Raw genomic sequence first — 70954 nt, forward strand, 5'->3', positions numbered from 1 at the left:
CCTTAACGTCCTTCAACTGTGAATGGATACACGAACTGTGGTACATCCATACAATGAAATACTACTCAGCAATAAAAACTAATGAATTACTGATACACACAACAACATGGATGAATCCTAACTGCATCATGCCAAGTGAAAAAAGCCAGGCTCAGAAGGCTACCTACAGTATGAATTCATTTACATGGCATTCTAGAAAAGGTAAACTACTGGGACAGAAGATAGAACAGATGTTGCCAGGAGCTGGGGATGAGGGAGGGGCTGACTACAAAAGGGTATAAGGGAATTTGAGGGGAATGGTATTGAAAATGTTTTATATTTATTTTATTAATGAATTTATTTATCTTTTTGGCTGCATTGGGTTTTTGTTGCTGCGCACGGGCTTTCTCTAGTTGTGGCAAGCAGGGGCTACTCTTCACAGCGGTGAGCAGGCCTCTCATTGCAGTGCCTTCTCTTGTTGCGGAGCACGGGCTCTAGGCATGTGGGCTTCAGTAGTTGTGGCACGTGGGCTCAGTAGTGTGGCTCGTGGGCTCTAGGGCGCAGGCTCAGTAGTTGTGGTGCACAGGCTTAGTTGCTCCATGGTATGTGGGATATTCCTGGACCAGGGCTCGAACCTGTGTCCCCTGCATTGGCAGGCAGATCCTTAACCATGGTGCCACCAGGGAAGTCCCCCAAATGTTCTATATCTTGACTGTGCAAACTCCTCCTCACCCTTCAACACCCAGCTGAGAGATCACATCCTCCAAGAAGTCTATCCCGTCGCCCCTCCTAGGTCAGTTCGAGAGTACCTCTGGCTGGCTACACTGAGAAGGGTATTCACCACACACTACTACTACTTTGTGAGTCTCCACAGTGGTAACCCAAATGGATGCACTGTGAAAACTCATAAAACTGTTCACTAAAAAAGGTGAACTTGGGCTTCCCTGGTGGCACAGTGGTTGAGAATCTGCCTGCCGATGCAGGGGACATGGGTTCATGCCCCGGTCCAGGAAGATCCCACATGCCATGGAGCGGCTGGGCCCGTGAGCCACGGCCGCTGAGCCTGCGTGTCCGGAGCCTGTGCTCTGCAACAGGAGAGGCCACAACAGTGAGAGGTCCGCGTACCGCAAAAAAAAAAAAAAAAGGTGAACTTTGCTGTTAGCAAGTTACATCTTAAGCATGACTTAGCCGGGGAAACTACTCTATGAAGTACGCACTGTTTACTCCCATTCTACAGTGTAAGAAACTAAGACACAAATTTCAAACTCACACAGTACAGCTTCAGACCTGTGCTCTTGACCACAGAACTATATTGAATTCTCCTCTCGGCCTTCCTTCAAGGAATCCTCAATCATTTCATGGGGAATTAAACCCTAGAGAAAGAGGAACACTCCCTCTTTTGAGAAATTATTAGTCACTGGCTTTCAGCTAACAGGAATGTCCCTGTGATCCATCAGAGTGGAGGCTCATGGAGGTCATGAGATAATTTTTTTGAATTTAATTAATTTATTTATTTATATACAGCAGGTTCTTATTAGTTATCTATTTTATACATCTTAGTGTATATATGTCAATCCCAGTCTCCCAGTTCATCCCACACCAGCCCCCACTTTCCCCCTTGGTGTCCATACGTTTGTTCTCCACATCTGTGTCTCTATTTCTGCCTTGCAAACTGGTTCATCTCTACCATTTTTCTAGATTCCATATATATGCGTTAATATACAATATTTGTTTTTCTCTCTGACTTACTTCACTCTGTATGACAGTCTCTAGGTCCAACCACATCTCTACAAATGACCCAATTTGTTCCTTTTCATGGCTGAGTAATATTCCATTGAATATATGTACCACATCTTCTTTATCCATTCGTCTGTCAATGGGCATTTAGGTTGCTTCCATGACCTGGCTATTGTAAATAATGCTGCAATGAACATTGGGGTGCATGTGTCTTTTTGAATTATGGTTTTCTCTGGGTATATGCCCAGGAGTAGGATTGCTGGGTCATATGGTAATTCTATTTTTAGCTTTCTAAGGAACCTCTATACTGTTCTCCATAGTGGCTGTTTCAATTTACATTCCCACCAACAGTGTAGGAGGGTGCCCTTTTCTCCACACCCTCTCCAGCATTTGTTGTTTGTGGATTTTCTGATGATGCCCATTCAAACCAGTATGAGGTGATACCTCATTGTAGTTTTGATTTTCATTCCTCTAATAACTAGTGATGTTGAACAGCTTTTCATGTGCTTCTTGGCCATGTGTATGTCTTCTTTGGAGAAATGTCTATTTAGGTCTTCTGCCCATTTTTGGATTGGGTTGTTTGTTTTTTTAATATTGAGCTGCATGAGCTGTTTATATATTTTGGAGATTAATCCTTTGTCTGTTGATTCATTTGCAAATATTTTCTTCCATTCTGAAGGCTGTCTTCTTGTCTTGTTTATAGTTTCCTTTGCTGTGCAAAAGTTTTTAAGTTTCAGTAGGTCCCATTTGTTTATTTTTGTTTTTATTTCCATTACTCTAGGAGGTAGGTCAAAAAAGATCTTGCTGTGATTTATGTCAGAGTGTTCTTCCTATGTTTTCCTCTAAGAGTTTTATAGTGTCTGGTCTTAAATTTAGGTCTTTAATCCATTTAGAGTTTATTTTTGTGCATGGTATTAGGGAGTGGTCTAAGTTTATTCTTTTACATGTAGCTGTACGCCAGTACCACTTATTGAAGAGACTGTCTCTTCTCCATTGCATATCCTTGCCTCCTTTGTCATAGATTAGTTGACCATAGGTGCATGGGAATAACACTGGGCTTTCTATACTGTTCCACTGATCTATATTTCTGTTTTTGTGCCAGCACCAGATTGTCTTGATTACTGTAGCTTTTGTAGTATAGTTTGAAGTCAGGGAGTCTGATTCCTTCAGCTCCGTTTTTTTCCCTCAAGATTACTTTGGCTATTTGGGGTCTTCTGTGTCTCCATACAAATTTTAAGATTTTTTGTTCTAGTTCTGTAAAAAATGCCATTGGTAATTTGATAGGGATTGCACTGAATCTGTAGATTGCTTTGGGTAGTATAGTCATTTTCACAATATTGATTCTTCCAATCCAAAAACATGGTATATCTCTCCATCTGTTTGTATCATCTTTGATTTCTTTCATCAGTGTCTTACAGTTTTCTGAGTACAGGTCTTTTACCTCCTTAGGTAGGTTTATTCCTAGGTATTTTATTCTTTTTGTTGCAATTGTGAATGGGATTGTTTCCTTAATTTCTTTTTCTAATCTTTCGTTGTTAGTGTATAGGAATGCAAGAGATTTCTGTGCATTAATTTTGTATTCTGCAACTTTACCAAATTCACTGATTAGCTCTAATAGTTTTCTGGGGGCATCATTAGGATTCTCTATGTATAGTATCATGTCATCTGCAAACAGTGACAGTTTTACTTCTTTTCCAATTTGTATTCCTTTTATTTCTTTTTCTTCTCTGATCATCATGGCTAGAACTTCCAAAACTATGTTGAATGATAGTGGTGAGAGTGGACATCCTTGTCTTGTTCCTGATCTTAGAGGAAATGCTTTCAGTTTTTCACCACTGAGAATGATGTTTGCTGTGGGTTTGTCATATATGGCCTTTATTATGTTGAGGCAGTTCCCTCTATGCCCACTTTGTGGAGAGTTTTTATCATAAATGGTGTTGAATTTTGTCAAAAGCTTTTTCTGCATCTATTGAGATGACCATTTGGTTTTTATTCTTCAATTTGTTAATATGGTGTATCACATTGATTGATTTGTGTATATTGAAGAATCCTTGCATCCCTGGGATAAATCCCACTTGATCATGGTGTATGATCCTTTTAATGTGTTGCTGGATTCTGTTTGCTAGTATTTTGTTGAGGATTTTCGCATCTATATTCATCAGTGATATTGGTCTGCAATTTTCTTTTTTTGGTAGTATCTTTGTCTGGTTTTGGTATCAGGGTGATAGTTGCCTCATAGAATGAGTTTGGGAGTGTTCCTTCCTCTGCAGTTTTTTGGAAGAGTTTGAGAAAGATGGGTGTTAGCTCTTCTCTAAATGTTTGAGAGGATTCACCTGTGAAGTCATATGGTCTTGGACTTTTGTTGGTTGGAAGAGTTTTAATCACCGTTTCAATTTCATTACTTGTGATTGGTCTGTTCATATTTTCTATTTCTTCCTGGTTCAGTCATGGAAGGTTATAACTTTCTAAGAATTTGTCCCTTTCTTCCAGGTTGTCCATTTTATTGGCAGAGAGTTGCTTGTAGTAGTCTCTTAGGATGCTTTGTATTTCTGTGGTGTCCGTTGTAACTTCTCCTTTTTCATTTGTAATTTGATTCATTTGAGTCCTCTCCCTCTTTTTCTTGATGAGTCTGGCTAAAGGTTTATCAATTTTGTTTATCTTCTCAAAGAACCAGCTTTTAGTTTTATTGACCTTTGCTATTGTTTTCTTTGTTTCTATTTCATTTATTTTCTGCTCTGGTCTTTATGATTTCTGTCCTTCTACTAACTTTGAGTTTTGTTTGTTCTTCTTTCTCTAGTTCCTTTAGGTGTAAAGTTAGATTTTTTATTTGAGATTTTTCTTGTTTCTTGAGGTAGGATTGTATTGCCATAAACTTCCCTCTTAGAAGTTCTTTTGCTGCATCCCATAGGTTTTGGATCGTCATGTTTTTGTTGTCATTTGTCTCTAGGTATTTTTTGATTTCCTGTTTGATGTCTTCAGTGATCTCTTGGTTATTTAGTAACGTATTGTTTAGCCTCTATGTGTTTGTGTTTTTTAAGTTTCTTTCCCCTTTAATTGATTTCTAATCTCATAGCTTTCTGGTTGGAAAAGATGCTTGATGTGATTACAGTTTTCTTAAATTTAACAAGGCTTGATCTGTGACCCAAGATGTGATCTATCTTGGAGAATGTTCCATGTGCACTTGAGAAGAAAGTGTAATCTGCTGTTTTTGGACAGAATGTCCTATAAATATCAATTAAATCTATCTGGTCTGTTGTGTCATTTAAAGTTTGTGTTTCCTTATTACTTTTCTGTCTGGATGATCAGTTCATTGGTGTAAGTGAGGTGTTAAAGTCCCCCACTATTATTGTGTTACTGTCGATTTCCTCTTTTATAGCTGTTAGCATTTGCCTTGTATATTGAGGTGCTCCTATGTTGGGTGCATATATATTTATAATTGTTATATCTTCTTCTTGGATTGATCCCTTGATCTTTATGTAGTGTCCTTCCTTGTCTCTTGTAACATTCTTTATTTTAATGTCCATTTTATCTGATATGAGCATTGCTACTCCAGTTTTCTTTTGACTACCATTTGCATGGAATATCTTTTTCCATCCCCTCACTTTCCATCTGTATGTGTCCCTAGGTCTGAAGTGGGTCTCTTGTAGACAGCATATATATGGGTCTTGTTTTTGTATCCATTCAGCAAGCCTGTGTCTTTTGGTTGGAGCTTTTAATCCACTCACGTTTAAGGTAATTATCAATATGTATGTTCCTATTACCATTTTCTTAATTGTTTTGGGTTTGTTTTTGTAGGTCCTTTTCTTCTCTTGTGTTTCCCACTTAGAGAAGTTCCTTTAGCATTTGTTGTAGAGATGGTTTGGTGGTGCTGAATTCTCTTAGCTTTTGCTTGTCTGTAAAGCTTTTGATTTCTCCATCAAATCTGAATGAGATCCTTGCTGGGTAGAGTAATCTTGGTTGTAGGTTCTTCCCTTTCATCACTTTAAATATATCATGCCACCCCCCCACTCTGGCTTGTAGAGTTTCTGCTGAGAAATTATCTGTTAACCTTATGGGAGTTCCTTGTATGTTATTTGTCATTTTTCCCTTGCTGCTTTTAATAATTTTTCTTTGTCTTTAATTTTTGTCAAATTGATTACTATGTGTCTCGGTGAGTTTCTCCTTGGGTTTATCCTGCTTGGGACTCTCTGCCCTTCCTGGACTTGGGTGGCTATTTCCTTTCTCATGTTAGGGAAGTTTTCTATAATCTCTTTAAATATTTTCTCGGGTCCTTTCTCTCTCTCTTCTCCTTCTGGGACCCCTATAATTCGAATGTTGGTGCGTTTAATGTCGTCCCAGAGGTCTCTTAGGCTGTCTTCATTTCTTTTCATTCATTTTTCTTTATTCTGTTCCATGGCAGTGATTTCCACTGGTCTGTCTTCCAGGTCACTTATCCATTCTTCTGCCTCAGTTATTCTGCTATTGATTCCTTCTAGTGTATTTTTCATTTCAGTTATTGTATTGTTAATCTCTGTTTGTTTGTTTTGTAATTCTTCTAGGTCTTTGTTACACATTTCTTGCATCTTCTCGATCTTTGCCTCCACTCTTTTTCCAAGGTCCTCTATCATCTACACTATCATTATTCTGAATTATTTTTCTGTAAGTTTGCCCATCTCCACTTCATTTAGTTGATTTTCTGGGGTTTTATCTTGTTCCTTCATCTGGTACATAGTCCTTGGCCTTTTCATTTTCTCTATCTTTCTGTGAATGTAGTTTTCGTTCCACAGGCTGCAGGATTGTAGTTCTTCTTGCTTCTGCTGTCTGCCCTCTGGTGGATGAGGCTATCCAAGAGGCTTGTGCAATCTTCCTGATGGGAGGGACAGGTGGTGGGTAGAGCTGGGTTTTGCTCTGTTGGGCAGAGCTCAGTAAGACTTTAATCTGGTTGTCTGCTGATGGGTGGGGCTGAGTTCCCTCCCTGCTGGTTGTTTGGCCTGAGATGACCCAGCACTGGAGCCTACAGGCTCTTTGGTGGGGCTAATGGCGGACTCCAGGAGGGCTCATGCCAAGGAGTACTTCCCAGAACTTCTGCTGTCAGTGTCCTTGTCCCCTCAGTGAGCCACAGCCACCCCCTGCCTCTGCAGGAGACCCTCCAACACTAGCAGGTAGGTCTGGTCTAGTCTCCTACGAGGTCACTCTCTTTCCCCAGGTCCTGATGTGCACACTACTTTATGTGTGTCCTCCAAGAGTGGAGTCTCTGTTTCTCTCTGTCCTGTTGAAGTCCTGCAATCAAATCCCATTAGCCTTCAAATTCTGATTCTCTGGGAATTCCTCCTCCCAATGCCAGACCCCAAGGTTGGGAAGCCTGACGTAGGGCTCAGAACCTTCACTCCAGTGGGTGGAATTCTGTGGTATAAGTGTTCTCCAGTTTATGAGTCACCCGTCCAGCGGTTATGGGATTTGATTTTATTGTGATTGTGCTCCTCCTACCATCTCAATGCAGCTTCTCCTTTGTCTTTGGGTATGGGGTATCTTTTTTGGTGAGTTGCAGTGTCTTCCTGTTGATGACTGTTCAGCAGTTAGTTGTGATTCTGGTGCTCTCACAAGAGGGAGTGAGCGCACATCCTTCTACTCCGCCATCTTGAACCAATCTCCATGAAATAATTTTTGATTCAGTTTGCCCTGCAGCAGGCCCAGTATAAACCATTCCATGGTTATCTTCCTTTCTATCCTCAGGAACTAGCAAAAAACACACATTGGCAATCTAGTAGTTGGAAAGGCACAGTGGAAGCCCCTGGAGCTCTCATTTTGTACCAAAATAGTAGATAAAAAACTACATCCTGAGTAAATTGCAAAAATTATACCATGAAAGACTATAAAAGCAAAGGGTGATGATTCCTATCATATCTGCATTTAATTATCAAGAGACAGAAGAACATGGATAAGGCTCTGAGAAAGTTCAAAGTTTCTAGAGCACATAGGGGTGCTATGTGGAGCCTGTGGCATGTCACGATATAATAATCACAGTGTAGGTAACTCTCATGGTCCAGGAAAGAACCAAGAGCCTGTTTTTCCCAAAAGAAAATAGCTACTCACAGAAGGGGGCTTGGTTTGCTATAAATCACTAGATGTACATGAGACACCAAGATGAACTCAGCTGGCTGCTATTTGATCTATCTAGCCATGTGTTGGCTGTACCCTTTAGAGTCTGTCATCAAGTAGAAGTGGAATCTATGGAATCAGGTCCAAGTAGGTCCTGAAGGCATAAGTAAGTGTCTGTGCAGGCCACTCACCAGGGCCTGGACTAGGAGGTAGACAACATACCTACGTTGTAAAATTTATGGAGGCATTCACTCAGGTGCCGACCCAGCACTTGCACAACCCTGAGAGTGAATACCTCCTTGTATTTTTCACAACAGGCAACCAACTTGCCTCACTCTCACGCATACTACAATATGCCACCCCTCACTACACATCTATGGTCTCATGGGGAATACCCTAACACCAGGTGATAGAGGAAGAAAAGCTTCAAGTCTAGTTTATAGTGCAATACACCAACCCTGGCCAGAAACAGACCATTGCCGTACAGTCCCATTGAAGGGTGGCCGTGAAAAGCAAGAGAAGAGAAACTTTCCCAGTGGGCAGAATGTTAAACAGTACATTTTGTGGCTCTCTCTGTCTGTTGACAGGAGCTGGCCTGAGGTAAGGATTTGCAGTGAATATATGGGTGGTGGCCTATGGTTTAGACAGATGGTCAAGGACTTGAAAGGAATGAGATTAAAGACTTGGGGCATGGAAGTGGAAAGAAAAAGTATAAAGAAGAATCTCTGGAGATGGATACAGAGTGTGAAAATATTCATGTTTTATGAAATTGAGCACCAAAAGCCTCCCACTATAGAACGGGTTCTTAATAATCAGGCAGACAAGATAACACACTCTAGATCTGAGTCTCTTTTCCCAGGGAACTCCAGGGCCTGCTCAATCTTCTCCCGAACAAATGGCCCCAAGACTGAAATGAAAGCTGAACTCAACATCTCACCAAAGCTAACATGGTTACCATCACGGCAAAGTGCCCAATTTGCCAGCAGCAGCAGCAATCAACCCCAGGTCCCCTATTCTATCACCCCAGGCAGACCAGGGAGGGATCTAGTAGAAGGTTTGGATATGCCTTCAGTGAACATCAAGCTTCTGCCAATATTATTTCCCATGACTTTAGTCTGTGCCCTATAACTGATTTCATACACAACACTGCTTCTTAACAAGAATTCATATTGCAATTTAAAAACCAGGCTAACATCGTGATATTCACCGATCTTACTTATGTATTCCATCATCCAGAAGCAGCTGACTTTACAGATCAATGAAATGGTATAGTGGAGACTGTGGCTTGTCTCCTCAAACCCCTCCTCTCTTTCTCCTGAGCATATGGTTGTCCACATAGGGACTACATTTCCCAACCTCCCTTGTAGCTAGTTCTCCTCAATGGAATGTAAGTAGAACTGGTAAGTACAGCTTTCAAGTCATCTTGAAGAGCCTGCCCTGGAGTTGCTGCACCCTTTCCTTCCTGCTGGCCAGGACCGACAGACAACTTTGGAAGGTACTTACTGAGGATGGCAGAGCTTCCTCATTAGATTAGGTCTTGAGATGTATTCATAGAGCAGAGCTATCTCTCTTCCCTGGTTGTAAGAGAAAAATAAACTTTTATCTAGTTTGAGTCACTGTGTTTTGGGACTCTTTGTTAGAACAACTTAGCTTTTTATGGTGGTGTGCTACAGTACTTTAAGGATGAGGTATATGCTGTGGGCTAGTGATAAATATAGAATGCTATTTCTCCCATAACCCAATTATATGGGTCCCAAAAGAGGGGGTAGCACTTCCTACAAGTACCCAATCACCCTCTCACTTCTTATGACCCTTGTTTCTGCTGGATTGGGGTTAGGGAGTCCTCAAAAGAAGAAAGTTCCCTCCAGGAGAAACAACAATATTTTTACTGAATTGTAAGCAGAAACTGCTACCTGGTCACTTCTGGTTGTTCATGCCAATGGATCAACAGGTTAAAGGGGGATTATGGGATTGGCCAGGGTGGTTAATTCTGAATATCAAGGTCAAGCAGGATTTTTTCTCTACACAACAGGCAAAATGAAGTATTCATGGAACCAAGGGGTTCCCATGGGGTGCCTCCTAATACTGTTATGTCCAGTGGTAAAAGTTAATGGAAATTAAAGTTTAAAACATTAATGGAAGTAAAAGTTAAAGTTACAACCCTTCATAGGCAGGATCATTAAGGTCCCAGATTGCTCAGGAATAGAAGCTTGCTTCTCCCCTGGGTAAAGAGCAAACCAGCTCAGGTGATAACTGAAGGCAAAAGAAACATAGAATGGAAAAAGGAGGAGGGATGTCATAAATACAAAATAGAATGTCATATTGCAGAAAGTGGCTTTTACCTCCTGACCTTCTGTCATATTAGACATTTATATATTTGAACTCATTTGCATTTTCTTCTAGCTCTTATTCCCTTGCTATTGTATTTTTATTTTTATTTTTATTTTTTTTGCAGTATGCGGGCCTCTCACTGTTGTGGCCTCTCCCGTTGTGGAGCACAGGCTCTGGACGCGCAGGCCCAGCGGCCATGGCTCACGGGCCTAGCCGCTCTGCGGCATGTGGGATCTTCCCGGACCGGGGCACGAACCCGTGTCCCTTGCATCGGCAGGCGGACTCTCAACCACTGCTCCACCAGGGAAGCCCTGCTATTGTATTATTAAGTGTGATGATGATTAACTTTACAATTTGTCTAGTTCACAGGTTGCAGAATGCTGAGATAGAATTCCAGAAGAATTAGAGGAGGAATAGAATGAAGATTCTGGATTTAGAGCTATGAGGGTTTGGATTGTCTCCCTTGGGGGCAAGTTGAATGCATTCTGTATGAATGACAGTAGCATGATGTTGGATGGGAGCATTTTGTGGGGGGAAAGGACTGTAAATTTAGAAAGAAATGCATGTGTAGATGTTGGGTGGCCAAAGGGGTGGACTGTAGTGGCACTTATCATTTTCCTAGCTTCTGAACACTCTTCCTGATTGGGAGACTCTCCCCAAAGAAGGTCAATATTGGTGGGGGAGTTTTAGCTTTTCATATAGAAACCTAAAGGACTATGTTTGTTTTCTACCCATCTCTGACAGCTGGGGCCTACATATGTCCTAAGTTTAGCCAATCAAACAATCCCACACAAGATTTGAATCTGAAGGATTAAAGTTAGTAAGGATGGAAGTAGACTTGAAAGATTACAGAAAAAATAAATCGAAAAATAAAAATAAAAATAAACAAATAAAGAAAAAAAACAAAAAAAAAAAAAAAAGAAAGAAAGATTACACATAGTGAGAGATACTTATGCCAAGAGTCTAGTGACAGGGATGCCAGCAGCAGTGCACTAACCAGGCTTTCCTGTGTGTGCCCTTGTGGTGTTTCCTGAAATGATTTTCCTCGATTCTTCAGCCTTCCTGTTGATCCTGTAAATAAGTTAAATTTTCTCTTGAGTTAGCTGAACCCACACTTACACACTGATGGGCATGGAGAAAATCAAGGATTCAAAGAAGGGGAGTATTCTCTGCAGTCTAGGGTTGAGAAGTATTCTCTGAACCTTTTGTAGGTGAGAAGGGCTTCTGTCCTGTATTGGCTGGAGAGAGATTCTGTTTCCCAGAGGTCCCTTTTTTGGACTCTGGTCACTAAGAAGACTCATTTGTCAGGACAACAGGGGTGGCTATTGACAGTTGCCAGACCTGTGGCCCAGAGATCCAAAAGACTCAGCACTCCTACCTGCTACACCCTACATCCAAGGGCCATAAAGGCAGAGGCAGGGAAGGCTCAGCTACCTGGGCCGGAGCAGTCAGGGCTGAGTTAGCTCTTCTTTTTCCTGGGATTGCTGGCTGTTCCAAGGAATGTGAAGAGGAGGCAGCAGCATTCACTATAATAAAACTCACAACCCGGCTACAGGGGAGCTTCCCAGTAACAAGGAGCCCAAGGTGTTCTCTTCTCAACAAAAAAATAATGGGTACCTGAACTACTCCATCCGACTTGCCTTTGCCCTGATCCTTCATGGATGCCGCCAGCTGGGCCAAGTAAGGGGAGAACTTATTGGGGGAGGATTCCATAGGGGACCCTTGGTGCTGTCATCTCTCTGTAGTGGAGTAATGCCCTCCCTAGGTCATCCTGGAGCCCCACAGGGCCCGGGACGCAGGTACGACTAGAGAGAAAGAGGCTCAGGGTGGTGCTTACTTGTGCCGGAGAGCCACAGGCAAGTGCGCCTTTCTCCTTCCAGGCTCTTAACCTGCAATCCTCCCCCAGGCCACAGAATGAATCCTCACTCGCAGGATCCGGCTCCTCCCGCGGGTTTTCAAGCGTTTACCTTTCTGCTGCTGGGCGGATCCCCGTTTGTTAAGCGCTGCTCCTGAGTCTCTGCCCCTAAACCCACAGGAGCGAATCCGCGGCCAGGGCGGTCCCCGGGGTGGGCAGCGCAGGGCCTCTACGGCCTCTGTACAGTCAGTCGCGCGTTTCCCACAGTTTCTGGATGCGGGGGTGGGATGGGGAGTCCAGGAGTAGGCAGAAAAAGCAAGGTCGCCGCGCACTTTCCTGCCCAGGCCCGGGTCTTGGGTCCCAGGAAGGGATGACGCCCACAGGAGAACCCGATGGCAGATTTCGCTGAGGCCCGGAGCTGCCTCGGGCACGTGTCCTTGGAGCACAGGAATAAAAGGCAAGCCCTTCTCTGCGGGCGGCCCAGGGCGCCGACCCCCGCAGCTCAGGTCAGCGCAGGGCGGCGGGATTCCCTGGCCTCTCGGCGCGCTCAAGTCCACGTGGCCAAGCGGAGCAACTCGCTGAAGAAAGGGCCAGGTTTGCATAATTCCCCAGCCCTGTGGCGACAAGACCACAACCACCGGGCCCGCGGAGTCTGCGTCAGACCTGGGAGGAGGCTTGACTTTGTGTACCGATCGGATCCAAGCCGATGGACGCAGGCTGCATTTTCTCCCTGGCCGCCCTGCCTCTCCGACACCCCAGAGGACCAGTTTTGGGGGACTGAAGTTCAAGATGCCCCTCTTCTCCGAGAACCTGTTTATATTCCTCATCCCGGATCCCCCGGTACCGGGCTTCAAAATGAGAGCCAGTTTCTCACCCTTGTCTCATTTCTTGCTATTCCAACCTGTCATCCCCTGCCTCTGAGTGTCCCCTGCTGTCTGGCCCCGACAGTCCCTTTGGTTAGCGGAGGCGAGGGGACGCTTCTGAGTAGCTCACTAATGGTCCCTACAGAGCTTTCCGCTGAGCTTTTGGCCTGGTTACGTTTTAGGCTCCAGGCTGTGCGTATGAGAAAGCAGAGCTTTCCCCTAGCCCTGGGCTGTCTTGTCTTCTGTGCACGGCGGGGCAGCTCCATGCAGGTCGGCGCTGGAGCTCACTGGAGTCCCGTGAACTCCTGTGAACCGGTGGTAATACCCCGCAACAAGCTGTGTGGAGGGGACAGTGGAACCCACCCCAGGGCAGAAGGCTCAGGGACTGGGGTGGGGGCCTGCACTGAGTATTCTGCTCAGTCTGTGCAATCCAAGGCCCCAGGCCTTCCAGTAATCTGCTGCTTCAGTCACCCCCCACTCCCAACTGAGAAACATCCAGTCCCTCCGGAGCCCGCACCCCTCACTTTCTCTTGGCTAGAAGCCTCTCCCACTGGAGCTAGGCCGGCTGGTGTGCACCAGCGCTATAAACGGGATTGGAGTTGCCTTCTGCCCCAGGGCCCCTGAGCACAGAAGTAGGCCACTGCCTTACTCTCCCCTAGGACAGTGGTTGAGGAAGCCAAGCTAACTTAGGGTTTCTGTGGGGTTAATAAACCGTCCTCTCCCACTCCTGCCCACCAACCTGCAGAATCCACCTCAGTGAGGCAACCATGCCACCCCTGTGCTGACCAGAAAGCACCCAATTTCTGAACTGAGATGTGAAAGGGAGAGAAGGAAAGCCTGTGGGTAGAAATGGGTTCAAGGCTACCACTGTGCATCTGTGAGCTCGTGGGCTGGTCTCCTGAACAAATGTGCCAACACGCAAGAGCCGGTTTTCCCCTGACAGCAAGTGAACTGGTGAGAGGACTCTGCGAAGGCCCCTAAGTGTTTTCCTATGAACCTGTGGGACCCACCTCCAAGTCCACATGCAGTCAGGTGTGGCCTCGTGGCCACCTGGGAACAAGTGGGTGAATGCCTGCAATCCTGCGTTTCCCTGGACTGGAGGCAAACATGAGGGTGAGATCTGGGGACATCAGCTGTTGTGTAACCAAGGATCTCGAAGGAATGAGTGGGTAAATGTGTAGACATGCGGCAGGACTGTCCCCCTCTGTGGACGCACTGGTCAGTCTGAGACCCAGCCTGAGAGTTTGAGACAGGAAGAGGGCCGTGTGTGCCTGTGAGCAAGTGCGGAGGTGTGCGGTGCACGAACGGCAGGGGACGGTGGTAGACACAGCTCTGCAGCGGCCCCACCCTGTCCGGGCCTCCGGCCCTCTGGCCCTCTAGGGCTAAGCCAGTCTCCACCCATCCCCGTTGGGTCTGTACCAGTTCTCACCTCGCCAGCCACCCCAACGGACAGTTGGGCGCCTGTGAACGCGGGGACTCGCTAACCTGCTCCTTGTTCCGAGGAGCGGCGGGAAGCGCGGCACTTTAATACACAGTAAGGCTCCCTTAGAAGCGCTGAGGACGGAAAGCCGCCGTTGAGGAGAGCGGCCCCTCGACTCTTCTCCCCCGGAAATCAAGGATCTAGGAATGAGAGGGGAGGGCGGGGCCCCTGCAGCTTGTAGGACCCGCCCCCACCGCCCCAGCCCCGCCCCCTACCGCCTCACCCAGCCTGGTGCGCGGAAAAACCAGGTCAAGCCACCCTGGGGGCTCGCGGCACCACTCCTGGAGCACCAGCGAAGAGTCAAACGTTTTTACTTGCGTTCTTTAATCCCTTCTGTAATGGGGGGAAGGGTTGGCTTTATCATTTGGGGAAGGAAACTGCAGGCGCCTAAAATTTAATTAACTTGCCCGAGGATAGAAAGTAGAGAAGAGCTCAAAACCTGGCTAGGTTGATGTTCAAAGTCACCTCAGCAGCCGCCTGGGAGTGAAAGAGGATTTTAGACAGAGGGACAGATGCAGAAGGAAGAGGGTGTGGGGAAAGAGAGGGGCCGTGCAGGTAACAGGGAAGTGGTGAGGCCTGTGGCGTGCTGGAGAGTGAATTTTCGTGTATCTTTTGTGTCTGTATACTTCATTTATTTAAATAAATAAAATGGAAAAAAATCCTCTTGGGCAAATAAAATAAAACTACAGGCCATATTTGACGTCAAGCTTGAGAACCCAGGAATAAATCGCAGACATAGGGTGTAGTGTAGCATTAGAACCACAGAAAGCTTGTCCTAAATCTGGAATCTCAGGCCCCGCCCCAGACATAATGAATGAGGATCTACATTTTAACAAGGTTCCCAAGTGTTTCTTATATACCTAAAAGTTTAAGACTGTCAGGTGCAAGTTATATATAAATGGATACACCTTATATTGTATATAAAAGAGCCTCCCCAGGGATACTCTCCCCCACCAATTCCTCTACCACTCTGGAGGAAGCAAGGAAGAAGGGAAGAACATGCTCTCTTTTCTTTTCATATTCTAACTGAATCTTACTGTTTACAAGTTCAGCATAAGCCCTTGCTAACTCTGACCCACCAACATGCTCTCCCATCCTCCAGCCCAGAGCAACCTCCCCCAGCTACAGGCTTTGCACAGAGCAGATGGAAAAGGAGAGGAAGGATTTTCCTTCCTGGTTCTCCACTCTTTTGTCCAATAAATATTTTTAACTTTCTGCTGATTTGAATCCCCCATCCTGCTGACCCAGTAGAGGGTGGGGTGGAAGTGTACAGAACTCCCTTCCAATCCCAAAGGGCTCCTGGAAGGTGGTAAGCTCAGGCTGAGAAGGCCAAAAGGGTGGGCACTGGATAGGTGCAAGGAAGGAGGAGGGCGAGGTCTCAGGGTCCTGGCAGTGCTACAGAGGGGATCCTGGAGGGGGGGGGCAGTCAGAGCTGGAGGGGAACCAGAGGACTGGAGCAGCTTGGAAACATTTTTTCCCAAAGTCCTAGGGGAGCAAAATCCCAATGGACTTCTGAGCTAAGAGTTCCCTCCACAAAATGAGACATTCCTTTAGGAGTCCTCCTCAAATCCACCACACCCCTGGACTCAGTATCCCTCCCAAAGACCCTGGGTTCGAATGCTGGCCCCACCTTTTATCAGTCGCGTGCCCTTAAACAAGTTGCTTAACCTCTCTGGACTTCAATTTTCCTTGTCTATAAAGTGGGATGAAAATACCACCTACATCATACGGTGGTTGTTAGGAATGTATTAATACCTTTAAAAACTAGTTCAGTGTCTGGAACACAGCAAGTGCTCAATAATGTTGCTTTTTAATATTATTTTCGTTATTATTTTCCACCGGGGCTGGTAGCAGCCGCCCCTGAGTTCTCCAGGGTCCCTCAAGCCTCAAGCTCGCAGGGCCTCGGCTCGAGGCGCCTCTCCCCGAGCGGCCCCTAGAGGGCGCCGGGAACTCACTTGTCCTGCGTTTCTGCGGTGAAGCCCCAGATCCGGCTCCCGCTTTGGGGCCTTCGGATTTGGGGACTTGTGATTCCTCCCGCAGGAACCAAAGATACGTGGGCTCTGGGACAACAGGGCGGAAAACGTGAGGTGGCAGGAGCAGCTCCTATCAAACCTCCCCTACAGCGGCACAGAGCTGTGGGGGCCTCACACCCCCCATCCCCCCATCTTCTCGCACACACCAGGAGGCCGGATTGCCAAGGGCTTCGGGGAGGCAGCGGCGGCCTCTGAACTTGCTAGGATCCTCGGCCCGAATCCAGGGCGACCTGCTGCCCCCAAGCCCAGCCTCAGCCCATGGGGTCTCGTCGCCCGCCGGTGCTGCGGGGCTAGAAACCAAAGCTCAGGCCTCAGGAATCTCCACCCCCACACCGACCGGCAGTCTCTCCTCCCAAGCTGAGGGAGGAGAGATGGGAGAAGGAGAGGAGGAGGGCCCTTGGCAGGGTGGCCGCGTGGTAACCACCCACGGGAGCTTTGGGGGTAACTGTGGACCCAGAAGTGAAGACTGTGTGCTTCGAATGGCACACCTGTAGCTCGCCTTGTTTAACATCGCACACCTCAGTCGTTGTACATTTGGAGGAGGGATGTGAGGTTGTCCACAGAGATGCAGGCCGTGTGTGAGAGGGTGTGACTGCACCCATCCCTCAACACAATATGGGTACTCATCGCTTCCTCCATTCACCACTGCCACCCCAACCCACACACACAACCAATCTCACGCAACATCTTCCGAGTCCGCTCTGAGCTCCTTGGAAAATCCAAACTGGCTCCAGCCCTCGCAATCGCTCAGCCTGTTCCTATCGGACTCCTCAGGATAAGGAATCCAGGCGTGAGTGCAGGTGGGCGATTCTAGGGGCCTTCCTGAGCCGACAGAGGGCAGTGGGTTCAAGCCATGCTGAAAATCGCGGGCAGCTCTCTTAGTTGCCCAGGCAGTGATTTGGCTGCCAGGCACCAAACTCTGAGCTGATCAGGAAGGCCTAGGAGAGTGAGAAGCTGCTTAGGAGCAGGGTCTGCGAGGAGGGAGTGAGAAGTGTATGTGGGGAGCGTGTGTGCGTGTGTGTGTGTGTGTGTGTGTGTGTGAGCAGAGTAGGAAGAACAGAGCAGGCGTGGGGGTGGGTTTCTTCCAGCATCTGGCCTCAGGGGCCCTCAGGGCAGCTCTGGGGCCACAGCTCCACCCCACTCCGCCTTCCAGCATAGCCTCTGAATCACAGCTGCTCCAGTTCTGTGCAGCCTGGAGGTCCCTGCTTAATTGTCTCATACACCTGGAACCGACCTGCCCATCTGCAAGTCAGTCACGCCACACACAGGATGCCTATCAGAGTCCTGGGCCCAGGGCAAACCCCACACTTGCCACCACAGTGGGGGCTTTACCAGGCAGTGCTCAGGCCGTGCCCACACAGCCCCCAGGCACAGATCCCGCCACCCAAAGCCGCTATTATAGTTAACAGGTTGAGCCAGATTCTCTGTGTGCCACGCGGCACAGTATGGGGACTGCTAGGACCCCAGCCCTGCGTGGCTTTCTGGGTCCCCGAAGGCCACCACTCTGTCAGCCACCGCTCTGGGCTGCGCCAGGTCTGAGCGGGTGATGGGGGTCTCACTCACCGGGGAATTTGGTCAGTGCAATCATCTCACTCAAGCCAAGGAAGGAAGTGGGCAGAAAGGCAGGTTCGTTAATTCCTCTTCTCTTTCCGCACCCCTACACGCCATTGTTCGGATAATTTGTTCCTCTTTTTTTTTTTGCGGTACGCGGGCCTCTCACTGTTGTGGCCTCTCCCGTTGCGGAGCACAGGCTCCGGACGCACAGGCTCAGCGGCCATGGCTCACGGGCCCAGCCGCTCCGCGGCATGTGGGATCTTCCCGGACCGGGGCACGACCCCGTGTCCCCTCATCGGCAGGCGGACTCTCAACCACTGCGCCACCACAGAAGCCCTCCTCTTCTATTTTTGAACAGAGACCGACCATTTCCGGCAGGGGCGGTGGCAGACCCGGAGTTGTGAGCTTTCTGCTGCGGGTAGTTGGCCCTGACTGTGACCCTGGAAGTCCACTCCCTTCCAGCCTGCGTCCTCTGGGGACGGGGTGTGCGGGCGCAGCCGCCCTCCCGGTCTGTCCGAGCCGCGGCCCTCGGCCGACGCGGGATTCGGCGAGATTCCACCCCCAACGAATTTCCGGCGGAGAGAGGGGAGTTGCGCGCCGTCCCTCAGCGCCGAAGGCCCCAGTGCGCCGGAGAGTCTGACCCCACCCGCTGCGACGCCTCTCCCCAGGGCCCGGGCGCTTGGGAGGGGCCCTGGGAGAGTCTGCAACCCGGGCCGCCAGCGAGTGCCGGGAGCAGGCGCGCGGGAGCCGCGAGTGGGGACGGGGAGTCGGATGGCCTCCCGCGATGGGCGCCCGGGATCCTGGCGTGCGGAAGCCCAATCCCCCGCGAGTCCCCGACAAGCTGGACAGGGTCCGAGAGCAGCGGGGCTGAGGGGCCTAGGCCCGCGCCGTTTTGAGGGTGACCCCAGCTGTTTGTGAAGACGGGGCAAGTAGGAGGTATTTGGGGAGGAAGTGTGTTCTGCCTAATTTTGCTTGCATTTGTCTTGCAAGAGGAGGGGCGAAGAGGTGGTGGTGAAGAGTCGGACTTCGGAGCCGATTTGGGGATTGAGTTTGGGCCGGGCAGCCACTCCCCATTCCTGCCTCAGCGCCTCAGCTGGACAGTCTGCGGCCAGAAAATATCCAGGAGCCTTCGAGCGCCCAGCCTCTTAAGGGGTCCCAGGGATTGGGAGGTGGGAGGAAGATCCCAGACTCCTCTGGGGTCGGCAACTCTGGAATACTGCAACGGGTAGGCACTGAAGGTGCCTCTTAAAGACGCAAATGAAGGAGAGATACCTCACCGAACGAAGAAGGTTCAGGCTGGGCAGCTCCAGTCCCGGCAGCGGGAGGGGAAGAACAGCCAGACCTGCCCAGGCAGAAGGAGCCGAATTCTGAGGTTCCAGAAGGCCATTTCCGGATTTCGCTTGGCCCAGTACTGGATGCGGCAGCCAGTGCCGGCGGGAGACCCACTGCAGACTTGACATTGAGGCCAGAACTTTCTCCCCACAATGAACACGCCATCAGGGCCTGGCCTGGTCACCGGGTGGGCCTGGGGGTGGGGTAGCCCCTCCACCCCGGAAGTCCTTTGGATCCAGAATCCTCTTCTGCCCAGATCCTACTCCAGGAGGGCCACAGATGAGAGGTGGACAAACACTGCCCTTTGCCCACTCAGCCAAATTTCCTCTTGGACCTCCTTGGGTTGGAGGTTGCTGTGCTTTGTCCCCATATCATATGGCAGATCCAGGATGGCAGTCTGGGCCAGGATGAGGGCTCTAATGGTTTCCATAACTCTCCTCCACTCAACCCCAGTGTGGGCGCACACAACTCTGCATACACGAACAAGCCCTACACCCCACCCTCTTCTAGTTTTAGCCACAAAGTTCTCTCACTTTCCCATCCCAAAGAGCCCCCTATGCCCCCACCCTACTATACAAGGATGGCATGTTCCCCAAAGCCTTCACCACCTAGCTTCTTCCAGAAAAGCAGGCTCAAGTCAGTTTTGTGCATCCTGAGATTGGTCTAGTAGGCAGGGGACTAAATGTTATGGGGAGGGTTGTGTACTGTGGCTGCTGTCCCTGCTAAAGTGGTCTGGTGCCTCCCTGAAGGTCCCTGGAAGTCTGTTTTTCAGATTCCCTCCTAGGCCAGGCTAGTGCTGGAAGCTGGGAAGTCTTGTTTTGAGCACCACAGAGGATCCTGACCCGATTACTGACAGCATGCCCCAGTCTATGCAGCTTGCTGGGTAACAGCCTGGAACCCCCAAACTCCAAGCTGATGCTGATACCTCCACAATGTATCTGTACACTCCACCTTAGACCCCCACCACCATGTACACCAGCAGTGCACAATTACACCCACTCACACAACACCACACACACGCACCTGCAGGGACAGTCACCCACAATGATCCACACTCCCCATTAATTCACTCCCCCAATTATATATGGTCCCACACAAATATATACAGTAAAACACATCTCACACATGATTGCATTCATACAATTATAGATGATAGACAATCACAAACATTGCACACATTTAACACAAAAATAGATTCACAATGAGAAACTAATATGTACTTTCACAAACATTACCACATGATTCGTTCACAATCACAGACACTGGTGGGTGACTACACAACTATCCAAAAAGCCATATTCATACATGGTCACACACACCACTACAAGTTCGTATGTATAATGGTAGTTTCGATTTGCAACTTAAGCAGAATAAGCACACACAACTGCAAACAAAATTACACACTTGAACACTTACAAACATTCATTATCAGTGAAATCCTGATTGCTCACACCCATCACAAACACACAATGCACACGCATAACTCTCACACCCAAAGACAAATCTCTAGCACTGGGTCTCCCACCTTTCCTCAGCACTGCCTTCTCTCCATCTCTTCCCCTCCTTCTTCCCTCTCTCCAGAGCCTGTAGGTCCTGGCCCCCAGATGTCCCTCAAATTTAGGTACCAGGGGCTGCCCTGGCTGTACCAGCTCACACCAAACCCAAGTAGCTGCAAGGTGCTGGGCTCAGCAAGGAGCAGGCAGCCTTGACTCCGGATCCGGAGGGTTTTATTATTTTTTCACATAAATTACACAAGCACTTTATAAAAAGGTTACACAGAAAACACCTTATAAGTGCATAACTTAAACGCCCCCTACGAACAGGATCTGGAGAAACAGGCTGAGTTTGTGTGGAAACCTGCCTGTGCATACCTGGGTGTGGCTAGGCTATGTGATGGGGGTCTGGCAGGCCAAGTGACGCTGTTGTGGCTGCTGTGTGTGTGATGATGTGTCACAGTGTGACCGTGGCCTTGTGTTTGCGAGAAGTGCTATGCTGTTCAGAATGAATCTGGGTCACCCCTGATAGTATGGGTCAAGGGTGTGAAGGCTATGGCTCTGTGTGTGCATAACACTCCGCCATAGGTCCCCTGTGTGTGACTGTGGGAGGACACCAGAAGGGACAGTGAAATCACCTCTGTGAGGGCATGTGGGTGTCCGTGTATGATGGGGAGTGGAAAACAGAGTGCTCTCCCCAGGGCAAGTTCAAATGACAGCTCATGCTGTCCTCTACGGTTCCCAGAAGCTCTTCTTCCTCCACCTCTCCTGCCTCTCTCAGTCCCACGTTTAAAATCAGAATAAAATAAAAGACACGCAAACGGCGGACTCCGAACAGTTCCAGCAGGGGCGGGACCGCATAGGCATCTGGGAGGCGGCCGCGCGTCCCTTTCTTGCGCGGTCTTCTCTTCTTTTCCACCAAAAAGAGTACAGCGTCGGCGAGCGCCGGCCGGTGCGAAGCAGCACGGCGTTCCCCTGCTGCGTGCAGTCTTCGGCAGGAGGGCGGCGAGAGTCGCGGCTCTCAGGCCTCGCGACCCTTGGCTGGGCCCGGGTCTCACCGGGCGGAGCAGGCAGGCTCACTCGCAGGCCGACGCCACGGACGTGACGCTGGTGATCTTGGTCGAGTCGTCAGACCACGGCTGCAGGTTCTGCAGCGCGAAGAGCGAGGAGTTGTGCACACAGAGCGGGTCGGCGGGCAGCGGCTGCGCCAGGCTCTTCTGGAAGGCCTCTTGCTGCAGCTGCAGGAGGATGCGGTTCGCCTGCTGCCTCTCGGCCTCACGCTCCTCCGCGGTCTGCCGCCTGCACCGGGGACAAGCCGTTACCGACGCTTCGGGTGCGCTCCCGGGAGACAGCCTGAACGAGCGAGCACTGCTCCCCTTCGCGGCCCCCAATTTCCGCTTGGGCCCTTTGAATGCACTCCCTTATCTTGAGGGTCCTGACTCCACAAAGACTGGAAGCCCCAAAAGTAGATTGGGGGGTATCCTGGGGGAGCTGTGGGGAAATCCGCTAGGCCCAAGCAGCTGGGGCTCCCCGGCTCCAGGCAGGGCCCACACCCTCACCAGCCTGGAAGGTGCAGCCAGGTCTAGGATGGCATTTCGCCTCTCCCCAGACCCCAGGAAGACCAAGAGCCTTCCCAAGCCTGAGGGGCCTCACCCTCCCCACCAGTCCAGGGCAGAGGCAAGGGCCAGTGGATATGAGCTGCCCTGACAGACCTCTCTTTCTCCCTCTTCCCTCTGCGAACCTCTCCCAGTCTTCTGACCTCCTGCGCCGAGCCCTGTGCCCTGCCAGGATTCCCGCCGGACCGGCGGCTTCCTCCGAGGCGGTCCAAGGAGGCGATGACTCACTTATTCCATTTAATGCCTCCCCTCCACCCTGTCAACTGAGATCAAACGTCTGTCTCTAAGGTGGACAGACCTAATGGGAGTCCCCGGGGCCTCCAGAAGCAATTTGTAGGCGATCGATGAAGCCGCGTGAAGCCGGCGAGGGCCTCTCTCAGCGGCGGACGCCGGCCTCCTCGCCGCCCCTTCTAGCCTTTTCGCTCTGTCTTTCTGTCTCTCGTCTTCCCCTTCTTCCCCGCATTTCAAACTATGTCTCTTCCTTTAGACTTCGTGTCTTTTTTTCCTCTTGTTTTCTCTCACCCCACCCTCTTCCTTCTCTCAATTTCAGGGAATTTGTTTGAAACGAAAATGAAGGTTTTAGTCATCTATGGCTTTCCTTTATTGTACATAAGACTTCTTCAGGCTGACTGTTTTTTCCCTTTTCTCCCTGGGGGGGGGTGTTTGTCTTTGCCGCCGCCCCCCCTTGTGTATCAGTTTCTCTCTGTCTGCTACTCTCTATTTTTCTCTGTGCCCCGACCCCCAAGGGCTTGCCTGACTCCCTCCCCTCCCCTAGGCTGCAGCCCCGGATGGCCTTGGGAACGCAAGTACCTCCACCCCCCTTCCCCCCAGCCCTTGCTCCCTCCTTAGCTTTCCAGAGGTCTGGGGCAACGGTCTCCCACCCCTTTCCCAGCAGCAGGAATGTGGGGGGAGCAGCAGACTCGCGGGGCAGTGGCTTCCTTTGTGGCCACGGCGGCAGATTCCTAGCCTTCATTCAGAAAAAGAAACTCCAATTCCTTCATCCGGACCCAGGCCCTCCCGGCCACGCTCCGGGGACTTCGCCCAGACTCTCTTGCTCTCCCCACTGAGGCCTGAGCTAGCAAGAAACTCCCGGCTTGTGTGGAACCAAGTATGCGGGCCAGATATGCGGGAGGGTGCAGGGGTGCAAGAGGGTGCAACCGGAGAAAGCGCCTGTGTGGGGGGAAAAATGAGTGTAGTTGTGGGTGTGTGACGGGAGAAGAGAAAATGTTTCTCTCTCTCTCTCTTACAAACATATACCCATCTGCTCCTGATTGATCCCCCTTTCGGTAGGACCCTCGAAAACCCCGCCGCAGCCGGCGCAGATTGATTTTCCCCTTCCCGGGTAGGGGACCCGCTGCGCCCAGGCCAGGCGTCTGGGGAGGAGGGAGTCAGCAGGGCCCAGGCCCACGGTATGGGGTCCCAGACGCTCTAGCGGGAGCCCCGGCTGGGGCGCAGAAACAGGGCGCCTGCCATCCTGCCTCCGGTCTCCGGGATAGACGAGGCATCTCTGTACGCACGCGTAAGTTTGCGCAAACAAAAAGTCCCTCAGGACTCACTGATCTCGGAAGCCTGGACTGCGTAGAATGCGCTCAAACCCGGACGTTTCCCCAAGCAGCGGCGGAGACCAGCCGAGTCTACTCCCGCACTGAGTATGCGCCCCCGGGGCCAGAAAGCCGGAAAGAAAAACAGCTGGGGCTCTCCGGCCCCGTCCCATCATCGGCCACGGTGGCTTTCCGCTCCCCGCGAACCTAGCAGAGCAGCGCGCTCCTCCGAACCAGAGCCATAGGCAAGTGGTGAGCATGGGAGTATGAACGCCCCCAGAGAGGCCCGGAGCCGGAGACTGTGCCACCTACGGCCGCGCCCGCCCAGCGCGCTTACCTCCACTTTGTCCGCCGGTTCTGGAACCAGGTTTTAACTTGCGCGTCGGTCATTTTGAGCGCCTTGGCGAGGGCGGCGCGCTCGGCCGAGGCCAGGTACTTCTGGCGGTGGAAGCGCTTCTCTAGCTCGCAGATCTGCAGGCGCGTGAAGGACGTGCGCGGCTTCTTCTTCTTGGGGGGCGTCCGATTCTGATAGGGGTGACCTATACGGCGTGTTACAGTGAAGGGTGAGAGGGCCACTGGAGCGGGAGACAGACAGACGGCAGAGGCAAGCGGCAGAGCGTCAGGAGGCGTCCCAGGCCTGACACCCCGCGAGTCAGCGAGCGCAGCAGCTAGACCCCAGTGGAAGGGCTGTGGTCCTCCCGTCAGCCCTCAGCTCCAAGCCCGCAGCGTGAAATATGCCCCGCCCGCCCGCCAGGCCGACGCCGCTGCTGCCACCACGGAGGCCTCCCTAGCCCTGAGCTCCCACGTGCCTATCAGACACAGCCGCAGTCTCCTGGAGGGGCATGTCTGAGGCGAGCTAAAGGTCGCAGTCCCCCCCATAGCCTCAGGTCTCCAGCCTCAGAGATGCTGCCCAACAGTAAGAGGCTATCCTTGGTCAAGGCCCCGAATGCTGGGTCCTGACCCGAGGCCTCTATCACACAGCAACATACACAGACACATCACATACAACAGGGGCAAATTATAGATCTATACACCCAGACAAGCTGACACCCAGACAAGCACAGGCACAAAGGCAGATGCATAAGGTGACAGCCATATACTCCCTCAGAACCTTCTTTAGGCCTGAAGCAAGATTACTGCAGGCTGTGGCTCCCCTAGGTAGGCTACGTGGAGTACCTTTTCGCCAGAGATCCAGGCCCAGTGGATTCCAGGCTGGTGGGGGGTGAGAGGGTGTTCCATCAGAGTCTTTTAAGACCAGCCTGGCCTGGGTGGGGGGAGTGGGATGGGGCACTAGGCCCTGGCTCCCCAGGCCTGAGAGGACTGGGGTTGGGGCACTGGGGCCCCTTCTAGAGGCCCAGAGCAGAATGGCTCTTCTACCTCCCTCCACCCCACTTTGCCACTGACCCAGGGTCTGGGCCAAGGTTCCAAAGCTGGAACAGGGGCTTAGCCCAGGGTCTAGCTCCTAACTGCCCAGTCCCCTTCCACCATTGGGCCCTGGAGCCCGGGCCCCATGGGAGCCCCAAGTTGTGGTCGGTCGGCAGCCGCCTATGCCTCCTGTTTCCTTTAAGGCCCGGCCAGAAACTCAGGCTCAACTCGTGGCTGCTTCCCAGCGGGCTTGGGGCCTGGTCCGGCGGGAGGATCGTAGTCTCGGATCCAGAGAACGCTAAGGGCGGCGGGAAGTGAGGCCGGGGAAAGGGGCCCGCGCAGTAGCGAGAGCCGAATGCCGTGAGCGGAAGCGGGAGCGGAGGGAGCCGAGGCAAGCGGAGGAAGGCGCGGAGAAGGCAGCTGAGAGGGCGGCAGGCGGAAGCCGCCGAGTGCGTAATCGTCCCAGGAGTTCTTTCGGCTGCCGATCGATCACGGGCCTGGCCGGTGCATTATTCACGCCGGAGGAAACAAGGCTGGGCCCAGAGGGGAGGACGCAGAGCCGGGACAGAACGAAAATGAAGCGGGCGGCTCAGCCTCGCGCTGCTACTGACCCGGACGGAGCCTGCAGTCCGGGAAGAAGGGCCCGCCAGCTCTGTTGCTTTACTCCGGCTCGGAGCCTCTACCGGGCTCGGCAGCGCGACGGGCACTGGACCACGGAGCGCGAAGTGTGGTGTGTGTGTGTGTGTGTGTGTGTGTTTAGGGGAAGGGAGGTGGGGAACCTGTTTTCCTTGCGTCTGATTCTGGGGCTCGCCGCCTCGGCCAGAGAACGTCTGCCGGGACGGAAGAAACAGTTTGTTCACATCGCGCCCCTTTCTCCGAGATACCCGAGCCCAAATGCCGGCGGCAGGTAGTAGTCCCGAAGCTACATCCCCCTTCCCTCCGCCTGATCGGGCCCAGGGACTCCGAGAGGGGATCGGGGAGAGCTTCTCAGGGCAGGGGTCCTGTGGGAGAGATGGAGAGGGGCCCAAGCTGGGAGAACTCTTCCAGCAAGTCGATTCCGCGAGCTTAGAGAGGTGGCGGGCGGCTGAACTTGGGGGAGGCACCAAGAGGAGCTGGGAGACCTGGCGCACAGAGGGGGATGCGGGGAGCCACGGGGCAGGAGCGAGCGGGTAGAGGAGAGCCGGGACCGCGGCCAGGCGGGGCGCGCGCGGGCCGGACTCACCTGTGAACCTGTCCTTTGTGTATCTGCGGTTACTCTCCATCCAGGGAAAGGTGAGGCCGGTGAGGTTGTTGACGCCCGGCACGGCAGGCACGGAGGGCACGGTGGGCAAACCGGTAGCCAGAGGTTGAGGGTGGGCCACCGCTCCAGCTAGCGGCCTGTGCGCGGGCACTCGTATCACCCCCGCAGCGCTCAGCGCCCCCGCCCCGCCGCCGCCGCCGCCGCCGCCGCCGGGACCAGGGCCGCCCGCCAAGGCCATGTTCACGTTGTAGGAGCCGGCCAGCGGGCCCATGCTGCAGGCGCCGCCGCCGCCGCCCGCCGGGCCACCGGGGCCGCTCGGGCCTCCAGCGCCATAGGCCCCCGCGCCCCCGGCCCCCGCCCCGGCCGCGGGGCCCCCGCCGCCGTAAGGGTAGGCGCCTCCAACCAAACAGCCAAGGCCATATTCTCCGTCCTGGAGGCGAGAGGAGGGCCCCATGCAGCTGCCCTGGTCCGGGCTGTTGAGAATCTGGTCGATGCCAAAGCTGATGGGCTCCGCGTGGCCAGGGTGGAGATGGTGCGGACCCAGGTGCTCCATGCTGGCCCCCGACCCCGGCCCTGCGGTGGGGGGGGGGCCTGGGCGGTGGCACTCGCTGTGCTTGGCTCGGGGGCAGCGCTCAGCTACGCGGAGGCGCGAGGCGCGGAGGCGGCAGCGGCTCCTGGTTGCGCCGAGACTTGGAGGCGAAGTGCGCAGAGGGGCTAAAGTAGGGGGGAGGGGAAGGAGAGAGGGGGCGCCGTATTCTACCCCTCTCCGGCTGCTCCTTCCCCTCTCCGGCTGCTCGCTAGCTGTTGACTCTGGGACATCAATCACCGGGCGAAAAAGCCCGGTGCGAGCGAGCCTCGCCGTTTTGGCCGGGTCTCTCCATTGGCTGTACGCGGAGAGGAGCGGGGTGAATGACAGCGCGGGGGAGGGGCGGAGAACAGGAGAGGGAGGCCTGGAGCCGAGCCAGATGTAGGAGCCCAGAGACGGAGGGACTGAGACAGAGGCTCAGAGAAGTCGTTCAGGAAGAGAGAGAAGAGACCAACCAGAGGCTTAAGAGGAGAAAAAAAAAAGAATAGGAGGCAGGCATTCCCAGAGACCGATAGACAGATGGCCCCAAGGAGGTGGATGTCAGTCCTCTTCCCAGCCTGGCAGGAGCCGCCCGCTTGCTTAGAATTGGGCCAAAGGAGCCAGCGCACCAGGACTCTGGGGAAGGGGCATCCCAGCGCTACTGGAGAATCACCTCAAGGGCTCAGCTGGGAAGCACCTGTCTGTCAACCAGAGGATTTACTCCAAACTTGCAGTCCGGCTTGTTAGAAAGTAGAAGACTGTCTACTCCCCGGGTATGGAGCCCAGGCCCCTGAGGCAGGAAGGTGAGTTCAGGCTTGTCTTTTAAAACACAGGCCTATGAACAACTGGCTATATGTTGTTGAAAAAGTCAACAACAACCCCAGCTCTGCCAGTTTAGAGAAACTGAGGGAGGGAAGACTTCCTGAAAGAGAGGCACAAGTCAAGGGAGTTGGCTTGGGGCCTGCTGTTCGGGTGCCCAGGCATCAAGACACCCCCTTTCCTTTTAAATAGACAGAAGCCTCAAGAAGCAGTTCCCACATTATGTGAATGAATTCAATCAGATTGCTTTCACCTAGCAACTAGCCCAGGGCTGGCTATTCCAAGCAAGAAACCTTTGGATTATAGTGAGGGGAAGGAGTTATTTTCTTACTTTTGGAATCTTGGAAGGGAGGTCTAGGGGCTTAAAACAGTGAGGGCTGGGTATGGTGGGACCAAGATTGGGGAAGTACAGCTAGGACAAATTTAGGCCTTTTCAAAGTTTTGCCTGTGGCTGACTGGCTTAGAGCCCAGGAGAGAAGAAGGAAACTCCCTTTTACTGCTTCCCCTCTTCCTCCTCTCTAGTAGAGAAAGGTCTGCTCCCTCTCAGGAACCAAGCCCTGGTAAGGGCACAGGTAGGATCACTTGGGATCTATTTCAGATTCAACAGGCCTTCAGGGAGGGACTGTCTCTATCAGACAAGATGCTAGAATGTGGAGGCTCACATTCTACTTAACACATCTCATTGCAATCTATTTGCTTTCGCCATGTCTGTTACTTTAACCTGAAGAGATCTCCTTGGAGGCAGGGAATGGCTTACTCATCTCTGTTCCCCCCTGTGGAGTACAGCCCACAAAATATACTCAACTTGGGTAAATAATGAATGAAAGAACCTCCTTATTCAACAAATATTTTATTGAGTGCTGCTTTTATAGGTTGGCCTGGAAGCCTGGCTGCTGATTGGAGGCACATCTCTATGGGAAAAACCTTGCCTGGGCTCCAGGCAGGTGGACAAAGGCCCACTCAAGACAAAGCCAGATATGAAGTTGGTGGTTGTTTGCAAACACTAAGCAGAAACATGAGCGAGAACTCTACTCCCTTGCCAGTTCTCTCCTCTCCAGCCACCCAATCAGCAGGGTGCTATACTTCTACACAGGATGTTCCAGAACATTTTTTGGAAGTTGTTTGAGCCTGAATGAGTCTCTTTCTTGCCTCTTATCTTGAGGGAACTAAAGCAGAGATAAACATAAATGTTTTACTGAGAAACCACTGTGTGCCAGGCACCACACCGATCTCATTTAAGACTCACAACAATCCTGTGAAGTTAATAGAAACATCCGCATTTTTCAATAATTAAGAAAACAGAATGAATGTTCATAGCAGTATTATTCATAACAGTCAAAAAGTGGAAACAACTCAGATGTCCATCATCTGATGAGTGGATAAATAAAATGTGTTGTATCCATACAATGGAATGTTATTCAACCATAAAAAGGAATAAAAAGTAAATCCTGCTACAATATGGAAAATCCTAGAAAACATCATGTTAAATGAAAGAAGCCAGGCACAAAAAGGCTACATGTTGTATGATTCCATTTATATGAACCATCCAGAATAGGCAAATCCATAGAAGCAGAAAGTAGATTAGTGGTTGCCAGGAGCTGGGAGTGGGGTGGGGGGAGTGGGAATTGGCTGCAAAAGCATACAAAGTTTCTTTCTTTCTTATTTTTTTAAATTAGAGTAAAATTGCTTTACAATGTTGTGTTAGTTCCTGGTGTACAATGAAGTGAATCGGCTATATGTATACCTATATCCCCTCCCTCTTGGACCTCCCTCCCACCTCCCCATCCCACCCATCTAGTTTGTCACAGAGCGCCAAGTTGAGCTCCCTGTGCTATACAGTAGGTTCCCACTAGCTATCTATTTTACACATGGTAGTATATTTATGTCAAACCTGATCTCCCAGTTTGTCCCACCCTCCCCTTCCCCCCACGTCCACATGTCTGTTCTCTATGTCTACGTCTCTATTCCTTCCCTACAAATAGGTTCATCTGTACCATTTTTCTAGATTCCACATATATGCATTAATATATGATATCTGTTTTTCTCTTTCTGGCTTACTTCACTCTGTATGACAGACTCTAGGTCCATCCAGATCTCTACAAATGACCCAATTTCGTTCCCTTTTATGGCTGAGTAATATTCCATTGTATATATGTACCACGTCTTTATCCATTCATCTATCATTGGACATTTAGCTTGTTTCCATGTCCTGGCTATTGTAAATAGTGTTGCAATGAATATTGGGGTACATGTGTCCTTTTGAATTCTGATTTTCTCAGGGCATATGCCCAGTAGTGGGATTGCTGGGTCATATGGTAGATCTAGTTTTAGTTTTTTAAGGAACATCCATACTGTTCTCCATAGTGGCTATATCAATTTACATTCCCACCAAGAGTGCAAAAGTGTTCCCTTTTCTCCACACCTTCTCCACCATTTACTGTTTGTAGATCTTTTTGTAGTGATATAAATATTCTAGAATTAGATAGTGGTGATGGTTGCACAACTTTGTGAATATACTAAAAGACCACTGAATTGTATGATTTAAAGGGCTGAATATATCAGTACCTGAATGATATCTCATTAAAAAAAATTTTTTATTTTAATTTTTGAATTTTTTGAAGTTCTTTTTAAAAATAAATTTATTTATTTATTTATTGGCTGCATTGGGTCTTCATTGCTGTGCACAGACTTTTTCTAGTTGCAGCAAGCAGGGGCTACTCTTCGCTGCGGTGCGCGGGCTTCTCATTGCGGTGGCTTCTCTTGTTGCGGAGCATGGGCTCTAGGCATGCGGGCTCAGTAGTTGTGGTGCATGCGCTTAGTTGCTTCGCAGCACGTGGGATCTTCCCGGACCAGGGCTCTAACCTTTGTCCCCTGAATTGGCAGGTGGATTCTTAACCACTGCACCACCAGGGAAGTCTTTTTTTTTTTTTTTTTAAAAAAAGGAAACAAAAACTAAGACTTGGTGAGATGAACAAACTTTCCCGAAGTCCCACAGACAGAAGAGGATATTTTGGGAACCCCCAAATCTGAACTATTTTCTCTGTAGAAGGCTGAAAATGATGGGGAGGGGTGCTTCAGCTTCCTTTGAGGCTGGGCCCCAGTTGCCTTGCTCCTGTTAGTCAAGAACTCACATTTGAGTCTAACCACAGTTCTGCCTGCTGCAATTAAAACCCTGTCTTTCTAGGTAACCCTCAGGACAACTTCTCTTTGCCACTGTCTGGCCCATGCTGGAAACCCCGTGAGTGCTCCTCACACTCTTCTTCCTCCTTTCTTCTTCCTCCAGATGGATCTTTCCAGCCCCTATGACTTTCCAACCCTGCCTGTTCCAACCCTTTGGGCATCTGCCTCACTCACCTCCTCAGGTCTGGCACCAGTTGTCCAGAGTACCTGGGAGGAGACCTCGCCCTTGCTGGCCCAGCCTAGGGTGGCAGAGGTCACAGCCACCTAGTGGCCCACTAAGAGTGTCAGGGTACTCTTCTCATCAAAACCCAGCAACCCGGGGATGTCCTAACTTTCCCCTGCCCTCACAGCTGCCCGCCTGCCTGATGTTTTCAGTGCTTCCCACTCACCTTTCTTGCTTACGAGTCAACTTTTATCCCAATCTAGTTCTGAGGTGCTGGCCTCCCCACAGCTGGAGTTTTTGAGTCCACTTTAACCTCAGCCTTTGTTTCCCACTGGGATAGCTGCTGAGGGGCCAGGGTAACTCTCTCAGTCCCATCTCTGCCTAGGAAGATGAGACAAAAGGGTGAGGATTCGCTGGGCTCTGCCCCCTCACCTCCCGGAAGCAGTGTTACCTGAGCACAGTGCTGCAGGTTGGAAAGTTTTCTGAAACGGGGGAGGAGACTCACACAGAGCTTATAGTCAGTGCAGCTTCGGTGGAGGTGTTTCCACGGCGCTTTTTCATGCTTTGCAGAGTAGTCCTGTTAGGAAAGAGGCGGGGCGGGAAAGAAAGCAGGACCCACAAAGCACAAGTGATGTCCTAGGCACCTTCAGTCACAGTAATTATCTCATTTCATCTTCCAGTAATCCTGTGATGTGGCTTTTGTTATCACCATTTTACAGATGAGAAAACTGACTCACCGAAACCCAGGAACAGACAGAGACTGGCTCAAATGCTGCTTTTCCGATTCTGCTCATTACAAGCTGCTTCCTCAACACCAAACTTGGCAGTCGTGGTTCTTGCCTTGCAGGAGTATCCTGCGCACGTCTAGGTGAGTTTGAGCCCTGAGGCCACCTGGTAACACCATCCCAACCCCAGCGCCATCCCAGCCCCCCTCCCCTTGCCTGCAGGGTAAAGAAGTACCTCCAATTAAAAGGGGAGCAGCTGGGGCTGAGGCTGGGGCAGGGAGAAGAGAAAAGGGAGGGCTCAGCCACAGGGGGAAGCCTCTTTGGATTCCACCCGGCTCCCTCCCCGCTCTGGGAGAGACCCCTGGGCCAGGGGTTGTCCTTTAGCTTAGGGGTGTTTGTGGTAACTTAATTACTTTGTGTTTGTGGGACTGTGCATCCATGAGAGGAAAGCTGCATGTGAAAGTGCATGACAGTGAGGGTAGCCGTGCAGACATTCCGGGCATGTCTTTGAGGACTGATTTTGTTAATTTACCCAACAAGTATGTATTAAGTGTCTATTATGTATCAGTGTTAGACTGTTGGGATAGTACTGTGTTAGGCTATTGGGATATAACTGCAAGCAAAAGACGTGTCAGTAAGGGTGCTGGGAGAGAGGAAGGGAGTCTGGGTCATTTTTACAAACTGGATTTGTCTGTGTAAGGACGTATGTCAGTGAGAATGCAAGTAAATGTGTAAACGTTTTCCGTAACAGGATAAGAGTGTGTTTCTGTAACTGTTCCTCTGTAATGGGCACATAATATAGGGCAAGAGTATCCTTCAGCTACTGTGTGACTGTGTGAGTGTAATAATGATGTGTGCTGCTGATGGTTTGGGTACATCTGTGGGAGGAGCTTCTTATTTTCTAGTGTAATTGTCGGGGAAATAGCCACATGTGGGCCTGTGGGTGCGGGCAGCGGGAGACAGGGTATGCCCAATAGGCATTTTGAAGGGAAAGGATGGAACAGGCTGAGAAATATGTAAGGGGACATGTAACACAAAGCAGACCAGGGGAGCCACTGGGGTCTGGATTCCCAGTACCAAAGGTACCCCTTCTGTCTTGCTTACCTGCCTCAGGAAAGGGGCAGAAAAATGTCCCCGCCCATGGAGGAGACAGGTGAAGCTGGTGACTCAGGGACTTAGAAACCCAGTAAAGGGCACTTCACCTCTGAGGAACCTGGGGGTAAGGTGGTGGGAGAGGTGACGTTGTCTCTGGGAACCTAGGATGGAGGAGGAGGGAGTGAGCAGGTCAGGCTGGGTCCAGCCACACAATTCAGTGATCCTTCAGGGCAGGCAGTGGGGGTTGTCCAGGGCCAGTACCAGGATGGTGCTTACAGAGCAAGGGCCGAGGATCTCTCCAACGTGGAAGGACAGGCACACATTTTCCCATCAGTGGAGGGACCCCAAATGGGTCAAAGACAGAGGGACAGGGGACAGACCTTCCCTGATGTAGGGCACATCTCAGCTGTCACCTGATTTAGGGGCCAGCACCTTTCTCCTCCTCCTACCCCCAACCCAAAGCCTGCTTGAGCAATGGGGTCCTTACGTGCAGGTCCTCCCTTCTAGGGCTCGCCCTCAGCTTCTGACCAAAAGGAAGCTGTTGGCCCCATCACCTCTGGGCACTGAGCTAGGGCCTCAGCTCTCTCTGACCGACTCCCTCCCAAGGGAAGCCCAGAGACCCTCAGATCTCATCATCCAGCACTGGTGTCCTTGACTGGGTGTGTCTTCCATTCTAGGTCTCCTCTCAGGAGCAAAGGGTGGAGTGGAGTAGGGTGGAGTATCTGTGAGGTGAGGTGGGGCAGGCGGTGGGGGGGGGGTGAGCTTAGAGAAAGTTCAGGGCAAGACAGATCTTTATGGCCCTGCCATCCCCCGACAGGAGGGCTCCACAGGCACAGCCCAGGAGGGCTTCCCACTAGTGGGTCCCAGTAATTAGGACCCACCCCAGGAACATGCCAGCCTCCCCCACCCTTGGCCTCTCCCCTTGGCCTATTCAACGACCAGGTGTCCTGCTGGATCTGAGGAATTTCCTATGGTGGAGGGCACCCCCTTAGCCAGGCCCTCAGCCGAGGTGCCTGGGAGGGAGCGGGAGGAGAGAGCACTAGGCTGATGCAGGTCAGCCCTCTGAGGACCGCCACCACCTTCAACGAACCTCCTCCCTGCGGGGTGGGGCTGGCAGGCTCCCTTGGGATCCATGAGGGCGCTGGTCTCTCGCCCCGTCTCCGTCTCCGCAGGGAATCCGAGAATGAGGCCAGCTTTCCTGCTGGGCCATGAACTTGCTGCGGCAGCCAAATCTACCCAGACTTCTCACCTCAATCCCTTGCCCCTCCAGGAGCAGAGATTTGGCCTCAGAGGAAGGGCGGATTGGAGACCTCCAAGCCCAGGAAACCCAGACTCCCAGGGGGCTCAATCCCGGGCTGCGGCCCGGAAGCTGGGTTGAAGATCTCGCGGTCGCCCCTAGGAGCTCGGGCTGCCTTCGCATGGACAGGTCTGGTAATTTTAAGAGCGCTTAGAGCACGTAGGAAGCTGCAGGCGTCCGCGGAGCCGCGACCGCGATGTTCCTGGCAAAGGAAAACCTGGCCGGCTCGAACCCCGCCACCAATGAGAGGGTCTGGCCGCCCGGCCACAGTCTCTGCGCCAGCCTGGTGGGTTCGGGAAGTTGCCTTCGAATAACTGAGTTGAGCTGGAGTTCGGGTTTGAAATTAACTCGCCAAGCTCCTCCTCCATCAGAAAAACAAGGGGCGGGGTGAGGGGCCTTGAATTCAGCCCGGGAGCAGCTAGGGTTAGCTGCTGCTCCTCGCGGAGGTTATGGTGATGGCGGGGGTAATGTGTCCTGCCTGCACCCGGACCCCTGAATATACACCAGTGGTCACCTACAGACACCGAACGCCCGAGGCTTTCCAGATACAGCCTTGGCGCAGATACAACACCCTCTGGCGCCCAGACTCACAGACCCACACTCACCCTTGCACACAAAACACAGACACGCCTATGTGTAATCCCCACAGATGCTTGCAAAGCCTCCTTTGCGCATTCGTACACAGGTGCCCACAGACACACTCAACAACACTCAGATATCGTCCACACAAATTCAAAACCAAACCAAACCTCTCCCTTTGCACACACACAGGTTTGCACAGAGGCTACAAACCTACAGGTACACTCTTCCTCGCAGACCCTCCTGCTCGGGTAAAACCCACCTCGCTCCCTTCACGCACCGCTGCTGACGGCCACTTTGGGCCCACCAGCAGCCAACTGTTTCCCAACTTTTCTGGGGACGCCAAGGTCTCCTTCTCTCAGGGCGGGCGGGGTACGGAGCCGCAGGTGCCAGAAAGGGGAGGCGGGTGTCAAAGGCAGAGGGACTGTATCCATATGCATGGGCTCCCAGCACAAAGAGCAGCTGCCCAAAGCTGAGCCCCAGCCGGCCCAGAGTTGCGGGGAGGGGGCGGCGACCCAGCTAATTGAATTAGGCCGGCCACGCCCTGCCACCCGCGCCACCCGTGTCCGCTCTGCCACCCGCCCCGGCCGCCGCAGGCGCTGGTTGGGTGCCGAGGGACGGATTGAGGAAAGGAGGCACGGCCGCCTGAGCCCCTGCCCGAGGCAGCCTCTCCCCCCGGAAATAATCCCATTGTCCCGCGGGCTACGTGGGGCACTGGGCGCCGGGGATCCCCAACTGGACTGTGAAGCTCTGATTAATGGGATAGCGGCGAGGGAGCTGACACAGGGAGGGGCCGCGGCCCTCCTCTGCCCAGCCTTCTCCCTGGTTCTCAGCTGCCTTCCGTTCGGTGCCCCTTCGGCCCTGAAGTGAGGGCAGGAGGGGGAGGGAGGTGAACCTGCCACTGGAAATGAGACCAGTTGGATGCCTTAGTGAAGGAGGTGTGTGTAGTCTGTGTGAGTGTGGGGTGAGTGAGTGTGCAAGAGCAGGGAGAGCTGTGAGCCACCCACAGTGAGTGCAGTGCTGGCCATGTGTGTGTGAACGTGGTTTAAGGGTAGAATGTGGGGCTGTGTGAGAGTGAGGTGTGAATGGGGTTTGTAAGGACACCCAGCTCCCAATTCCGGGGGCCACACTGACCCCAAGGCCAGCAGCTGGAAGCGCCTGCCTAGGGACCTGCCTTCCTCTCATCCTGGATTTCCACAGCTGCCTCACCGGGGATCAGACACGGCCACCAGCAGCCTCACCACGAGCAATTGACAGTGTAGCTCCTGAACCTGCACTTCTGCTCCCCTCCCCATCCCCCGTCCTTCTGAACAATGGTTTCCAAGCACAGGCATCTTTTCGTTCTGTTCTTCTCCTACCCTGACATGCTCTGCATCTTGGCTGATCCAGTGCTCACACACAGCTTTTTGAGGTCCGACTCACAGTGCCCTGACCACAAGAAGCTCCCCCAGGTGTGGCTGGGAAATGACTCCTCTACCCTAGGCCTGGGGCTCCCACGGCCAGGCCGGAAGCACGGCTCTGGCTCTGTGTCTCCTGCATGTGCAGGAGGTGGTAGGGAGGCCGACCAGAGTCCCAGCTCACCCCTCAGCACTCATACACACCCACCAGCTGGTGCTTCAGCACACCACCAAGACTTCCTTGTCTTGTGAGCTCCACCCAAGAACTGTGGGGACTGGGTGTTTAGGGGTGGGGGGCACACAGCCATGCTTCTGAGTGCCTTGGGGCAAGTCGGCACCCTTGCCTCCTCCACCCAGAAACAGAAGGCCTGGGACTGGGTGGGGGGTGGGTGTCCTAGGGACTGAGTCATGGGGATCCTAGGAGAGCAGAAGAGAGCCACCACCCTGGGAACCTAGGGCTGCAGCCCTTGTTGGGTATGATCCAGTGGCCAGCACTGCCACGGAGACCCTGCCCCAGCCAGGACCCCTGCTCCAGCCAGGACTCCCACCTGCTGCTGCCTTCCACTGCTGCCTGCTGAACTTTGACAGATCACCCAACTTATGCAACAAAGGTAAGGTCCCTGGATATCCAGCTACGGGTGGGAGTGAGCCAAATCTGGGAGCCTTGTGCCCAGCAGAAGGGCTCAGTGCATCCGGCAGGGCAGTGACCAGGACCTTCTGGAGGAGTATGCTGAGGGGAGCAGTGGCTGCCTCCATCCACAACGCCCTGCTGCCTGAGGCCAGGGAGAGATGGTGGGGGTGGGAGGCTCCGCGCTGGGGGCAGGCTTGGAGGGCCACCTCGAGAGACCTAGGCACCCATGCTGCCCACTCCCACAAGCCCAGGCCAGGCCTCGGCCACCCGCACCATACATCCCGGGACTTTTACTGCAGCACCAAGATGAGCAGTGACATCCCCTTCTCCCCTTTCATAAATATTGCATCTTCCCAATGCAATTACAGGAGACGGAGCGGCATGAACATTTACTAAATAAGATTATGGGGTAATGCTAATACAGTTTATGTCTGCGCTCTGACACCAGACAAACTCCCTATTAATAACCTCTCAATGAGGCTTGAGGCTCAGAACGCAGGGGCTGCCAGCCGCGCTCGGTAAGAATGGCCACAGCATGAATGCCTTGAGCTTGGGGGCTCTGCCAGTCTGTGCCCTCTTCCCGGGATACGAGGACCACCCTCCTCTCCAGGCTTCCTGGATTGGAGCTCTTCTCTGGAGGCAGCCTCGCATCCACCCCCAAGCCAGGAGCCTCATCGAGCACCCTCATTTCTTCCACGTAATCTCTTTATCAGCAACAGTTTGATCCCAGCTGGCGCCCCACTCCTCTCCTCTGAATCCATACTGATGGAGGGGCCAAATTCTCATCCCCTAAAGGGTGTCCAGGGCATGTTCTTCCCTGGCTTAGAAACCTCTTACTGTTGTCTATGGGAAAATCAAAACCCCTCATCCCACCATTCAAGGCCCTTAACTTACTTGCCACTTCATCTGTGGTACCCTCCCCCAGTTGCTGGCTACCATTAACCATTTTAATAAATATTAAGAGAGATAAATACTCTTTCACCTTCCCATTTGCACCCAACTCGTGGGTGCAATGCTCTGACAACACCCATCCCCCCACCGCAAAAAAAAAAAATAATAATAAAAGGAACAGAAATTCCCACTCCTACTTCAAAACCCAGCTCAAAGTTCTGCCCCTACGACATTCTCCAGGTGTAATTTATGAGGCCCTCAAGGAGCCAACAGCACACACATTTTAAAAATTACCTTTTTTGTTGGTTGTTGATTTGGAGTCACAGAGACATGGATTGGAGTCCCATCCACACTGCTTTATAAGTGTGATTTGGAACAGATTCATGAACTTCTTTGGCCCATGCTTTTTTTTGTTTATAAAACAGGCACAGTGGACTCTGCCTTCTATTTCATCAAGCTATTGTCAGAATCCATATAAAGATGAAACAATATAAGTTTCCTAATTCATCGGGTGCATCTCTGTTTTATCACCTTTCTTATTGCAGTGATATTTATGAGAAATGTTTGTCATCCCTGCGGGTCTGGGAGTCATTGAAACTGAATGTTGTCCAGCCCTCCTCAGTTTCCCAGACCCAGTAGGTGAGCTCCTCGGACATACTAGATGCTTTCTCCTTGCTGCCCTAACTTCTCTCTTCTTGAGGCCTCTTCAGGGTCCAACTGAGAGGACAGGACTAAGGCAGTAGAGACAAGTTCCAGAAAAACAGGACATCAGTACAGCAGAAAAGTGCCGACAGGATTTCAAGGTAAAGAGAGGCAGCCTCCTGTTTCAGGTCTTGCCCTGGTGCAGGATGGTCATTAACACAGCCCTGAGTTCTTCTTGGCCTTCAGATAAAAAGACATTTCATGCCCAAGGACCTCAGTAATGAGGAACCAGGGAGGGGCTGGGTAGCCTGCAGGCTCAGCAGAAGCTTCCCCTCTCAGAGGCCTCCCCTCCTTTCTCCCTCCTCCTCCATCCCTCTGAAGTCAGTGAAACCTTTGAGCAGTTTCTGGAAGAGGGAGCTTCCTTGGCCTTTGGAGTAGGCACAGGGGTGAAAGGCACTGGTAAGGCCTCCTTCTAGGCCTCCTGGAGCCTCTCTGCTCTGCTCCCATCTCTCTACCAAGGCCAAACTATCTTCACCTCAGAGAGACCATTGGGTCTGTGGGCCCAGGGCCTGAAGGATGGAGGAGGGAGGCCATGCTTTACTGTATTATCCAGTCCCTTGTCCCTTAAAAGTGGGGTTATACCTGGTCAGGCCAGCATACCTACCACCAACTCTGACCTGCCATTCCTGTCCTGGGCTACAGGTGACTTTGCTGAATTCTGCAAACCTGTCTGAATCTGTCTGGGGCACTTCGGACTTACCACAGCATCCCTTCACTTGTTTACGAAGCCTTAGACTCGACTGTCTTTCCTCTTTTCCCTTTCTCTCCACCCTGCCTCTCCTGTCCAGTCTCCCTGCTGTGTCTTTTCTTAGTGTTCTTGGTACAGGAAATCTTCCTCACCAGCCCTTTTACCCAATTTGTACATGTGTGCACACAAACACACACACAAATTCAGGGGTACATGTAGACCCTCACTCTCAAAACACAAACCTTTGGGCATAACACATCAGGCTGTCATTGAAGCCCTGGGTTCACCTATGCAGACGTGCATCTCTGCTATCTTCCACCGAAAAACACACACACAGAGAAGTAGGCTCTAAAGGGGCATGGACTTCAAAACAGGACAGGAAGGAGCTACTGGGGCCTCTAAGTGCCAAAAAGCACAAGGCAAAAGTGGCACTTTTCTTGGGGGTGGCTACTTGGGCCCTGGTGAAGCCAGGCCTGACTGTGGCCAGGAAGAGCAGCACAGCTACACCAAAAGGGCTGGTTTCCACCCCAGTGTATTTCAAGAACATCAATCATGGCAAAAAGAAATGGACTAGGGTAAAAGGTGGGGCTTTAAGGAGCCAAGTATAATGCAAAGATGAAAGGCATTGATTCAAATTCTCCTTCTGCCACTCTAGTAACTGTGTGGTCTTGGGCAACATACTTAACCTCTCTGATCCTTAGTTTCCTCCTCTTTTTATTTTTCAAATTTTATTATTTATTTATTTAATTTTTGGCTGTGTTGGGTCTTCATTTCTGTGCGAGGGCTTTCTCTAGTTGAGGCAAGCGGGGGCCACTCTTCATCGCAGTGCGCAGGCCTCTCGCTATCTCATCCTCTCTTGTTGCAGAGCACAGGCTCCAGATGCGCAGGCTCAGTAGTTGTGGCTCATGGGCCTAGTTGCTCCGCAACATGTGGGATCTTCCCAGACCAGGGCTCAACCCCGTGTCCCCTGCATTGGCAGGCAGATTCTCAACCACTGCTCCACCAGGGAATCCCTCCTCCTCTATGAAATAAAGATATGCTACCTTTCTTGTGTGATTGTAGTGAGGATTAAAAGAAATGAAAAGACCTAAAAGTGCTTAGCCCAATGGCTGGCGCATGGCAGGATCCAACAGGTGGTGGCCCTACATGAGAAGGAAGAAATTAGAAGGCCAGTGTAAGAAGGCCTGAAACCCAGACAGGAAGATTTAAGGTCTTCCCTTCCTGCAGGACCCAGAAAAAGAAGGGCAGCTATAAGCTGAAGTGCCTGTTCCTGGTCAAGGGTGCAGTTCACAGTGGTTAAGAATCTGATGCCAGATTGCCTGAGTTCAAATCCTACTATGTGACCTACAGCAAATTTCTCTGTGACTTGGTTTCCTCCTCTGTAAAATAGACATGATAATAATATTGAATAGGATCTGTCTCATGAGCTTATTATGAGAAATAAATGAGTTAATATTTGTAAAGTGCTTAGAGTACTACCTGACACATAATAAATGCTGTACAAACATATGCTAAGTAAATAAAAACAAACCAGACTCACATGCTGATGGGGAATCTGGGTCTGAGAAGGATTCAGAGACAGCAGGACAGCCACGGGCTAGGGGCAGCCTGCTTCTTTGGCTGTAGGATCAGCTCTCTTCAGAATCCTGTGCTCTCAGACTCCCTCTTTTGTCCTCCAGTAGCTGTGGTTTGTTTACCTTAGGAACAAGTTACCCTTTTAAGTGTTCAAGCTGCTCAAGGTTTTGTTAAGGGAAAAGGAGGCATTTCTTCATATGTTGCTGGTGGCTCTGTAAATTGGTCCCATCCTCCCTGGGTTATGTAACAAAAACCATGATACTTTTCATATCCTTTGATCAGGTAATCCCACTTTGGGGATCATATCCCAAGGAAATAAAAAAGCAATTTGTACAAAGATGTTTATAGCAGCACTATTCATAGTAGCTCAACCTTGGAAGCAACCCAAATACCCAACACTAGGGAAATGGTTAAGCCAGCTAGGGAATATCAGCTCAAAGGGATAGTACACAGCCATTCAAACTGCTAACTATGACACAGGCAAGCAGTAGGACGTGTCACATTCCTAGATGAAGATGCTAAGCAGTGTAAAAATATCAATATTCCCCAAGAAAAATTTACAGTGAGGCCCTACTAATCAAAATCACACTTAAACTCAGAAAAATTTTCTTGAACTCAGAAAAAAATGGTTCCAAGTTTCACATGAAAGAGTAAATAGGTGAATATATCAAATAATTTTCTAAACAAGAGCAAGTTTGACCAGATGTTAAAACATTTTGTTATAGGGCAACTAGATGGAAACAGCGTGGTGTGGGACCAAAATAGACCAAAATCAGTGAGACAGAAGAGAGCCCAGAAGTAGACCCAATCACACCTAAGAACTTAATGGAAATGTTAGAAAACAAGGGAGAAAGGAACATAACTCAATAAATGGGGTTGTGAAAAGGTTTTCCACTTGAAAAATTAGTTTATTTTACATCATAAAATTAAACACGAGATGGATTAAATAATTTAAATGATGACTAAGACGATGCAGGGAAATATAGGTACAATGCAATGTTAAACTTTAAAAATTCACAAAAGATTGTATGTTCTTACTGACTACAGCTTCGAAAAAGGACAGGTCTTAACCTTGATAAGGATCAAGGGATGACACTTACAGTTGCTGTAAATATTTGGTGTTTCAAACGGATGGAATCTTTAGTTGTTGAGAAGGTAGGAGTTCTGTAAAATAGGGAAAGAAAAGAGTGTAAGTCATCCTTCCTTTCCATCAACACAGAGGAGAAGTTGGTGCTGCTTGTAGAAGGGCTAGGACTACATCTGCCCTAGGTCAGATGGGGGGACTCTGGCCGCAGAGGTCTAGGACAGCTAACGGGATACTCACTACCTTCTGATGTGACTCCTGAATGTGGCCCTGAACCTGGGCTTCCCTGTCCCCGAGCCAGCTCCTACCACCTGGTTATACTCACCAGCTCCTTAGAGGCTAGACTGCGTGGGTTCCAATTTCAGTCATCCATCTGAAAACCTGGTGACTTAGACCAATAACTTAACCTCTCTGGATCTCAATTTTGTCATCTGTAAAATGGGGATAATAATAACATCTCTTTCTAGAATCATTGTGAAGATTAAATCAGTTAATTCATGTAAATCCACATAAGAGTGTGTGGCCTAGAGTAAATTCTCAGTAAAAGTCGGTCATGATTTGGGGGAATTTGAGGTTGAGGGAATTCTAAGGGAAGAGGCAGAAAGCAGTGTTTGATTTCTGTGATACCTATGTCTTCTGGATCTCTGGCTGGTTTTGGAGCTGAGCCCACCTGGCTCTCTCCCTCATATCAGCTGACGAGGCCAGAGAGACTTGGCCAAGAGGGGCCCTCTGGTGCAGACCAAGAATCCAGCGCTGACACACAGGGCTCAGCTGCCTCAGATTCCTCCTCCCCGCCATGGGGGTTCAGCCTCCCCTCCCCCGCAGGGACAAAGACCAAGGCAAGTCGCCATCAGGAATTTGGGGGAAATTAGGCTTTGTGTCTGAGGTATAAAGAGGGGCCAGGTCCTGGGCACTTGGCTGCGGGCCATGTCTCACTGGACAGAGGCAGCTTCCCCAGCCAAGAACTGGCCTCCCAGGCGAGCTCTGTCCTGCTTGGAGTGTTCTTGTCTGTCTTCCTCCAATAATCCCTCCCTCCAGTTCAACGCCAGCCACAAGTCTCCAGGTTTACAGGAAAATGGAGAAGCTTTTCTTGTTCTGTCTTCCCCTATTCTTCTTGCTAAGTTATAGACACAGATGGGATGGCAGGGGTGGAGGTATAATGGTCTGTTTCCTATCATCTTTCCCTATATGTCCCTCACACATAAACCTAGGAGTATCCTTATCTTTTGCTGAAAACTTATGTGTTTATTGCTATATGTCATTGTTATTATCACTCTCATCATAATTAGCCAAGGCAGGACTTCTCAGGACCTACTTAGTGTCTCCCAAAGGGAGTGCCTACTGGGTCCATGCAGGATGGAGAGACCTGCAGGGCAGGGCAGGGCTCTTTGAGAGCCAGATTGCAAAGCACTTTCTTCTCCTGGGGACCAGAACCGGGGGAACCTCTAGGAGCCAAGGTGGCTACAGAATAAAGTGAACGTCAGCCCTGGGGAGAGGGGGTGTCCAGAGGGTCGGCTGCAGAGAGAAGAGAAGGAGGAGGTCTGGAAAGAGGGCTGAGGGTCCTTCCTGACTCCACAGTGAGGCCATCCCCACATATGTGTTGGAAGACTTTTGAACCCAGACCCACGGAATGAAACCTTCTTTCGTTCATACACCCATTCATTTATTCACCTATTTATCCATGCAGCCAACGCTGTGCTCTGTGCAGACAAACACATATAAGGACAGCAAGCTGGGATGACAACCGTTTCAACGCCACTGCCCCAGACAGAGTTTTCTTCAAACCAGGGACTGTGCCTGCTGCGGGCTGAGCTGGACGGACCTCCTGGGAGGGGGTTCAGCAGGGGCTCACGGTCGGGGCGGGGGCAGGCCCGGCAACACTCTCATTTCTGTCAAAGCCGGAATCAGCCACTTCTCAACCTTTTTGGAATTCCTGGTGACTTTGTAGTTTGCCTGTGTTTGTTATTTTTGCTAACCCCTGTTTGCCTGTAGTTCCTGGTGATTAGAAAAACAAGCAAAGCAAGCCTTAAACATGAGAAGGGGGACATATGCTTGTTTCGGAGCCCAGGAGCAGAAGAGACCTGGAGAGGTTCAGAGAGAGAGAGAGAGAGAGAGAGAGAGAGAGAGAGAGAGAGAGAGAGAGAGAGAGAGAGAGAGAGTCAGAAGTCAGAGCCCTCCTCCCTGTCTCTACCCCTCCCCCATGAATGTCCCCAACCTCCTCCCCCTACTCCCTTTACATGTCCCCTAGCATCATACAGGATCTCAGGTCCTCTCCCCCTCCCCTCCCCCTGGGAGTCTGGCCTTGAGCCTGGGGTGCTGGAGAACTTGGGCTGGGCCTGAGCACCCCCCTCCCTAATGAACATTCGTTCTGGGATGAGCCCTGCCTTCCAGGGGTCAAAGGTGGCAGCTTTATTTACTCAAAGCCATGCTCTCACTGCTCTGGTCCTTTCATCATTTTTTATAATAGAAACAGCCCAATGGCTACAGGCGCCCTGGGAGACCACCCCACCACCTCTGTTCTCCCCACAGCCTCCAGACACACAGACACTTGTATCCCTCCAATAGGGTCTCAGATTTCTCAACAAAGTACAGCTTTGCTCTCAGGACAGTTTTCAGCTGTCGATTTGATCACATTCTTCTGTCTGTTTAGAGCCTGAGCCAAAGAGGCTGGGGGTTGGCCTCAGTGTGTGATAGTGGGCACGGGTGTGTGAGAAATGGGCACCACACACGAGCCTGATGGTGCGTGGCGTGAGGGTGTGCATTTGTGTGGGAAAACCAACATGAGTATAGCACACCTGTCTTGAGAACGTGTTTGTGTGTGTGAGAACCTGCGTGAGTGTGTATAACTGGGTGGGAATATTTATATATACATATATATGTGTGCATGATAGTCACACGTGTGAGCGTAATGAGAATGTGCTCATGTGCATAAGAACTTGGGTGTGCATTTGTGCTTGTGTGCGTTTATGTGCATACTTATGGCAGAAACCTATACACGTGACCCTGCCTGTGTGTGAGCTCTTATAAGTGTGTGTGCATCTCTAGGTACAAATAGTGTTTAAGGCTGTGTCAGCACAACAGCCCAGAAAGATCTCAGAACTGTAATGTTAAAGTGAAGCCGGACACAGAAGTTAACATGCTCTGTGCTTCCATTTACATGAAGGGTAAAAATAGGTAAAACTAATCTATGGTATGAGAAGTCAGGATACGGTATTGTGCCTGGAAAGGGGGCATGAGGGGGTCCCTGGGATACCGATAATATTCTACTTTTTTTTTTTTTTTTTTTTTTGTGGTACCCGGGCCTCTCACTGTTGTGGCATCTCCCGTTGCGGAGCACTGGCTCTGGACACGCAGGCTCAGCGGCCATGGCTCACGGGCCCAGCCGCTCCACGGCATGTGGGATCTTCCCGGACCAGGGCACGAACCCGTGTCCCCTGCATCGGCAGGCGGATTCTCAACCACTGCGCCACCAGAGAAGCCCAATATTCTACTTTTTGATCAGATGCTGTCTACATGGGTGTGTCTATCTTGTGGAAATTCATTGAGCTCTATACTCATATAGAGTAATAAACCATAAAGTGCATACTTTATGTATTGTCCGAATGTATGTTATAATTCAATAAAATATTTACCTCCAAAAATGAACATGAAGACTGTCTCCTGAACCTTCCCCCCGTTGTCTCCTCCGGCAGCTTGCCCTGCATTCTCTTCCTCCCTTCCACTCCTCATGCTCCCTGAAGGTGAGGGTGTCTGGGTGTGTAAGAGGCATATGTATCAGGGTTTCTGAGTCTGGGGTTCTCCCCAGCCCCACGGACCTCCTGCCCACCTCCGTCTCACCTTCCTTGGCCTCTCCTTGAAATTCGGTGACCCCCATCTAAGGCAGTGCTCCTGCATGCAGAACTCAGATGGGGGAAGGTTTGGCGCCCCCATCCAGGAGCCCTCAAGCCGAAGTTCTGGACTGGGCCCGACCTCAGGTGTGTACACTGATGTGACAGTGCTAGAAGGCCAGCCACCCTACAGAGGGACAAAATGCACATGGGAAGGAGTGGGTGCTACAGGGCATTAGTTAAGGGTGGCTTTTTAGGAGAGAAAAATCTCAAGAGGGTCTCTCTTTGGAAACCCCCAAAGGCAGACCTTGACCACACTATTTAAACTCCTGGGACCTGGTTTCTTAAAGTGAAAGAAAGCATTCCGGGTTCCTGTGCTGTCCCTGTGATTATCTGTGCATCTGTGTCTATGTGATTGCATACACGTGCCCGCGGGTGATGTGTGTGACCTTGCGTGTGCTTGTGCCTGTATGTTGGGAGGTACACATGAGCCCCTCTGGGTGATTCCAGGGGTATGAGTGCTCGTGCTACATGGGAGAGGTAGAATAAGTACATCTCATTCCAAATTACTTTGCCCTGTGATTCCCACAAACACTTGCCTACCACACGTCCCAGTTGGGGGTTCAGAACCTCAGATTTCTGTAGGTCTCCAGGACATAGGGTCTACACTGGAAAAGGGGCTGTGTCTCCAGGGCAGGAAGGGTCAGCCTGGCTCAGCACTTCCATCCTCCTCCAAGCGGGCTCATTCACGCCCCTCCTGCCCTGGCACTGTGAGGAACCCGGCTCTGTTAGCTCCATCCCAGGTCCCGGTAACTCCCCGAATCAGGGCCCCTCCCACCGTCTCCCAAACCTGCTCAACCCGCCTGGCAGCCCGGCATCTCCCAGAGGTGCCTCCTGCACCCCTCTTCAGGGGAACAGCCATCACACCAGAACCAGGAGAGAGAGCAAGAGCTGGGAGAGGGGTAGGTGGGAGGGTGGGCTGACTCCTTCAGAAGGGGTGGGGAGATTAGGCTTGCCACTGCCAGAAGCTGCTCTGATTCTTTTCGCAGAACTTAGCTTGTAGCACCTCCTCCCCTATTGCCCTGGTCTCTCTTTCCAGCCAGCCGGAACTCTGAACTCGGACAGCGACCTCCTTCTTCCCACCCCTACCCTCCGTGGCTCATTGCACCCTGCGGGCTCAGCTGACATTATATCTGAGTGACCCAGAGGGGCAACTGGGGCTTGCCACCCCCAGGAATGTCCTGGAAGCATGGAAGGGATAAGAGATAGCTGTGAGTCATCCATACCCCTCCCCAGGGCTCCCTTTGAGGATGGGGCCCTGGCTCTGGACTCTTGGAAAAGGAGTGACCCTAGTGTCCTCAGGCACCTTAGGCCCCCTCAGTAAGCATCCACAAAGGACAGACAGGCCCACCCAGCCATCTCCCCCTCCTCGATGGAAGACGGGCAGAGACGGTGTTCCTCCTTCTAAAGGGATGAGAAATACTAACTTGTGTACACAGATACACAGAATAAAGAACATTTCTTGAATGCTTACTATGTGCCAGGGGCTGTTCTAAGAGTTTTATATAACTTAGCTCATTTTAACTTCACAGCAATCCTATGACGAAGGTATATTCATTATCCCCATTTTATTTATTTTTTAAATATCGTTATTGGAGTATAATTGTTTTACAACGTTGTGTTAGTTTCTGCTGTATAACAAAGTGAATCAGCTATATGTATACATGATCCCCATTTTAGAGATAGGAAGACTGAGGCACAGAAAGGTTAAGTAACTTTGTCAAGATCATATCTCCAGTAATTAGGGGGTTCAGGATTCAAACCCAAGCAACACAACCTTTGCTCTTAACCACCATCCTATGACATTTGCATAATTACCCTTAAGGATACACATACCTACTCAAGCCATCTCACATACATACATAGAAACACATCCTTACCCAGATGTTAATCATGCCTAACATTCATACAGCAATTTATTTATGAATCACTTTCACACCTAGACACAATGCCCACTGAAGGAGGGATTGTTACCCTGTAAACAGACAGCAATTAAAGCTGCCATTTACTGACTCAACTGAGGCTCAACTATTTGCTGGAAGTGGTTCATCTTTTCTTTCCTTCCTCTCTTTAAATAAAGGTAAAGTATGCTTAGCGGTAGAATTAAAACAGTACAAATGAGAATAAAGTGAAAAGTGAAAGTCCCCCTCCTTCCTCCTGTTATTCCCACTTCCAGAGGTGACCACTGCTACCTTTCCAGAAATTGTCAATGCACACAGAAGCAAATAGTATTAGAGATTATATATGCCTTCTAATCCTTGTATCAAAATTCTTGCAAAGAAGCTCTGGTTTTCTTTTTTACAGATGAAAACACTCTTAAAGGTGGGGCAGCTCTCCAATGTCACTCAGGTGTGAAGTGGGGGAAGTCTGGTTGCTAACCTAAGTCTACCTGACCTGGAAACTGTGCTCTCACTCCCTCTGCGCCTCGGCCCATTGCCTCCTCCATTACTTGCTGGCACCGTGACAGCCCAGCAGAGGTGAGAGGCTCCAGCACCCCCATAAGCAGGCCACACCCCTGCTGCTCCATGCTCTTAGGGCAGGGTGAGGGGTTGTGCTGGAGAAGGCCATCCCCTCCAGCAACTCAATCCAGGGAAGAAGTTGCTGGGCTGATCCCTGATGAGGAAAGGGCAGGCAGCAGGCCTGGGATCCTGACTGAGATCACTGCAGGGTCCACGTCACCCGATGGATGTGTCCCAGGATGCCCCTCTCAAGTCCGCATCAGGTTCCTCTGAGGCCTTAGGGTTAGGGAAAGCTGCAGGCAGACAGGCCTCAGGCTTCACAGTACCTCCCAGGCAGGGACACAGGATCAGGGATGGGGTGTGAGTCTGGGGCTCACCGGGAGAAGAGGGGCCTTTAGTTAAGAACTCCAGCCCTCCACTTCTGCCTCTGGGGGGGGGGCGCTGAGCAGGCACAAGGCAACTACTATTCCTAGCTCCTGGGGGCAAGTGGAGACTCTGGAAGGCCTCCAGGTAAGCTTTCTATGACTGCTCCTGGGTAAACTTTCAGAAGGACCCTCCCACCCCTGCCCCCAGACCTGTCCTCAACCCGTCTTCCTACAGAGTCTGCAGGGGTGGGACCTGGGGAGGTGTGAGTCGCCAAGGTTCAGCCGCACCCCAGCTGCTGAGGGTTCCGAGACTCCCAAATGGCTGGACGCAGTGGGTGTTCTGACCCAGGTGGCCTGGGCTGTCCCTGCTGGGTCCTGTGTGCCTCAGGCCTGCAACCCAGTGCCTACATTTCCTATCCTCATACAGAATTTACAGAATGGGCCAGGGCCAGGATGGCCCTTCCCCAGTCCTCAGGGGAGACTCTTTGAACAGAGCCCTCAACAAGATGCCCCCTTTCTATCTGAACAAGACAGAGTTTCCATCAGGAATCCCTGAGGTCAGTACTCATTGGAGGGAGAGAAAGTCAAGGCGAGGCTTGAGAGGACTGAGAAGGAACTGAGGCTTTACCCATTTCTCAATAATTTCTGGGCCAAGCTGACTCCATGGGACAAGGTAGGCCTCCTCAAGAGCTCACCCTCTCCCTCCTTTGCACATGGCAGAGCCTCCCCAGGTCCCCGTCACCTCCAGGATCATGCCCACACATCTTAATGTGAACTTACTACTTTTGAAACCTCACAGCTCTGTTGAGTACAGGGTGGGCGTTTGTGCGACACCCCATTTCTATCTGTTGATAGCAATAGCATGAGACTGGGAGTCCAAGGATACAGGTCCCTTTCCAGCTTGGCTTTTAATCAACTGAAGGATCTTGGACTAGTAACTTCCCCACTCTGAGCCTCAGTTTGCCCATGGGTAAAATATAAGAGTTGGACTGAATTTGGAACAATGGGAATCTGGGAAGGAGCTGGGATGAGTGAGGTTGGAAATGGGTGTTCTGCTTGTTGAACCGAGCAGGATGTCTCTCTAGAGGAATACTGTGGAAGGTAGGGACCCCTAAAAAGATATTATTGGTCAAGAAGAAAGGATGCATGTGTGTTTGTTATGAGTGTTTTTATGAGTGTATATGTGACATGTACATACGTACAGGGGGGCATGGATACATGTGTAGGGGCACGTGTGTGTGTGTGTGTGTGTGTGTGTGTAGCAGCTAATTGATCCCTCCCTCCCAGTTGGGGTGGGGGAAGGGGCCAAGAAGGCAGTCACTCATTAGGAGGCAGCTAATGGGCCCAAATGGCCGTGTCAGCAAAGGCTGAGCTCAGATGAGCTTCCTCCCAGAGGGGGGAGGGGGAGAGATGTGAACTAGGAAGAGAAGGGGAAAAGAGAGCAAAAAAGAGGGAGGAAGAAGGGGAAAGAATGGCTTTCCAAGGAGAAACTAGAAGATTTACCATGTCTTGATCTCCATTAATAAACCTTCCCACCCACGAGGTGAAAAAGCTCCCTGACCAGAGAAGTGGAGGTGGAAAAACCTGTGGGGGAGGGAAAAGAGGCACACGTGGGCTTCTGCCACAGGCACGGGTAGACCAGCCTGCACTCACAGGCCATAGGGACTTGAGGACACACACTGCACCCTCAACATGTATCCATGCACATAGGGGGTCACGTGCTCACCAAGGGACACGCCCCTAGGGCACCTGTGAGCAGGAGAATGTATGTGTGTATTCACCCTAGGATGCCAGCTCTGCGGCAGGTGCAGGGGAGATAAAAATGAAGAGTCCCTGCCCCTGGGGGTTGACATTTTAGTGTGGACGTGCTAAGGAAACAGACCATTCATGTGGTATAACGTGTGCTGTACCCATAGACTTGCCTGTCAGGACCATCAGGGGATCACCTGCAGTTCTCTTTGCCTGGAGCCATGTTCATACTGAAGGGGGTGAAGGGAGAGCCAAGGCCAGCAACCTATACTTATCTTCACTCAGCTGAGCCCTGTGAGGGGACCTCTCACATCCCACCCACCTCCAAGCCCACCCTACCTTCCCCACACCAGATACCTGCCATTACTTACAAGGTGTCTCATTTCCAAGTTGTGAAAACAGTAACGGGCAAGGCTCGATATTAGCAAGTCAGATTCCTAGTCCAGGTACCCGGTGGTGGTGGCGGAGGTCTCCAAACTTTACACAACGATTACGGTATTTCTATTTTGCACCACTCACAAAGTAGATTCCAGAGGAAATAAATGACTCTAAAGATGTCAGAAGCCAAGTTAAAGTTAAATAATTTTGGATTAAAGAAGGCTGTTTAAAATATGACACAAACTATAAGAACCATAAAGAAAAATATTGACAAATATACTACATCTAAATTTAAAACTGATGTGTGATAAAAGGTCAGAAATGACATAGAAAGACAAGCAACCAAAGCATAACAAATATTAAATCCAGTATAAAGAATTCTAACACACCAAGAAAGAGATTTTTAAAACACATTAGGTGAGAATTCCCTGGTGGTCTAGTGGTTAGGATTCGGTGCTTTAACTGCCGTGGCCCAGATTGAATCCCTGGTCAGGGAACTGAGGTAAGGCACACGGTGTAGCCAAAAAAAAAAAGCATTAAAAAATGGGCAAAGTATAGGAACAGGCAATTTATAGAAACAGAAATACAAAATGTCCAATAAACAAGAAAATATGCTCAGCATTAGAGAAGTGCGATTCCTAATTATAGAAATGCAAACTAAAACAAACATAAGATTCATTTTTGCTTGATCCAATAGATTAGCAAAAATTCAGAAAACTGATAGCATCCAACATTGGAGAGAGTATGTAAGTGGGTTGCCTCATCAGTAATTGGAAATGCTGTAAATTGATCCAATCTTCTTGGAGAGTACTTTGGCAGTTTCTATCAAAATTAACAATGTGCATCTTTGTCTTAGCAACTCTATTTCTAGATATCCATTATCCTAATGAAATATTCACGTCTGCTCACAGAACCACGTACCAGAGCGTTTACTAAGCATTGTTTATAACAATGAAATATTAACAGCAACTTAACAGTCCACTGTGTGGGGGGGTGATACCCCATGTTACGGAATACTTAATATGTAGCAGTTAAAAATAATGAGGTAGGGCTTCCCCGGTGGCGCAGTGGTTGAGAGTCCGCCTGCCGATGCAAGGCACACGGGTTCGTGCCCTGGTCCGGGAGGATCCCACATGCCGCGGAGCTGCTGGGCCCGTGAGCCATGGCTGCTGAGCCTGCGCGTCCGGAGTCTGTGCTCTGCAAAGGGAGAGGCCACGGCAGTGAGAGGCCCGCGTACCGCAAAAAAATTAAAAATAAAAAAAATAATGAGGTAAATCTCTATGTATTGATTCAGGAAAATCTCCAAGCCATATATTTTATTTATTTATTTATTTTTGGCTGCAGTAGGTCTTCATTGCTTGCTGCGCACCAGCTTTCTCTAGTTGTGGTGAGCTGGGGCTACTCTTTGTTGCAGTGCATGGGCTTCTCATTGTTGTGGCTTCTCTTGTTGTGGAGCATGGGCTTCAGTAGTTGTGGCTCGCGGGCTCTAGAGCACAGGCTCAGTAGTTGTGGCGCACGGGCTTAGTTGCTCCGCGGCATGTGGGATCTTCCCAGACCAGGGCTCGAACCCGTGTTCCCTGCATTGGCAGGCAGATTCTTAACCACTGCACCACCAGGGAAGTCCCTCCAAGCCATATTTTTAATTAGAAAAGCAAATTGCAGGAAAATAAGAACACTTGTCTGCAAAGATAAAAACACACTCCCAAAATAGTTTGTTTATTTATAATATACACACAGAGGTAAATGCATAGGAAATTATCTGGAAGGATACCCCCAGTAAACTGACCACAGCAGTGACCTCTGGGGAGGAGTCTGGATTTGGAAAGGATGCTTCGTCTATATTTCTTACAGCAAGAATTTTGAAATTTAAAATATATTTTAATAAAGGTGCACTGAATGAATTAATGGGATCAGCAGTGAAACTTGACATACACACACAAGGCACCAAGAGTTTTAGCCATTGACTGAAGAGAGGAGACCCTTTTTGGCAGCAATTCTGCTTTGGCAAACGTCACAAAGATTTGCCTTCCATTCCACCCCTGGAAAGTTAAAATTGGGGAGCTATCCATTCTGACTGGCTAGGGTCCCTCATTTTACCAAAGTAAGGAAAGATGGCCAGGGCTCAAGACATAGCTGCAGAAAGATCACAAAAAGTGAATGGAAGGTGGAGAGGGGCAAGTTCGCCAGACTTGTTTGACCTGAAGTTTGTCGTCTTAGAGAAAAGTCCAGGCCCAGGGGTTCCTGACTGTACTCATTCAGCCATCATGACAAATATTGAGTGGCGGCTGTCACTATCAGTCATTCCATCGGGCAGCCCTCTGCAGTTGATAAGATCCTCCCTTGTACATTTCCTCACTTGTTCCTCATTACAACTCTGAGAGGTAGCTTTTGCTGCTACCTTCATGTTGCCGACGAGGAAACTGATGTTCAGAGAGGCTGAAGACTTGACCAGGTCCACTCAGATATCAAGGGGCAGAGCAAGACAACCTCAGTCCTTTTGAATCCTGATCCTCAACTCCTTCTGCTGCAGCAAAATCCCTTCCAGGGTTACCATCTCTTCCCTGCTTCAGTTTTTCTGGGCACAAGCCTTAGCCCTGGCCTGACATTTGCTCTGGAAGAATCCAGAATCTGAGGCTGATCCTAGGCAGAAGACTTAACTGAAGCCTTGGGTGGTGATGAAGACCATGAAAGGCAGTATCATGCAGCGGTTAAGAACAGGCACTTGGGGGCTTCCCTGGTGGCGCAGTAGTTGAGAGTCCGCCTGCCGATGCAGGGAACAGGGGTTCGTGCCCCGGTCCGGGAAGATCCCACATGCCGCGGAGCGGCTGGGCCCGTGAGCCATGGCCGCTGAGCCTGCGCGTCCGGAGCCTCTGCTCCGCAACGGGAGAGGCCACAACAGTGAGAGGCCCGCGTATCACAAAAAAAAAAAAAAAAAGAACAGGCACTTGACATTAGATGCAACAGGGCTCCAGTTCCAATTTCTAGCCTAGTGACCTTGGGCAAGTTACTTAACATCTTTGCTTATTTCTTCATCTGTAAAATAGGAATAATATGAGAATCTCTCTTGGGGATGTGGTGAACATACACTGAGATAACACACGTAAAGACCTTACTTTTATGTCCAGCATATTATTATTTCTCACCAATATGCTGTAGATGCTGATGGCAAATATTTGTGGTGGAATGGCCTTTCCGCCCTGATCAGCATGACTTGAATCTCAGTTTTGTTGTTGTTGTTTTGTTGTTGTTTTGCGGTACGCGGGCCTCTCACTGTTGTGGCCTCTCCCGTTGCAGAGCACAGGCTCCGGACGCACAGGCTCAGTGGCCATGGCTCACGGGCCCAGCCGCTCTGCGGCATGTGGGATCCTCCCAGACCGGGGCACAAACCCGCGTCCCCTGCATCGGCAGGCGGACTCTCAACCACTGTGCCACCAGGGAAGCCCTGAATCTCAGTTTTCATGCACACTTGTACCACAGAAGAAGCTGTATCAGAGAAAGATGTGACAGAGCAGCCTGGAAACCACAGAGGAGCATCTGGGTCTAGGGGATGCTGAGCCAGCAGCAAACAGGAAGAAATGAGTTCCCAGACAAGAAAACAGGTCCTTGGAGTGGATGGTCCAAGAGGCAGTCTGAGCTCACTGTGGGGGGGATAGGGGAGGGCTGTGGTCAAAGGCAGGATTGGCCAGTGTGCCAAGCAGAGATGCCAGGAGGAATGGCCTGGAGAGGTCTTGGGGTACTTAGGGTCCACAGTGAGAGTCTGCCAGATAGGAACCATGAGCCAGGGTGCTTCTTGGACCTCGATTTCCCTTCCTCTGGGCTTCTGTGTCTAGAAAGATGCCAGAGAGGGATGAAGTAGGGAGCCAAGGTATTCAGAAGACTTAATTCCCAAAGCAGCCTGCAAGTCTTGGTAACTGCTGACAGGGAACATCCAGAGTTTCCCAAGGTCAAGAAGCAGGACTCTCTAAGACATCAGTTCCATAACATATTCCAGGCTGCTTCTGTTGCCTCCCCTCACCCTAGTCCCACAGGAGCCTAAGGCCAAACAGTTACCAGATCCTGGGGCAGCAGGTGCGGAAGGAAGTCTTCTAACCCAGCCGAGGTAGGGCTCACTCCTCTTCACTAGTTGCCAAGTCAGCAGCCAACCCAGGGGCCATTCTCAAGCCTCCTTTACCCTCTACCTCACCCCACATCCAACTGATCACTAAGCCCTCTCCAGGATTACTAAGTTCTCTCTCCCTCCTCCCCACCTCCTTAGCCCAGGCCAACAACTTCCACCTGGACCAAAGCTACAACCTCCTGACTGGAGTCTAATTCTCTGACCCATCCCCCATGTGACCACAAGAATAATCTTTCTAAAATATGTATCTGAACAAGCTACTCCTCTGTTAAAAACCCTCTGTGGTTCCTCATTGCCTTGGAGGTCAAATTCAAGTTCAAACTCTTTGTCAGGTTTTGCAAGGTCCCTGCTTTCTCTTTGGTCTCATCTCTTATCTTTTACCATCTCATAGTTTATGCTCTGGCTGGACAGAAGTACTTAGAGCTCCTCAGGCTCTCTCCTCAGAACTCCTGAACCAGAATCTGCATTTTAACAAGATTCCTAGATGAGTCTTATGCATATTAAAGTTTGAGAAGCACAGCTCTAGGCTAGTTCTCCAAAATTCCCTGATAATTAGAATCGTCTGGGATATTTATTAAAATGCTCATTCCTGGGCCCCATCCTAGCTCCACCAAATCAGAATTTCCAGGGGAGGGGCCTGGGAAGCTGTGTATTTACCAAGCAACTCAAGTGATTCTTTTCACCAGGGAAGTTTGGGAATCATTGTCAGTGGCTTTCAATTTTGCCTGCACATTAGAATCACCTGGGGGAGCTTTAAAACTATTTTCATGGTTAGAGAGGCTGGTCCGGGCTACAGCCTGGCATCAGGATTGTTCAAATCATCCCCGGGTGATTCCTGTGAGATGTGTAGCTAGGGTTGAGAACCACCACACTCAGTAGATGGTTTCCAAATGCAGGTGCATGGCCCAATGGCACCAGAATCACCTGAGAAGCTCAGTGAAGGCTGGACAAGGGCTGCCACAAGACTAGGACCCTGGGACCTTAGTGGGGAATGGTCTGCAGAAAGTCAGAAGGGAGACATGGAGAGAGAGCCTCTACCCTGGGGCCTTCACCTCCACAGAGGGAGGCGGCAGTAGTTTCCAGAATGTGGTAGGTTGTGGTAAGATGGAGTGGGGTTCCCTGGAGCAGAGCAGAGCAGTGGCGTGTGGATGGGAGCCTGAGTCCAGCATGCGGAGCCAGTGTGGCAGCTATGCCTGCTCACTCTCCCATCTCTAACCGGCCCTCCTGAGCCTGGGCCCCAGAGCCTCACTGGGTGGGCTGCGGCTCTGGCATGCCATCCCACTCCAGCTTGGAACTTGGCATGAGCATGTCTTGGCGGTGGGAGTCGAGGGAGGAAGGCAGAAGATGGAGAGATCTCACTGACTTCCCAAGAACCTACAGTTGACAGATTACAAAACGCTCTCTGCCCCATAACTGCATCTGGTCCTCATGGTTACCCTGTGAGAGGCTTTCTCCACATTTGCAGGTGTGGAAACTTAGAGGAGTAACATGCCCAAGCCACAGAGCTGGTCAATAGCAGAGCAGAGATTGGACTCTGGATCTTCTGGGATTTTTCCTCTAAGATACACCAACAGGAACCCTCCTTCCCACTTGTGTTTGTGCTCCCACACCCCTGGCACAATCATTTACACTCAGTGGCACCCATACCCCACATGGTTACATGCTCACATACCTAGTCACACTTGCTCCTTCAAAGACCCACACATTCACACTCTCACGCTGGTGAACACACAGCCTCGCAGGCACACAACTACATGCAGTCACAGACACATACACTCTCAGTGTCCCGCATACAACTCACACAGGCACAAGTGTACCCACGCTCACCCTCATAAGCCCCTGGTGGCTCTCCCTCCTTCCCAGAGGTCAAGTGTCTAATCTTAACCTTGACCCCACTAAGTGTGTGTTGGGGAGGAAGGTGAGTCCAGGCCTCTGAGGAGTAGCTGGGAAGCAGATGTCTGGCTGCAACAGCGCACCTCTCATCCCTCCTCCTGCCACATTGTGGCTCCAGCCCTGGGGCAGAGGCTGCCTCTGTGCAGCGGCGAGGGTTGAATGAACAACAGAGGCCAGAACAGAGATCAGAAGTGGAAATCTACCATCATCTGGGCCCTCCTCAGGCCATTCTGAGCCTGGTACAAAAACCCTGGGCTCAGAAATCAGACTTAATTGGGTTTGAACCCAGTTTTCCCACTTCCTAGTGATGCGGTTTTGGACAATTTACTTAACCTCTCTAAGTCTCCATTTCCTCATCTGTAGAGCGGGGCTGCTATATCTGCCTGCCTTGCAGGACTGATATGAAGATCAAATTGCAGAAACATCTGACACAACACATGGAAAGTGTTCAGTAAATGAGCGTTGGTTTTTGTTACCCTTGCTATTATGACAGTTATTAAAAAATGTTCCCAGGTGTGGCCCATTGTAGAGATTGGCCAATGGGCAGATGGGCCAAGGTGGCTTTTCCTGGGCAGAGCAGAAGGGCAAAGGTGGGGGTAAAAGCAGGCATTGGGGTGAGAAATCAGAGAGCGCAGCAGTGAGTGAGGGGCTCCTCCCAGCTGGGGGCTGGCAGAGCTTGGGGGCAGGCACAGCTGGACAGTGGTGCTGAGCATGGCCTCTGCTCTGTCCCCTGCTTTGGAGGGCAGTTCCTGCCCTGTCACAGAGGCAGATGGGAACTGGGGGCCTTTCCCTAGTCTTGGCTGCCTGGCGTCCCATCCCTCTGAAGCTCTAGATAGAAATAAGGGCCCACCCATCAGCAGTGCCCAAGATTGTCCTCTTTATCTCTGGCCCCAATGCCCCAGCAGGCACGGCATCTTGCTTACCACTACTCTCCGAGAAGCTTCACTGCATTCTCCGGGCATCCCAGGGAGGCTTGGAGGATCAGGAAAAGTCTCACTCACAGACAGTCAGACTGGGAAACATTTCCTGCTAATTGACCCTGAGATAGGAAAACGAGGTACAGGATCCCAATCCATGTCAGAGAATGAGTCCAGCAGAGCTGGGGCTAGAATCCCAGCTGTTACCTCCATCCCCAGACGCTGAGCACCAGGTCTGAGAAGGGCTGGCCTGGGCTGAGGAGTCAAAATCTGTGTCTTCTGGAGGTGAGGCCAGATTTAGCCAGTGGCTGGGGAGAGACAAGACTTTTCCAAGGCACTCCCAGGCCTCTATTAGATGAGAATGAAGGGAAGCTGGAGGTGGGAGGGTGGGGCACTTAGACCAAGACTGCCCTCTCTGTGGCCTGGGCCTAGCGGAGGAGGCCAGTTACCATGAGCTCCTGCTCCCCAGGGCCCCATCACTAGGAGCAGCTCTCATCACCTCCAAGCCCAAGTGGATCCCCCTTTATCAACCCCCCTGGCACCAGCCTGTCTGAGCCTCCCCCATCTCTGTCGCCTAAGACGTTTGTTTTGGTATCTGTGGTGACTGTGGTCAGAGCATAATTGGGGTTGAAATACCCACTCGGACCCCCTGAAGGATAAACAAGCTGGGCTGGGGCAGCCCTGGAACCAATGCGAAGACAGACATGAAGACAGCGGTTCCGGGGAAGCCGGGCAAGCTGGGTGTGGAGGGCTGGCTAGGAAGGGAGGGGGACAGTGAGGAGGCCGGCAGTGTGCCTGCTTCCAGGGCAGCTGCAGCAGGGAAGTCAGCCCTTGAGGCCAACTAGGAAGACCTCCCCACCCACCTGCCCTGGTCTGTGGCTGCCTTCAGGAAGCTTCAGTTCTAATAGGGCTTTCCCCTGGCTCCAGGGAAGTCTCCTGTGCAGACTTTAGGAAGCTTGGCGACAGTTCCATTCCCTGGACCCCATCCTCACAAACTGCTCAATAGGCCCAGGAGTCACACATGGAGAAACATGTCTTCATTGATGGGGACGTCTTGACCTTGCCTTCAAGTAGCCTAACAGCAGGAGACAGGGCCCTGCCTGGGGCTGGAAGTTCCCATTAGGACACAAAGGCCCTGGTGGGAGCCAGGAGGGACACCCTGGGATCCCAGATAACACCTGCTGAGAGCCGGGCTTAGGGCTTTACAGCACGGACACCTAGACAAGAACTGCCAAGGAGATGGATGTTCCAGTTGTTTTCCTAGGAATCCAGTTGAGGCAGCTGGACCTAAAGGAGGCCTGGCTGTCCTTTTGTGCCTGGTTCTGCCAGCTCCACCCTCAGGGCTCAGGATATTTAAAGGGCCAGAGCCCAGCATCTCCGGTGGAGGCATTTCATTGGCTAGGCAGCCATGCAATGCCACACACGCTGTGCACACCATCATGCGACAGTGTCTGCCCAGCCTCAGTAGATAGCATACGACCATACCCCCAAGGCACACGTGGAGGCTGATGGGTTTGGAGAAAGGTCACGCTGGGGATCTCTGGAAAGCCCAGTGTTGAAGCCACAAGTCTCCTGAATCTTAGGACCCATTTGTGTCTCTGAGAAGCTTACCAATCTACTTGGAGAAGGGAGGAAAGTGTGGGTGTGTGGGGGAAGAGAGGTCTTTGAGTGGAATGGATCCAAGCAACTCACAGGCCTGTGTGTTTGAATAAGTCTGCAGGATCAGTGGGTGTTCCAGATGCTGAGAGCTGGGCTTTGCTGGACCCCCACTGACCATATTACACAAGTAGCTCCTGTTTGGGCTGCTTCCAAGGGTCTCCCAGACAAGAGAGAAGGAGCAGGAACCGATGGACTTGAGCCTGGGAAGGAGAGCCTTGACAGGCTGGCTGCATTTCAGGGGAGTTGGACTGGGGCCAGTGAAGTCAGGACTAGCTGCATCCTTCCCCGCAGAGGTCCCACTGCCTACACACACCTCCTGGGCTCCCAACTCCTCCTGAGATGACCTCATTTGAAGATGGCACCATGTGTGGTTTGGATTTGTGAGATGGGCCCCGTCTTTTGGTCCCACTGAGGCTAAGGGCTCTTTCCCTCAGAAGACTCTACCGTCTCCACTTATTCTCCATCAGTCTCCTCAGGGGATACCTACCTTTCTAAAAGCACTTCCTCACACAAGTGCTGTTTCCCGCCTCCTGGAGCTGCTGTCCTGGTTTTTAGGTCTGCCATCTGGTGGACATTGCTATAACTACTGCCACCACCTTCTGAGGCCATGGCCAGAGAGCAGCACAGACCCCAGGGTAGGAAGGAGTGATGGGGGAGGCAGGTCTCCAAGTCCTGTGGACATGCCCACATCCTGCTTCCTGGGACCGGGAACTCCCAAGAGCTGGGCTTGATTGGCAGTGGAGACTCAGGTGTTGATCAGGAACCTCCACGTAAAGTCTCACACTGCTCTACCCAACCCAGTCTTAGGAAGCCCAGGGGCCACCAACAGGCCCCATTCTAAACCCCGTTTCTTCTGTCCAAAACTGCAGAGGTGCCCGAGGGTTTAGCTCTATTTCCTGGAGCTGAAAACTTCCGGTGTGTGCTCTTGGGTGGGACAGATGCTCGTGAATGGGGTCCCCTCTCCCTACCATCCTTCTCAATCCCTTTGCCTGGGGCTCCATGTCTGGACCAAACTAGTGAATTGCACAGCTGCCATGCAGACCCAGAGGTCTGAAGATCCACCTCAGAGAAGGAAGGATGGAAGCCCTCATTACAGGTTTCCTCCACACGGGCCCGCAATGGTGAATAATTTATGTACAAGGCGGAGAAGACAATAAATCAGCTTGCAATGATTAACATGAGCTATTTTACGTGTGAGAAAGATCTACGGCAGGAGGCTGCCAGGTTGCTGGTGATTAATGCTGCTGTTTGCACTGGCTTCTGGGTCTTTATATTCAATTATGGTCCTGGAGTATGCGGGGGGTCCTAGGGATGGCATGGGGCAGACAGGGAGCCCAGGGAGGGAACGGGTGATGCCTAGGACCAAGGTGAGGTGACAACAGGTGGCAGCCTAGCCCTGTGGGCACCCTTACTGATGAGAAGTTTAAGTTAGTGGGATGGAGTAGCGGCTATTTCTGTGATGGAAGTCACACTGCCTCTGGGGTGACCCCTAAGTACTAGTCAAAGGGGTGCCTTGGGAAGGGGGCACAGACGGAAGGAGGCATGCTTGGGAAAATCTGACTCTTCCATTGTCGAATGCTGGGTTTCTGAGCCCCCTACCTGCCCCTCCCCCGCAATCCCTGCTGCCATGGCCACCATGCTAGGAGTGGAGCCAGCCAGCTAGCCCAGGCCGGGATGGTGGTTTATGCTGGAAAAAGTTCCCTGTCATCAGCACCAGAGCTCAGGAGCCAGGTCCTGTCTCCACATCCTACACAGCAGTGGTGGCAGCCAGGCAGGCTACGGAAGAAGGCTCTGGTGCCCTCCTCCCAGCTGACCCAGGAAGCCCTGGGAGGCCCCCTCCCTGGATTCCCACACTTGGGCCTCTCGTCCTCAGCCAGCTCCAGCTGGCCCCCATCAGTGCCGGGGGTTCCAAAGACCAGTGGCAGCTCTGGGGTTAAGTGATTTCCCCTGCCCCACCCATCCCTGGCTCCTATCAGCTCCTTCCTCCTCTTCCTCCTCCTCCTCCTCTTCGGTGACCTCTGAGCAGTGTGGACATGCCTCCCCTCGGAACCCAAGGGTTGGTCAGGAGGCACAGGGTGGGTGTGGGGGCTCTTCTGGGAACTGAGCTGACAGCTGGACACAGGGACCCTCTGGGGGACTGTGGGCCGTGGAGGAAGAACTCCCTTCTCTCTCCCAGCCTGGCTGGGAGCCTGCTCTAAGTCACTCTACCCACAGGCCAACGCTTCAGAATTTCAGTCCTGGGGCAGAAGGAGGTGCTGAAAGAAAAGGAAAAGGGAACATCATCCCCCTGGTGGGGGTGGGATGGGCATCAAGGGAGGCTGGCAGGGGCAGGCCAGGGTTTCTGGCTGGAGAGAGAATCTCTGGTTCATCTCCCCCAAGTCCCCACCCTAGCATAGCCCGCGGCTTCGTGGGAAGCAGTTCTGAGTCATGATGACGTGTGAGCCTGTGTGGGTATGAAATCCATGTGTCTGGTGAGTACGTGGCTCCAAGGCTGCGTGTGTCTGTGTGTCCAAGCGCCTGCTGTGTCTCTGAGCGTCTGCATGGTGAATGTGCGCACACACACACTTGAAGCTGATCCCCCACCTGGGGCCCCACTCACAGTCCTGTCTAAGCCATTGTTCCCCAACAACAGTCTTCCTTGGCCCCTAATCCCCTGTTTGCCTGGCTCATCCTCCGGACTCCTTGGGACTCCATTAATGAGCCCTGGACGCCCCAGGACAAGCTCCAAATTAACCCCACTGCTGACCCCGACATGGACACCTGTAATTAGGCCAGGAGTGGCTGAGGCAAAGAAGGCCCTGGGGCTCAGTGGGGTGAGGGCAAGGCTGGGCTGGGACAGGGAGCCTAATGCCCAGGAATGCTCTAAAAGCTGTGCCTGGCTCCAGGGCCAGCCGCCTGGCTCACCTCTAATAGCCTCCCAGACGGGGCTCCAGGGGGATTACCCCGTGGAGGGGCCCTGGAGTCAGGCAGGGCTGCTCAGCGGGCCCACCCTACCAGCTCTGGGCTGGGAGGCCTTATGGAAGGGGACAGCTGCCCCATAGCCTCAGAGCCCAGCAGCCAGCCACAAGGTCCTTAGCAGCCCGGAACCTGTGCCCATGACAGCAGTTGCCCAGGAAGGAGCTGAGTCCAAGCTAGCTGGCGCCCCCCACCAGGGCCAGCCCCTCCCTCAACCTAACTTGTTTTGTTTGCTCTGTGCAGCGTGTCCAGTAGCTCCATCTGCATTAACCCCTGACCCCGACTGTAACTCTTCCTCCCCTCTGACAACTGTGTTTACCCAGTGACTTTCTTGGGCACAGAGGGGAGGGCTTATGCCTTTCTTTTCTTGCCCACCTCTCCTGGGGAAAGCTGCACTCTCCTTGGACTCCCTGGTTCCAGGAGCTGCCAGCAGAACCTGTTGCCCATGAGTGTGCTTGAGCGCAGCTGATGTGGCTGCAGCTAAGGGCCTGGGAGGCAGCAGCTACACCGGGTTGGGAGTGGGGCTAGATTGGTACAATCATCTCGATGTGCGATCTGGCAAGTTTTTCATACAACTTTCACTGGACATCTCATTTGACTCAGCAATTCTACTTCTAGGAATTTGTCTGCATATGTCCTCACTTATTCTCAGAGGAATATATCAAGAGAACTTACCGCAGCATTTAAGAGCTAAAGAGTAGGAACCTTCTAGGTGTCCGCCTAGAGGACTAGCTAAATAATGAAGCCACAGCCATACAGTGGAATACTATGCAGCCATTCAAGAGAATAATCTGCATGTTCCCATCGAGAATGATCTTCAAGGTATAAGGATAGTGGGACTTCCCTCATGGTCCAGCAGTTAAGACTCCACACTCCCAATGCAGGGGGACCCGGTTCGATCCCTGGTCAGGGAACTAGATCCCACATGCATGCTGCAGCTAAAGATCCTGCGTGCTACAAGGAAGATCCCGCGTGCCGTAAAGAAGACCTGGTACAGCCAAATAAATACAATAAATAAATATTTCTTTTAAAAAAGATATAAGGATAGCAAGATGCAGAGCAGAATATAGAAGATGTCACTATTTGGGGGGCCAGGGAAGAAGGGAAATACACAAACATTCACATACCTTTGAAAATATCTTTTTAAAAATCCTCAAGAAATAACAGTAGTGGCTGTGGGAAGAGGAATGGAGGGCAGGAGTGGGAGGGAGACAAAATTTTTACTTATACTTTTCATACTTTATGATTTTTTTGAAGTTTGTAAGTATTTTACCTTTCAACAATAAATCTATTACACACACAAATATAAATAAAATGCATATATGCCGGGGCCCAACTATTCAACTTCCAGAAATCTAGCCCACACAAATAAATAAGTACACAAAGATTAAACAAGTATGATCTGTTGCTTAAATGTCATATATTGGAAACAACTTAAATGCTCATCAATAGGTAATTTTTAAACTAAATGGTGGTATATCCAAAGTATAGAATATTGAGTGACCATGCAAAAATGAAGTAATCTACATGTACTGGCCTGGAAACACTACAAAGACAAATGTAAGGGAAAGAAGCAAACTGCAAAACAATACAGAAATATCATTCCATTTACATAAAAAATAAAAGAAAGAAGAGAAAACCATATGTTTCTCTGTGTACCTGTATATTACATAAATGTATCCCTAAACTCTATCCTCGAAAATAAACACCCGTTAATGACAGGGGGAAATGAGATGGGGAGGTTCACATATATGCTTCTGTATATACAATAAGACTTCAAGTATTTCTTGCATAATTACAAAATAAAATAAATAAAAGCTTGTAAAAAGAAAAACAGCACCACAGTCACTCTTCTAGTTTCCTCCCACATCAGCTTCCAGAACTCTCATGACCATGAAATTATTATTCTCATGTTACAAATGGACAACTGAGGCTGACAGAAGTTATGCAGCTCCCCCAAGGTCACACAGCAAACACAAGCCAGAGTCAGGCCCCAAAGCTCATAGCTCGTCCATACCATCACTCCTCAGAGGTGATATTTCTTCCATGTTCTGAGCCTCTTCAAGGGTGTGGACATTGAGCCTGGGTTAATAATGTCCCCTGGGCTCCTACCTACTGCACAGAGTGAACCCTCTTTCCCTCTTGTCTACCTCACCCCCTCCACCCCCAGAGGACCTGCTGGCGAGCCCAGATGGGCGTGGGCTCCAAAGGTTGGTGCAGCTTCCTGCCTTGGCATGGCTGCCAGCCTCCCCGTCACCTGCTCCTGTTCTGGCTCCTTCTACAAGGGAGAGCTCAGTACCCGTTCCCCGCCAACAACACCCCGCCACAGAGCACCCCCTTAATTACACTTAATGGCAAAGACCATAAGAGCTTTATTAACTTTATTACGGACCCAATTAGCAGCTAATGCCCCGTGACTACTGTCCCCCCCAATAATCCCATTAAACTTAATGAAGCAGCCAACCCCCTCCCCTGCTGGGTGGGGGCCGAGGGGACAGGGAAATCCATCTTCCTGGGCCTGATTCTGCCCCCTCAGGCCCATTGGACACCAGCTCAGGCCCAGAGATTCCCAGGGACCATGGCTGAGTGTGGGAAGACAGAGATTAATCAGCAAGTATTTTGATGCCAGCCATTGAGCACACGTGCACAAGTGTGCGTGCACATGCACACACACACACACACGCACACACACACACACACACACATACTCACATATACACACAGCCTGGCAGATGTCCAAACAACTCCTTTCTCAAAACAGAGATGTGGAAACACACACAGCCCTCAAGCACAACCTCATCCAGCATACAGACATTCTCCCAGCCTTGTCCAAGAGCTCTTCAGAGCGGGATGTCCACGTTGAGGGCGTCTGCCTGGGCTTGTCACAGAGTGGGGGATAGGAGAGCCAGGAATCAAGGAAGACGGAGAGCCTCCTCCATGAAGCCACACCTTCACCACACCCCGGGCCCTTCCCTTGCTTTGGCTGATGGTTTTAAATATTTATTCAGCACCCACAATGTGCCAGACACAGTATGAGGCCCTTTTTGCCATCTGTCTCTTATATATATATATATTCTTTACCGTTATGGTTTACTACAGGATATTGAATATAGTTCCCTGTGCTATACAGTAGGACCTTGTTTTTGCTTTTTGTTTGGCTGTGTTGGGTCTTAGCTGCAACACGCAGGCTCTTCGTGTGGCACACGGGCTGCAGCGCGTGGGCTGTCTAGTTGCTGTGAGCGGGCTCATTAGTTGTGGTACACGGGCTTAGTTGCCCCGCAGCATGTGGGATCTTAGTTCCCTGATCAGGGATTGAACCCGTGTCCCCTATATTGGAAGGCAGATCCTCAACCACTGGACCACCGGGGAAGTCCCCCTGCCATCTCTCTTGAGCATCATCCCAAACCAAGGAAGTAGACATTATTTCTCCCATCTTACAGATGAAGAAACAGAGGTCCAGAAAGTTGGCCAGTTTTTGAAACAGATCTTCCACGTGATTTGCCTTAAGAGATCTCTCCTCTCTCCTTCACCAGCAACCCACCTTTCTCCAGCCTAAAGCAGAAGAAGCAGAGATCATGGAGATAATTCTCTATTACCTTCGGATGGGGAACTACAGCATAGAGAATGTTGCAGCGACCATCGTGGTGATCACAGTAAGACAGCCCTTGGGGATCTGATTCCACGTCAACCTTGATGGGGTTGAGAGAATTAGAAATCAGAGAACATCCCCATTCCCTACTGCCACAAGAGGTCCCTGAATTACTACACCCCAGACCCCCGATCCAGGGTCTGGCATGAATGCAAAGGCTGGTAAGGGTGGGGGAGCAAGGGGTATTTGAGAGCAATCACAACTAAATCCCCAGCCACCCCAGTAATCAAAACCTTAAGACTTGGGGATTCCGGCCCCTGAGGGTCTGTGCTAGGGGTCTCCATCCACCCCTACCCCAAGCATAAGAACCGCCTCAAGATGGGGTGGGTGACACATAAAGTCTCCATGGCCTTAGGTCCCTCCACTGGACCTTGGCCCCGGAAAAGGAGTAGGGAGTAAATACCGCCAAGACTGACAGGATGGAATCAACAGCTGCCCTGAGCAAGGGGGCAGGGGCTCAGAAAGGGAGACCCTTGAACCTTTGCTTGGAAACAGGCTTCCTGTTCCCTTTCCCTTCCCCCGGGCTGGCCTAGCCTGGAAGCAGCCACTTGAAATGGGTCCCAGGGAGCCTGGGAGAGGCACTGGCCTGGCTCCAGCCTCCAACTCCTGACGCCTCAGCCAGGCCCCCTTCCCCGGCCCCCACTAGGGCCCAGCCCCAGCTGGGGTCAGGAGGTGAGAGGGAGAGCTTTGTGTCTAGGCCCATCCAAGTCCCCCTAACCACCACCACACACCCAGCATGGCGCCCCTCCAATTGTTCCATCCCTGGGGAGGGTGGGTGATGCAGGCAAGTCAGCACCCTCTCCTTTCCCAAGAGGCCATGGGAACTGGGGAGGGGGCAAATTCTCCTCCCTGGAGTGATTCCAAGGCAAGGCACCGGGGAGCCTCCTAGGATGGGGCCCCTATTCTTCCCTTTGCCCTGGATGGGTGTTCTCTGACACCAAGCCCCCGTCCCCACTCTCTGAACGAACAGTAGCACCACCCTCCCCACCCTCCTCATACCCAGAGGGTTCTGGTGTCCAGGGAGCCTCAGCTGGAGATATCCAGAATCAGCCAACAGGAACACTAAGAAACCTTGGTGGACGCCAAGGGAAACCTGGGGGCCTTGGGGGAAAGTTAGCCTGTGCTGAGGCTCTGGGTAGGGTACAGGTATTGGCTTTATAATGTCCTGGCTGTGTGAGCTTCAGCAAGTCTCCCAACCTCTCTGAACCTCAATTTTTCATCTGTAAAATGGGGCTGAAAATAGAACCTACTTCACAGTGCTTTTTGTGAGCATTAAAGTTGTAACATACATAAAATGCTTAGATACTTCAAATCCAATGAATGAGAGTTGCATTGTCGTTGTCAGGGATGAGGTGGTACCTAGATTGGTAATAATAACAATAATAATAGATACTGTTAGAGCATTACAGGGAGCAGGGCCCCCTCAACTAACCCTGTGCCTATTCTTACTGAGAAAGGAGGAGCGGGCTTGTGTCTCCTCACCTCGGCCCTCCAGGGCCTCCACTTCCTATAGCCCACACTGGCATGAGAACTTCAGAGGGCTGACTTGGTCCTGGCTCACTTCCAGTAAGCCCTAAAGTTGCCCCCCCATCACATCTTCTTACACACACACACACACACACACACACACACACACACACACACACACACACACAACATGCAAAATGTTCCTTCCTTTCCCTGAAGCAAGGAGGAAGAAAGAGACATGAGGGTTTGAAGGATGAAAATTAACTGGAGCTGAGAGAAGTGTCAGCTTCAAGGCAGCACACCTACCCCCACCCCTTCTCTGCCCAAGGGATGGTGTTTCCACAAGTCTCTGCAGGGAGACCCCAACCCCCCACCCCCAGGTGTGGACTGACACTGTCAGATGAGGAGAGCAAGCAGGAGAGGAGGCCGCTTGCCAGGGAGAGCAGCTCTGCCCAGCCCACGGGCCTGTTTTATGGGTGGGGCCACCACACAACCCACCCAGGACTCAGATTTGTGGCCAGGGCCCAAACAGGCCAGAGGATGGGTAAGTCTGACCTTCTGGATCCCAGCTTCCTTGACCAGAGCCAAAAGTGCCAGGGGCTGAGCCAGCTGGATGGGGGGCAACTCTTTTCCCAGGAAGCAAGAGCGATCTAGGACAATAATCTCCAACGGCCTTCCCAGCCCCACCTCTGGCCTGTCTGAAGGTCTAGTTGGAGCTCCTGCCTCCATTTCCCCACCTCTCAAAGAGGGCCAAGAGCTGTTACTTGCTCTGCTTTCTGGGAACAGTCAAACCGAGCGAGGGGTGGGAGGTCCGGGACAGAAGGGCCTGGAAGAGGAGCTAGTCCCCTCATCCTGTCTCTGTCATTGTTAACAGCCACAATTATTATTATTTGGAGAGACGGGCCAGACGTGGTCAGGGACTTGGTTGGGGTGAATGAAATGAGAAAGTCCTCGGTATGTGCCGTCTAGCCAGGTTAATACTCCTGCCTGTCGGCCTGACAGCAGCAAGATTGATTACCCAGGCCTCCCGCTCTTTATAACTTGATCAGTCGAATTAATCTCTGGCTGTCGGCCCATCTGATGCCTGAGTCACAGATTTAATTCGGAGGTGTACAGCTCCTCCCCCACCCTGTCTCCTCCTGCCTTCCAGCCTCTTCTCCCTCCTCCTTCTACCATGTCTCCGCTGTCTCCTGTTCTCCTGCTTCTGCTTCCCTCACTGCCTCTCAGGCCCCTCAAGGGGGCAGTGGCGGAGGAGGGAGAGGGGAGTGGGTGGCCCTGAGTCAGCAGCCCCTCTGCCCAGGCCAGACGAGGGGTCATGTTCACCCACCCACTGGGCAAGGCGCCCACCCCGCCCTACTCCACCCCAAATGGAGAAAGAGGCTTAGCTGACACTAAGTAAGACATATTAATGTACTAAAGACTTAATGAAGTTGGGGGGGGGTGAGGGGTGGAAAGTGCTTGCTTTATTAGTTTATGGCCGATTAATGGGGACGCCATTACTGTGATGGAGATGGATTGCTGCTGTCAGCAGCCTGGGCTGAGGGCCGGACGCTCCTTCCTCGGGTGGTGGGTGCCCCGAATGGAGTCAGAGAGAACTTCATTAGAAGCGCCTATGGGGTCCCACCTGGGGAGGCCCTGAGGCCAGCCTGGAGGGGTGGGGGTGGGCAGGGGCTCAGCTCTAGGCTTTGGGAGGGAATTCCAAGGGGTCAGAGCTGGGAGCTCATATCAGTTGGAAACTCCAAAGGCAACAGGGCAGAGAGGTGGCCTGGCTCTGGACCTGAACACATCAGGGGCTCCATAATGTCACCTGGAGGAAAGAGAGGGAGGAAGCTGATAGGACAGAATAACCAGGACCCAGTTGATTTGCCTGAGAGCCTTCTCAGGATGAAGGGAGTAAAGAGCAAGGAAACAGAGCCCTATTCCATTCATCCTCCCTCAGAGAGGCACGGTGCCCTCCAAACCGGAGGACTGGCCCATGCACACCAGGTTGCAGTCTGCCCTGATGCTAGAATCCCCAGCACTGGAGCCAGACATCTCGCCCTACACTCTATAGATGGAGTAGAGGAGAAAGCCACATTGCCTCAACTACCTGGCTGCTGCTGACCTCCCAGGCAGCCAGTGGGGAGCAATGAGGTGGAGAGCAGACGGGGTGGACTTAGGGGAGAGCAGTGGGTGCTGGGAGGCCAACACTACCCAGCCACTAGGTTTCTCAGGCCTGGGGGACAGGGGGTCCCAGTCACTGGACAGGCTGACCAGATACACCCTTGGTGGCTTCTCCCTCCTCTCAGCAACTTCTCACCTCCATGACCCCAGCCCCACCTTGCTTTCTTTGAAGAGGGAGAGGTAAATGCTGGATGTAACACAGCTCCGCTCCAAGAGGCCACTTTCTACTGAAGTATCTCTCAGGAGGATATGACATTTCGACATGATCATTTTGATGCAGAAACATTAAACTTTCACAATTATTTTATTTTTTTAAAATTTATTTATTTATTTTTGGCTGCATTGGGTCTTTGTTGCTGCACGCAGGCTTTCCCTAGTTGCAGTGAGCGGGGGCTACTCTTCGTTGCGGTGCGCAAGCTTCTCATTGCAGTGGCTTCTTTTGTTGCGGAGCACGGGCTCTAGGCACGCGGGCTTCAGTAGTTGTGGCACGCGGGCTCAGTAGTTGTGGCTCGTGGGCTCTAGAACGCAGGCTCAGTAGCTGTGGTGCACGGGCTTAGCTGCTCCGCAGCATGTGGGATCTTCTCGGACCAGGGCTCAAACCCGTGTCCCCTGCATTGGCAGGCGGATTCTTAACCACTGCGCCCCCAGGGAAGCCCTTCACAATTATTTTTAATTATTATCAACTGGTGTTCAAAACAGACACTCCACAGCCCCTCCCTAACCCTCACTCTGTCCTGAGCCTCTCCCAACTCCAACACCATCCCTGAGAAGAACCAGTGGTGAAAAGAGATTCTAGAATGGGCCCAGAACCACAGTCTGTTGATCAAAATACATGGTACTAAAAAATATTTTATATTTTGACATGTTAGGCCAAACAACTATGGCAAAACGAGCCCAGAATGCCCTATTTGGTCCCTTGGCACTTCTTCTCACCATGTGTGTGATTCTGCGGGGACGAGTGTGCCTAGCCCCATGGGCTACCACACGTCTGAGCTCCAGCCCTGGGTCTGAGTGTGCCATGTGTCCGAGTGTTCTGCAAGGGCCTGCATCTGTGCGTGTTGGGTATCTGTCTGCCTTGCAGTGTGGACACTCCCTCCTGGGGCACTGAGCTTGCCACTCATGTCTGTTCAGGCCAAGGGCCAACCATTAGTTCAGGGGTCACCACCCAGGCATGCTCCCCAAGGTAGAAGCTACCTGCTCAGCCTAACTGGGAAATAAATACCCTGTTTCTGAGAGTAATTTAATTATTGGCTCCTGCGGACTACTGGGTAATTAAATTCTGTAGCTCCCAAAGTAATTAATTGCTATGCAAATAGTAATGCCCTCTGCTTTGGAGAGGAGGATCTCGGGCTGAGTTTGTCCTGCAATTAGAAGCTAATAATTACCCTGTCAGTTCCTCACTTCTGCC

At 51.2% G+C, this 70954-nt stretch overlaps 1 protein-coding gene across 1 annotated transcript; it reads right to left on the reverse strand.

Moving 5' to 3' along the window:
• Positions 1 to 20955: 20955 nt before the first annotated feature.
• On the reverse strand, positions 20956 to 27050 carry TLX1 (T cell leukemia homeobox 1). The gene is made up of 3 exons (XM_059052749.2): positions 26480 to 27050; positions 24230 to 24431; positions 20956 to 22034 (listed from the first exon to the last, which is right to left on the reverse strand). The coding sequence occupies exons 1-3, from the start codon at positions 27048 to 27050 to the stop codon at positions 21812 to 21814; spliced, it is 996 nt and encodes a 331-aa protein (XP_058908732.1). The 3' UTR covers positions 20956 to 21811.
• Positions 27051 to 70954: the final 43904 nt, after the last annotated feature.

This window comes from Kogia breviceps, chromosome 2 (genome assembly GCF_026419965.1).
Source record: "Kogia breviceps isolate mKogBre1 chromosome 2, mKogBre1 haplotype 1, whole genome shotgun sequence".
Lineage (NCBI taxonomy): Eukaryota > Metazoa > Chordata > Mammalia > Artiodactyla > Physeteridae > Kogia > Kogia breviceps.

What these genes read in the sequence shown, in the direction of transcription:
- TLX1 (XM_059052749.2), bottom strand. Translation starts at nt 27,050, where the DNA reads ATGGAGCACCTGGGTCCGCACCATCTCCACCCTGGCCACGCGGAGCCC. An exon ending in CACAAAGGACAGGTTCACAG is followed by an intron (nt 24,432 to 26,479) that starts GTGAGTCCGGCC and finishes CACGCCGTATAG; the next exon opens with GTCACCCCTATCAGAATCGG. An exon ending in AACCGGCGGACAAAGTGGAG is followed by an intron (nt 22,035 to 24,229) that starts GTAAGCGCGCTG and finishes TCCCCGGTGCAG; the next exon opens with GCGGCAGACCGCGGAGGAGC.